The 72,089-nt window shown below is 40.0% G+C and overlaps 2 protein-coding genes across 2 annotated transcripts; both read right to left on the reverse strand.

Moving 5' to 3' along the window:
• Nucleotides 1-29,018: 29,018 nt before the first annotated feature.
• LOC109237148 lies at nucleotides 29,019-31,545 on the reverse strand. Its single transcript, XM_019403407.1, has one exon. The coding sequence runs from the start codon at nucleotides 30,310-30,312 to the stop codon at nucleotides 29,125-29,127; it is 1,188 nt and encodes a 395-aa protein (XP_019258952.1). The 5' UTR covers nucleotides 30,313-31,545; the 3' UTR covers nucleotides 29,019-29,124.
• Nucleotides 31,546-34,865: 3,320 nt separating this feature from the next.
• On the reverse strand, nucleotides 34,866-36,859 carry LOC109237149 (GDP-mannose transporter GONST4). Its single transcript, XM_019403409.1, has 2 exons — nucleotides 36,518-36,859; nucleotides 34,866-36,219 (listed from the first exon to the last, which is right to left on the reverse strand). Exon 2 carries the CDS (start codon nucleotides 36,124-36,126, stop codon nucleotides 35,077-35,079), a length of 1,050 nt encoding a protein of 349 aa, XP_019258954.1. The 5' UTR covers nucleotides 36,127-36,219; nucleotides 36,518-36,859; the 3' UTR covers nucleotides 34,866-35,076.
• Nucleotides 36,860-72,089: the final 35,230 nt, after the last annotated feature.

Consider the following 72,089-nt stretch of genomic DNA (forward strand, 5'->3'; position numbering starts at 1 on the left):
AACTATGACAAGATGTCACTCTAGGCATCTATAGTTGTACTAAAGTTCTTCGCTTGGTGCTTTGTTGAACTTACGACTATTGTTATACCTTGCTTCATAGCCTCGGGTTTTTATGCTTATGGTTTTACTATATCTAGGTAGGTCATACTATATCCTAACTCTTACTTCGGTTTATTATTACCGAGGTCTGCCACCCAGCTCTGGGTTACTCTTTCACTGCTTGTCCTATATGTATAAATCTAAGTCCTTTAATGCTTCCTCATTACTGTTAATCTTAATAATGACGGTCTAATCTCATCTCAAACTTTGCAACTTTTATCCATCCATTGGTGATTCACCTTAATGTTAATCCATAATCTATCACTGATAACTTGAAACCTCTTACGTAATACATTGTCACTAGGGCTCATGTCTCATCGGGGAACATCTGAAGTGATTTGCCCGATCCACCATGGGACGATACTATACCTCAATAACCGTATTTCATAGCATCCTAACATGATTCATCTTATGGGGGTATTCCAATCCCGTGCAATTCATAAAATCCCTTTTCTTTAAATTATTCCTCAATCAAAGGCCTAAATGTCATCCTTTTATCTATCACAATTACACCCTTATTCTACTAACGGGGCAGCATTTCCTCTCTTCTAATTGCTCCTAGTCTTAGACTCCTATGTGTTCATTCAGGCTGTACCGAGCTTTTTATTACATATGGAAATCATCATTCCCTTGTTTTGATGGGTTTAATCCCGAGGACTTACATATTCTCGTCACCTTCTCACTCACCTTTTCATATCCTTACTCCTATCTACCTAAAACCTTGTTGCTCTACGATACTTTACCTTACGACCTACACTTATCTATTTATACTACTCGCAACCTTCCTTTAACTTGCTAGAACCATAAATTACCTTTTGTGCCTTCTTAGTTGTCCTTAAATGAAAGCAATTACTTTTCCTGGTCGTTCTATCACTTGTTGCATGAATACTTGGCTTGTCTTATTGCCCACGAATACTGTAATTTCCTATACCTCGTATGATCTCAAACATCACCTTTGATGAGTTTTTTTTTATTTTCCATTCATTAGCCATGATAGGTGCCACTTTCTTATGGAGTGTATACAATATTGTAGTGAGACTGTTGGTACAAGAACATTTACTCTTTAGCTCACTATGCTTAGGTGGAAACCTTTTTCCTTATTTCCTCAGCCACTCTTTCGTTGTAGTACTTAGGGAGACCTTTTGGCTCTTGTAAAGTTGCGAGCTTGTTATATCGTACACCCGAAGGAAATTTTCGTTGTTCTTACTCGCCTATAAAAATCCTTAGTTACATAACTTTGTGCCCTTGTGCTCGTAGGGTTACTTCTATGCTCAAATTTTGATTGTCTCCTTAGTGGCACGACTCTGCTACTCTGCTCCGGCTGGGCGCTTTCTCTTCTTCTTTCTCCCATAAATTCTAGCCTTTTTGCAAACTTTCGGAAGGTCTCCTCTTTCATCTCTTGCTCTTTTCTCAATCGTCTTTACACACTCAGCTTGCAACACTACCTCCTCTAACTCAGTTGTCCCATATGGATCACTGCAATTCACATAAGGACTCTGCTTTATCCCCTTCGATTCTACCACAGTAATCGTGCACAAGTCCTCATAATGTTTAGGGAGCTTAAGTGCCTTGTACATATTAAAAGTGACCTCCTCATCGTCAACTCTCATTTTTAACTTCCCTGCCCTCACATCAATAATTGATCCACCAGTAGCCAAGAATGGTCGCCCCAAAATAATGGGCACTTCCTCATCTTCCTCGTAATCAAGAACAATAAAATCAGCAGGAAGAATAAACTTTCCTACTCGAACTAACACATACTCAATAATTCCTTCGGGCATGACTAGTGACCTATCTGTTAGCTGTAAAGTGATTGTAGTAGGTCTGAGTGCCCCCATTCCAAGTTGCTTGAACAAAGAGTATGGCATCAAATTTATACTAGCCCCTAAATCACATAGGGCTCTACCAACTTCTTGTTTTCCAAGAGACAAAGGAATTGTGAAACTCCCAGGATCCTTGAACTTAGGAGGAAGTTTACTCTGAACTCTGGCACTGCACTCTTCAGTGAGTGCAACTGTTTCGAACTCTGCATGTCTTCGTTTGTTTGCCACAATATCTCTGAGATACCTTGCATACTTAGGCACTTCCTGCAAAATTTCCACAAAAGGAAAATTCACACTCACTTGGCTCAAAATAGCTAGGAATTTCTTGTACTTAGCATCATCTTTTTGCTTCTGCAGTCTTTGTGGAAACGGAGGTGGTGGCCTAGTCTCAATTACTGGCTCGGGTCCTTTATTATCTTTCTCATTCCCCTCAACTGGCTTGGGAACTAATTCTCCTTCAGGATGAGCTATATTCTTCTTTTCTTTGGAACTTCTTCTAATGCTCTTCCATTTCTCAAGGTAACCGCATTGACTTGAGCTTTAGGATTGGGCTCAGTATTGCTAGGAAGAGCCCCTACTGGTCTGGTATTTTGAGCTCTGGCAAGTTGGCCCACGTGGTGCTCCAAATTTCTCAGTGCTGTGGCTTGAGCCTGCTGATCAGCCATTATTTTCTGATTGAAAGTTTGTTGATCTGCTATTAATTTCTGATTGAGGGCTTGCTGGTCGGCCATCAATTTCTTCATCATCTCCTCAAGGCTAGCTTTTTGTTCATCCTGAGGTGGTCTGGATTGTTGTTGAGGTGCTTGAGGCCTGTATTTATTCTGATTGCCTTGATTTCCACCCTTGGAGAAGTTTGGGTGATTCCTCCAGTTGGGGTTGTAAGTGTCCCCATACTGATTTGTTTGGCCTCAATTTGCATTACCCACAAAATATACAGACTCTGGATTGGCTGGGCATAGATTGCTCATGTGACCCTCTCCACATACTTCACAAAATATTTGAACTTGTTGCACTGGCTAGGCTTGTTGCTTGTTAATGATCATGGTCTTCTGATTGACTTGTTGGTCAGCATAGAGACCTGTGCTGACAATGTTGAGACAACATCTAATTCGAGAACCCCTAGTGATTTTTGTACCATGTTCCTACCAATCTCTCCTTGCCAATCCGGATTGCTTTTGGAGAATTTGTTCAATAATGCATAAATTTCATCAAAGCTTTTCTCCAATACTTGACCTCCAGCTGCAGCATTTACTACAATTTTTGTTTGGGGATGGAGCCCTTCTATGAAAGTGTGAACTAACACTTCATTCATCTGATTGTGATGAGGACAGTCTCTGAGTAGCCCCTTGAACCTTTCCCAAGCTGAGTATAACGATTCTCCTACTTTCTGTTTGAAGGCAACTATCTCACTTCTGATCTTTGCAGTTTTGCCTGATGGAAAGAACCTTGCCAGAAATTTTCTTGCCAAATTATTCCATGATGTAATGGAATTAGTTGGTTCTGCCTTTAGCTATCGCTTAGCTTCACCCAACAGAGAGAATGGAAAAAGTGTGAGCCTCACATAATCTGGAGTGACCCCGTTAGTGATATAAGTGTCACTAATCTCCAAGAAGTTCAGAATATGCTGTTGTGGATCCTCGTGCGGAAGACCCATAAACTGCCCGTTTGCATGAAGTAGCTGGATCATGCTCTGTTTCAGCTCAAAGTGCCCAGTGATCCTGGGCTTCACTATACTGGAGGTGACATTAGCAATGCTGGGCATCACCACCTCCTGAACAGCCATGTGTTGCTCCTCTGCCATGTTCACAGGAAATTGAATGAGTGCTTGAATATTGTTTGTATCCCTTGCTTCCCTCAACCTCCTGTGAAATGTTTTCTCAGGTTCGGGGTCAAAGCCGTTGAGTCTGTCCTGGCTTCTGACCCTACGCATTCAATCAATGTTTCTGAGATTAGAGCAACAATCAAGTAACGTTAAACTAGAAGAAATAAACAATTAAAGCAAAAGCTGGAAAGTAGTTTATATTCAAGTCCCCGGCAACGACGCCAAAAACTTGTTTCTCCCAAACGCACACGCAAGTATACGTGGTCAACAAGTAATATAATGATAAGTTGAGTGTGGAACCCACAGAGACTTGTGTAAACTACTCACTAAATCGCTAAAATTGTTATTCAGTCCAGCTAAAATCAAAGTCCGATAATATGATTATATGATACTTCGATACTAAATAATAACTAAATTATCAAGTAACGAGTTGATTGTTGTGTATTCAGTAGAGACAAGTATTCTAGGGTTGTGATCGATTCACCAATCGTATTGTGTTCTAATTAACTCTACCCTTCATATAATTCACTCATGGTTGCTAATTAATCGATAAATGCTCTCATAGCCTTCTCCCGAAGTACTACTCGCCTATTCTCAATAGATTAATGCTTATATTCCTACGAAATCAATCTATTAAGAACGCATTAAGATCACGATATTTAATTAAGCACGGTGGCTAGGTATATTCCTATCCTAACCACAAATCCGCTCCCCCTAAGGGTTAAGATCATGCTCTCTTCAATTCTTCTCTAATCTAAACATGGTTTTCCCAAGCATAGCATAGATAGTAAATAGAACCTAACTGCTGGCCAGACAATTAAGCAATTAAACACGGAATTGAAGAAACAACCATATGTTGGTGAATTATAATCAACGCCAAGTTAATATCAAACAACAATATTCATGGCTAAATCACAACCCCAGAACAATGGGTGTTTAGCCACTCATGAAGTAATCAAACAATTGCATAAGTGTTGAATCAATTGAAAATACTGGAAAAGATGAAGAAAACGGAGAATTCTCCGCTTCCTCACGATCCCGTGTGTATCTTTACTCCAAAGTGGCATCTCCCCCTTCAAAAATAGGTTTAGTCTTGCTTTTATACATGTTGGGTAGGTCTAGGGCCGAAATAACCTTGTCCCGGGCAAAATAGGACACATTTCGCGTCACCGGCGTGCAGCCCGGCGCCAGGCTCCCCCCACGGCGCCCCATTATTTGTGCACACTATTTTCGGCACCACAGGTGGCGCCAAGCGCTGCCTGTGGCGCCCAACTGGCCCTTTTCTCGGTTTTGTTCGTCTTGGCTCAAATCTTGCGCGTTTTGCCCCGTTCCATTTGGAATTTGGAAAACCGTAAAACACCAAAGTTGTAGCCCTTTGAGTTAGATTTCCAACCATATATTGTGGAGACCAAATGGAGTTCTGAGCAAAACATTATATCCATTTTACTAGACAGTGTGCAATATGCCTACTCGATTCTTCGTTCGCTCTAGCTATCATCCGTTGACCCCCAAACACGATTCCGGCTTAATTCCCTGAGCTTTTACTCAGATTTCAAAGCTTCAAATCACTTGAATTCATTCCATAACATCTATATAGCTCGGAATCACTCCTACAAGGCATAAAACACACAGTTAGTGCAAAACACTAGCGATTAAAGCTCAAACTCAATCAAAGTGCAGTAATTTTGAGTGTAATAATCGACTAAAATACGTAATTATAGCCTATCATCAGTCCTCTTATGATGAACATGGTTCTTTGTCATACTTATAGCACTAGTGTTATGACAGAATATTGGAATACATCCCACTTCAATTCGAAAATCTACCAGCTGTTGTTTGATCCATAGCAGTTGAGCACAACAAGAAGCAGCAACAACATATTCAGCTTCAGCAGTACATAGGGCCACAAAATTTTGCTTTTTGGTTTCTCATGGCACAAGACATGAACCAAGGAAGTGTGCCATACCTGAGGTGCTTACCCTGTCCACTAAGAACCCTGCATAATCAGCATCAGCATATCCTACTAGATCAAAATTACTACCTTTAGGATACCAAAGGCACAGATCAGTGGTGCCTTTCAGATATCTCTGTATCCTCTTGAAAGCAGTCAAGTGAGACTCTTTCGGATTTGCCTGAAAACGATCACAAAGCCCTACACTGAAAATAATGTCAGGTCTGCTGGCAGTGAGATACAAGAGTGAACCAATCATACCCCTACACAACTTTTGATCAACTGATGAACCAGGTTCATCAACATCTAATTTAGTGGCAGTTGCAATGGGTGTATCTATTTCTTTAGATTCCTCCATTTTAAACTTTTTGATTAGCTCTTTTGTATACTTCTGCTGATGGATCATGGTTCCACTTGGACTTTGTTTGATCTGTAAGCCTAAGAAGAAATTAAGCTCACCCATCATGCTCATTTCAAACTCACTCCCCATTAATTTTGCAAAGTCCTTACTTAGCTTGTCAATGGTGGCTCCAAAGATTATGTCATCAACATATATTTGTACAATAAGGAGATCCTTACTTTTTTCCCTTAAGAATAAGGTACTATAAATTTTACCTCTCTTGTAACCATGCTCCAGCAGGAATTTTGACAGTCGTTCATACCATGCTCTTGGGGCCTGCTTGAGTCCATAGAGAGCCTTGTCCAGCTTGTACACATGCTCAGGACATTCCTTACTCTCAAACCCTGGAGGTTGTTTCACAAACACTTCTTCTTTTAGGTAGCCATTTAGGAAGGCACTTTTGACATCCATCTGATGAAGAGTAAATTCCATATGTGCTGCAAAGGCTATGAGAAGTCTGATTGCCTCTAGTCTTGCAACTGGAACAAAAGTCTCATCATAGTCTATGCCCTCCTCCTGGAACCAATCTTGCCTTGTTCCTTGTAGATATTCCATCTTCATCAAGTTTGTTCCTGAAGACCCATTTTGTGCCAATGACTGATTTGTCCTTGGGTCTTGGTACTAGGTGCCAGACTTGACTCCTTTCAAACTGGTTAAGCTCATCCTGCATTGCATTCACCCAATGATAGATAGAAAAGCATCAAAAGCACACAGATTCTTTAATTGTGATCTGGTTTTAACTCCAGATGTTGGATAAGTGAGAATGTTCTCAATGGTATGAGAACTTTGATACTTGTGAGGTTTCACAACCAACTGGCTTCTGCTAGATGTTTCTGCCATTTGCTGAGGAACAGGATCATGAACAGGTTCCTTCAAGGAGTTTATTTCAATTCCTCTTTGATTTCTTCCCCCTGTCAGGTTGCCCTGTATGGAAGAACCTGTTCCATCACCTGTTCCTTCTGTTGGTGCCACTTTGACCTGAGTTGATGCTTCAGTCAAGTCTTTTACCAATCCAGTGGCTTCATCTTCATGTTCCTGTCTCTCAGAAAGAATGTTAGTTTCATCAAATACTACATGCACACTTTCTTCTACACACAAAGTTCTTTTGTTAAACACTTTATATGCTTTGCTATGTGAAGAATACTCCCTCATTACTTCTGGGATCAAACTTTCCTAGGGAGTCTTTTCCATTATTGTGCACATAGCACTTGCAACCAAATGCCCTAAGATGGAATATGTTTGGTTTTCTCCCTTTAAGTAATTCATAGGGTGTCTTCTCTACCAGAGGTCTGGTCATGCATCTATTTATTATGTAACATGCAGTGTTTACAGCCTCTGCCCAGAAGCTGTGAGGAAATTTACTAGAAAGTAACATGGTTCTAGCCATATCCTCAAGAGTTCTATTTTTTCTTTCAACTACTCCATTTTGCTGAGGGGTCCTAGGGGCAGAGAAATTATGATCTATAACATTTTCATCACAGAACTCAGCAAACTTGGAATTTTCAAATTCAGTTCCATGATCAGACCTAATGGAGGCAAGTTGATTTCCTAATTGTTTCTGAGTTTTTCTAACAAATGCAGAAAACATGTCAAATGCTTCATCTTTGGAGGTTAGAAATAGAACCCAGGTAAATCTAGAGTAATCATCAACTAGCACCATTACATATTTCTTTCCACCTCTGCTCATGGTTCTCATTGGACCACATAGATCCATATGGACCAGTTCCAACGACTTGGTTGTACTTACCATTTTCTTGCTTTTGAAGGATGACCTTACCTGCTTCCCCCTTGCACATGCCTCACAAACTTTGTCTTCCTTGAACTTGATATTAGGTAACCCTATCACCAAGTCTTTAGAGATTAATTTGTTAAGCTGATTTAGACTTGCATGACCAAGTCTTTTGTGCCACATGAGGGGATCATTAACTAACACATTTAAACAAGTGAGTTCATTTTCTGAAAGAGTGGACAAATCTACAATGTAAATATTGTTAACTCTTTTTCCCTGCAAAACAATCTTGTAAGTGGTAAGGTTAATCACAAAGCATTTGGTGGAGGTAAAAGCCACAAGGTTACCTATGTCACACAATTGTGACATACTTATTAGGCTATATTTCAGGCCATCTATCAGGTAGACATTCTCTATGGAATGAGAATCTGTTTTGCCTACCTTTCCAACCCCAATGATCTCACCTTTCTTTCCATTACCAAAGGAGACATTACCTCCTTTTAAGTCCTCAAGTGAAAGGACTTGGTCCTTGTCCCCAGTCATATGTTTTGAGCAGCCACTATCCATATACCATATTTGGATCCTCCCTTTCACTTGGACCTGCAAAAGGAAATCAGGGGTTAGTCTTAGGAACCCAAACTAGTTTGGGTCCCTTTCTATAAGCGAAAGGGTGAATCAAATTCCTTCTTGCCCATCCAGGCAGCTTACTTTTTTCTTGAATAAAAGCTTTGTTCTTTTGACTGGCTTTTTTTTTTGCATTACATTCATATTCGTAATGGCCAGTCTTACCACAGTGTGTGCAGATTTTATTTTCAGGGAGTGTGAGGTACTTGCTTTTAGGATCCCATTTTGGAGCTTGAGTCCCATAGCCAAGTCCTCTTTTATTGCTACTGTGATGCTCTTGCAGCCAGGAGAGTGCATCAGAAGCCTTGTTCCACTTGCAAGTTCTGTCTAGTTCATGTTTCACCTTTCCTAGATCTTCCTTTGAGACTTTGATGAATTCATCTTTCTTATACAATTCATCTTTCATTTTTCCCAAATTTTCTTCTAGAGTGAGATATGTGTGATCAGCTTTCTTCTTTCCTGTTCCTAATTTCAGTTTTAAGTTTTCTGACCTAAGTTCTAGGACACTGTTATTAAGTTCAAGAACCTAGTTCTTCAACTCAGCATTTGTGTTATCACTCTCATTTGCCCTAGACTCTAGACTTTTGCATTTTGCTTTTAGGATCACACATTCCCTAGACAGAACTTCCTTCTCATTATTAATTATCTCAGACTCATCAATGAAGTCTAGTAATAGCTCAGCCAACCTTTCTTTAGACAAAAATTTAATCTTGTCTTTGAGATGAAGAATACTTACCTCTTGTTCATCATCTGATTCTCCGATGGCCATTAGTGCTTGCTCTTCTTCAGCTTCATCTTCTGAGTCTTCATCTGTGGTTTCTCCCCAAGCAGCAACCATAGCCTTGGTTGAACCTTTGTTCCTTTTTGGTTGAACATGTTCCTTCTTCCTGTTCCTTCGTTCAGCCCTTTCTTTCTTCTACTCAATTTCCCATTGAGGACAGTTCTTGATCATGTGATCAGTCTTACCACACTTGTAGCAACCCTCATTGTTCTGTTTCTCAGGAGCTCTTGTCTTATTGAAGGTTGTACCTCTTGAAGAACCCTTTCCTCTCATCAAGTACTTTTTGAAATCTCTAGTGATCATAGCCATCTCATCATCTTCCAGATCTGAATCTTCAGCAATTCTGAGAGCTAAGCTTCTCTCCTTCTTGGGTGTATCCATCTTCATGGTTTGCCTTCTCATTTCATAAGTAGTAAGATTTCCAATCAGTTCATCCAGTCTGAGAGTAGCAATATTCTTGGATTCTTGAATGGCAGTGATTTTGCTTTCCCATGTGACTGGCAGAACCCTTGTCAGAATTTTCTCAACCTTGTCTTCTTCAAGAATGATCCTTCCAAGAGATTTAAGTTCATTTGTCAGTGTAGTGAACCTAGTATACATTTCTTGAATTATTTCTCCTTCCTTCATGGTGAAGTTCTCATATTGAGAATACAGCAGTGTTCCTCTGGACCTCTTTACTTGAGGTGTTCTTTCGTGAGCCACTTGCAAGGTGTCCCAGATTTCCTTAGCAGTGGTACAACTCTGAATTCTGCTGTACTCATTAGGACCTAGTCACACACAAGCCATTTCTTGGCTTTAGCATTTTTCTCCCACTTCCTCAGGTCTTCAGCAGTGCAGTCAGCCCTTGTCTTTGGCACATCAACTCCTTCAGCATTCTTCTTTGTGGTTGCTAGGGGACCATCAGTGACTATGTCCTAGATTTCATAGCCTTCCCCTATGATGTGATCTCTCATCTTGTTCTTCCACCAAGAATAGTACTGACCATTGAAAAGTGGAGGCCTAGCAGTGGATTGCCCTTCCCAGTTCCCAGGTGGAGCAATCATGTTAATCTTCTCCTAAGGTATTAGCCTCTTCAAGGATAACCCGCTTTGATACCAATTGATGTTCTAAACGTCAATACCACACAAGAGGGGGCTGATTTGTGTGGTACCCAATTTTCGCTCTAGAAGAACCTGGTTCTTCTAGGTGTACTTACTATTAGTGTTTGCGGAATTAAGAGCACATAAAATAAAGAACACAGAGATTTTTACGTGGAAAACACCTGGCTCAAAAGGTGAAAAAAACCACGACCTACTACTCAGTAGGATTTTCCCAAACTTCCACTAAAATCACTAAGCTAAAATAGCATTTACAAAACTCTTGTAAACCTAAGGATTAAACTCTAATCCCAGTGTGGCACACAACCTCAACTGTTGCGACACCTTCAAGTTAACTCTAACTTGAATACTCAAAGTACCTAATACAATTGCTTCTATGAAAGCTGGAAAGGTACAACTTTAAAACACCTACTACAACTGAACTAGAATAAAAGAAAGACACAATGGAATTGGTTCTTCTATCTTGTCCAAGTAGCTTCAGGAATGCACACTTGAATCTCACATAAATTGCTTGCAAAATTGCCTTGCTCTTTTGCTCTCAATTTAGTTTACCTTCTGCTTGTGCAATGCCTGTAAAAGAGAACAATCACTGTTATTTAATGAGTTAGTAATCAGAGTTTGATTGAGACTCAATTGCTGATCTTCCATCGTAGTTGAGTCCTTGAACAATACAAACTCCAACCCTATCCTTTATCCGGATTGTGTCATCTTCCTATGAGGAGACTTTCTCTCCTCCTCCAATATGCAACCTTTTCGATTAGTTCAGGAGATATTGCTGCTTGATCACTGAGACTTATCTCCTTCACGTGTATCTCACATGTCTATGTTGATAAATACTGTGCCTCACATGATGGACCTGGTCCATGACTGAGTTTATTTGTCATTCTTCGAAACTTCACCTGAACTTGGGCCAATAGTGTTCTTGTATTTTCTTTAACCATGTTCTTGTATGCTTCTCTTACTGTGTTTTCCTATATTATGTTCTCGTATGCTTGTCTACTGTGTTCTTGTGCTTTTCTTCTACCGCTTTCTTGTATGTTTTCCCTGCTGTATTTTCTATATTATGTTCTCGTATGCTTTTCTACTGTATTTCCTTTCCCCTGTGTTCTCGTGTTTCTCCTACTATATTTTTCATTACTAAGTTCCTAAGTTTCTTTATTAAATTCCTTCTACTGAGCTCTGTTTAAAGTTTCTTCTAAAAACTTCTTAGCATGGTTTTTCTACTGTTCTTATCAGTCTTTTCTCATTATGCTTCGAATTAGTTTCTTCCACTCTGTTTTCTTCGAACCATTCTACTATGTTTGCATGTTACTTTGCTATCATGTTTCTCATGAGTTCTGTTGCTGAAAGAAGCATGTTAGAAGTTTCAGTTCTTTTCTGAAACCCCTAAACATGTTTTCGATTCAATTGCTTGCCCTCTCATCTTTGCTTCGTGATTTGCTTGAACTAGGGTTTTCATTTTAGAACCCCTAACTCTTTCAGACCAACTAAGTTTGGACATCCTTGTTTTCATACAATACTAATTTTTACTAAACTCTTCTACACTGAATTTTTTATTGATTTTACAATGACACTACAATTTTCTTTCATGCTTAACATGTTCGTATGCTCCTTATATATGAGGAACTTCCCTTTAAAGTGGTTTTCAAACTTGTGATTAATTCAGAATCCCTTCTAAATAGGTCTAATTGATTCCCTTTCCATTGTTTGCTGATTTCCCTTAAGTTAAAAACCTTTCCCATTTTTTTTGACTTGGTTCATTCATACAAATCTCAGACCTTGTGATGTACTGACTGTTAGTTAATTTCCTTACCTTATTTGTACAAACCGTGTACTTCAAAACCCTGTCCTTAAATAACCTTTTTATGTATGTGCCCTTCATTGCATGCTGTGCACGAAGTGTTTATTCAATTTCTTTCCTTAATTGGTTTTCACCCGTTTGAATCTAAATCCCTTAATTAAAGGGAGTCTTGTGTAATTGATTGACAATCAGTTCTTCAACTATTTTCTTACCTTATTTCTGCTTGATTTTTACACTATAAAAGGCACGCCCCCTTTTTCACAAACACACGATTAACAATCCTTCACTACACACTTCACAATCCTTCTGAATTCTTACTTACACATAATAGTACTCTCTCTTCTTGTCTACACTGTGGCTTTTACGAGACTACTGTATTTTCTCTATTTGTTTCTCTGAAACTGGTGGCGACTCTTCAATCCAAAACCCAATTCCCAAAAGGGAACGAGTTGTCCCCAAATGTCATAAACCCGATTTCGCGAAGAAAAGGGGGCGCGACACCTAGCTCCCTCTCTTTTTAGGCATAAAGAGCATTAAGCTCGTTCAATTCAGAAGAGAGCTTCCTAAATTGGTCCTCACAACAAGCCAACTCAGCTAGTGACTTGGAAAAAGTATGGTTGGAGAGCATCAAGGCCTAAAATGCAAAGGAAGAGAGTCAGAAAAGCGAGAATCGAAACTCAAAATACAGTGGTCAAGTCAAAATAAAACCTGTTTTCAAAGCTTCTCAGCTTCTTCAAAGATCAATGAGGCACCGACACGGGTCCTTCCTCAACCCCGGCAAAACAACCTTCAAACATACCATTATCTCCGGGGGATGCCCCCACGACGGGAGTTTTCATATTTTGGGCATCCCGTATTTGCCCGGGAGAGAATGATGGGCCCGGCAGAGGCTCATCTATATTGATCATCTCGAATGGTTCGATGATGGATCTCTCCCCCCTTCGAGGGGCTTCGTTATTGGTTTCTTCGGACTCATCAACTAAGTGCCCCTCGGCACCCGATGTGATTTGATCGTCGGTCGGCCCAGGGACTTCGTCTGAGCTCGCCTCAACAATTCCCTCAACTCGGGTAAGGATCACCTCGGCGGCCCCCATTCATGTAGCCTCCGGCTCAGTCACCTTCGGCTCAGTAGACTTCAAGGCAACAATGCTCCCTCTCCCCTTGAGTACCAGCTGGCAGTCATCATTCTCCTCGCCCTTGACACAAAGACTTTCGACCGCTTCCCAAGTTAAGGCCACTGAATCGGCCTCGGGCTTTTGAACTTTAGCCCTTTTTGGCTTCAAGGGCTCAGCTGGTGATTTCTTCTTTCTCTTTTTCTCCTTAGCAGGCTTTGGGGTATCTACTTCCATAGGCGGGGGTTCCATCATCAAAATGGCCTCTCCAAGGCCTACATAGGCACAAAGGATGAGAGTACTATCGAGAGATATCTTCTCTAAGGAGCTCAAGTGTGACAGAAATAAAAACTCACCATGATTTTTGGCCTCCCAACGGGTCTTAGGAAAATCACGCCACACGCGCTTAGCATATGGGCAGATCAAATCGAGTCATCGGACCCAGCCCGGGAGATCCTTGACAGCACCAAGGTACCACTCGACAGCTGTATCATCGAAGAGAGTTAATTCAAAGGCAAGAAAAGATATCCGGTTAACGAAACATGTTTACTTATGATTCATATTCCATTCCTCGAGGAATGGTATTCTTTCAGCAGGGATTAGGTCCGAGGTCCTGATTCGGACAAAGCGGCTCATCCACCCTCGGTCCTTGTCTTCGTCGATGCTAGCAAAAAAGGCACTCGGGGATCGACGTTTTAACTTAATCAGGCCATCTCGATAAAGTTGGGGGCTATACAGTCTAATCAAATGATGTAGGGTAAAAGGCATCCCTTCGACCATATTCGAGAAATACCTAATCAAATAAACGATGTGCTAGAGTGATGGATAGATTTTTTGAAGCGTCACCCGATATTGTCTATAAAAATCAAGGATCACTGGGTCTATCGGTGGCGAAGAGGCTCCTACCGGGCCTAAAGTGAAAGGATATGTGTATACACTAAGGAAACCGGCTTGGTCCTTGGTTATGTCTTCTCTGAATGAAGGAACCTCTACTTGCACCGCCTCCCCCCAACGGCAGTCGACCTTTACTTTCTCAATTTCACTTATTAGGCTGATGTATCGAGACATGGGTTCGCATCGTCCCGGAACAGAGGAAGAGTTTTCGACCTGGAAATCAGAAGATGTATCACAAGGCCTGGGAATACACTCCTCGACACTAGGAGGAACTACCATTTTACCTTTGATCGTTCAAGAAGATGATGAAGCTTTTTCCTTCTGAGGAACAGTTTTAGAAGTTTTAGTCATCTCTAAAGCGAAAGATCCGAGAAGATGGAAGATGTTGTTAGAAAAGAGAAGGGAAAGTTCAAGGAAATTGACAAGGGCTAACTGAAATTTTGGAAGCACTAAGAAAGTAATATTTACGAGGTTATAAGGCCTATTTATGAAGATCGTTAAGCATGCTGAGAAAGCCAAATGGCCGACTGTTGGCCGCCTATAATTAATAATTTTGGGAATCGTACAAAGGGCAACCCTTCTATGACTTCACCCACTTACGTCATGATGTTGGCGTCAGGACCCATGCATCGGGAATCAGATATTTAGAAATTATTAAGAACAATCTACGAGTCGGGTTCGAGTAGACAATCGCTCGACTATTAAGCCCGACGGTTACCCGAGTTCGAGCCAGTTCTCACTCGGGGACTAATTTTGTAAAGCCTTCGGGCTATCTTTATTTCGTGTTCGAGCAAATGCTCACTCGACTATTTAGCCCAAGTGCTACCCGAGTTCGAGCAAGTTCTCACTCGGAGACTATTTATAAAGCCTCAGGGCTATCTTTATTTCGAGTTCGAGCGAACGCTCACTCCACTATTTAGCCCAAGGGCTACCCGAGTTCAAGCAAGTTCTCAGTCGGAGACTATTTAAAAAGCCTTAGGGCTACCTTTAATTTGGGTTCGAGCAAATGCTTACTCGACAATTGGGCCCAAGGGCTGCTCGAGTTCGAGCAAGTTCTTACTCGGGGACTATCTATAAAGCCTTAGGGCTATCTTTATTTCGAGTCACAGCGAATTTTCACTCAATTAGGGGCTACCCGGGTTTGATCAAGCTCTCACTCAAGGGCTATCTGTAAAAGTCTAAAGGCTATCTTTATTTTCAGATGATCGAGCGAACGTCACCCGGTTGTTGAATCTAAAGGCTACTCGAGTTCAAGAAAATTCTCACTCAAAGATTACCAATGAAGCCTAAAAAGGCTAGCTTTATTTCAAAAATCGAGACCCATCTCCCACTCAACACGGACTCAGAAGTCTCGGTGACCTAAGTTCGCATCAAATCAACCCAAGCTTAGCCCGAGGGACAACAAAGGACTTTGGGAAGCATCATATTAATCAATTAAAAACCTAAGGGTTTATTATGCTCCGGATCCAGTATTCGGACTAATCGTTAGAGTCATACACTTGGATTTTACACAATCGAAGGCTAAATGAAGAATTTCTTATATTAACAAAAGATGTTTACAAAGCCCATGAGGGGACCTTACACGGAAACAAAGAAGCAAAAAACAACACCCAAAGGCCTAATCTACTTTTGAGGGAAAGTCCTCAAGAGAAACATCCTTGAGAACCTTTTCCTCGGGGACTTCATTTCGATCTTTAGAGCGTTGTCTTCGAGAACCTCCTCCGAAACAGCGATAGATGAAGAAAAGGCTATAGCCTATCAAAGAGCAAAAGCTTTTGTCAAGCAAAGAAAATTGTGGCCTGGTGAAAAGCTTGGCGAGTATGGGTCTCGTCAGCACTACTATTGTGAGACCACTTCTTGAGACATTGCATCGGTGTGGGATGCAAAAGTTAGTAGATAGTGCCACCTCACTCCACGGAAAGCAAAAGGAATAAAGCGCCACACCAGGTTGAAAATAAGAGAGATGAGCAGTAGTTTACAGTCCACATATCTTTGGATACGGGAAGAATCTGATGCCCTCCCCTCATCGATTCGAGCCAACAACAACAACAACAATAATAACAACTCAGCATAATTCCACTTAAAGGGGAAAAGGCTTTGTAAAAGAGCCATGGCATAACTGATAAGCTTGCCGCCTTATGACCTTGTGGTCACAGGTTTTAACCATAAGAATAAGAAATCAGAAGAAGATAAAGAGAAGGAAAAAGACTAAAGATTGTTGAAGAAGGAATGAGTGAAGCTTTGGTTCCAGAAACCCCCTATTTACAGAGAAATGACGATGAAACTAATGATGCATTCAATGTTTTTGGGGAAACGGACCGGCGGTGCATTCACTGCTCTTGGGGAAATGAACCGACGGGACGTTTCGTTCATTTGAGCGCCTACGTCACAAACGTGACATCATCACGGGAGGATTGAGAAAATCGAGGTCAAGATCATCCTTTACCATTTCATTCTATGAAGCGCGGGGACTATCTGTATACGGTCAAAATCATGAAAGGCCGATTCTAAGGCTTCTATGGTATTTCAAGCCCGGCCTCGATGGGATCGAAGCATAGCCCAAGGCTCTTCCTCGAAGCACTCGCCTCAGTAGGGCATATCGAAGACTCATTATGGCGTACCTCCGACGGCACGCGATGAGGACTGACAGAGTCTGCGAGAAATAGTATAAATCCGTACTAAAACTATTATACAGCTGTACCAATAGCATTTCCACGTCACTATTAGACATGTATTGTGTTGGGATTCCCCCTCCTATATAAAGGGGACCCTTGTCATTTTGTAAAGGATATATTGAACTATATATTGAATACAATACAACATTCTCTGCTCTCTTTGCTTAAACTGTTGTTCTTCACATTTATTGCTTATTCTTTCATTATTCATTCATTGCTCAATTATTTTTCTTCATTTATTGTCCATTATTAACCGCAAAAGGCTATCTTTGAGGTCTTAATTATCATTGTTTCTTCATCAATAGTTCATTGCCAACTGCCCTAAATAGGCCTCGAAGCCTCTGTTAGTTAGCTCGAGGCTCAGTTTGTGATAGCTTTGGTTTGCGTTTCTTATTTTCTTCATTTACACGTAGCATCTATTGCCTAACAACTAGTATTAAAATAGATCACGTCTTTTTAGAACACAAAATCAAATATAATTGTCATTATCATTTTCAAGGTAAATAGAAGCAAATCACAGAAATTATAACTTTGCTAGGAGACAAGTTGACTGACCCTGATGCTATCAAAAGAGAGATAGTTGATTTCTATTAAAGCCTAATGGGATCAGCTGCCACTTCCTTGCCTGCCATCAACAGAATGTACATGAAGAATGGTCCTACACTATCTTATCAACAAAGAGTTGATCTATGTGCAGAAGTAACTAATCAAGAGATTGTTGAGAGCCTTAAAGCAATTGGTGATGATAAAGCTCCAGGTATTGATGGATTTAATGCAGTTTTCTTCAAAAAAGCATGGGACATTATCAACATTCAGATCATAGATGCTATAAAAGAGTTCTTCTCAACTGGAAAGATCTATAAGGCCATAAATTGCACCACTGTTACATTAGTTCCTAACGTGGATAAACCTACCACAGTTAAAGAATATAGACCAATAGCCTGCTGTTCAATCTTATACAAGATGATCTCTAAAATCTTGGCTTCTAGATTACAGAAAGTCAAGCCTAACATCATTTGTGAAGCTCAAGCAGGTTTCATTCCTGGTAGAAAGATTACCGACAATGTCATCCTAGCTCATGAGCTAGTCAAATCTTACACTAGAGCCCATATATCTCCTAGATGTATGATAAAGATTGATCTCCAAAAAGCTTATGACTTAGTAGAATGGATCTTCTTACAACAGGTGATGGAGGAGCTTAGATTTCCTGACAGGTTTATCAGATGGATAATGGAATGCATTAAGACTGTCAACTATACTATCCTTGTGAATGGAGAAACCATATAACCTTTAAATGCTGCCAAGGGTCTTCGACAAGGAGATTTTATCTCGCCTTTCCTTTTTGCGATAGTCATGGAGTACTTGAGTATATCACTACATAAGCTTAAGAAGGATTCTAGCTTCCAATATCACCCCAGATGTAGGAAGCTGGACATTACTCATTTGAGTTTTGTTGATGATATCTTGTTATTAGCTAAGGGTAATCTATCCTCAGTGGCCACACTATATAAATGCTTTTCTCAGTTCTCTAGGCATCAGGCTTATAGGCTAATCTAGGAAAATGTTCAGTATATTTTGGTGGGGTGAAGCAGGATGTGAAGGAACAGATATTGACTCACCTGGGATTTCAAAATTGATCCTTACCCTTCAAGTACCTACGCATTCCTTTGTCTATAAAAAAAAATAGCTCTCACATAGTGGCAAGCTTTTATTGAAAAGACCATAGCCAAGATTTCTTCCTGGACTACTAAAAAGCTCTCTTATGTTGGTCGTGTGCAGCTCGTCCAGTCTGACATAACAAGCATACTGGGCGCAATTGTTTATCTTACCTGCTAAGGTATTGAAAATGATAGAGGCACTCTGTAAAAGTTATATCTAGTCTGGAACTAACACAATAACCAAGAAGTCCTTAGTAGCATGGGAAAAGATATGTACTCCCATGTCAGCTGGTGGACTTAATCTCATCAACCTTCCTTTGTAGAACAAAGCAGCAATCGCCAAAACTTGCTAGGACTTAGCACACAAACAGGACAAACTATGGATAAGATGGATCAATACATACTATATCAAACAACAACAGCTATAACAGATGCCAATACCACAGCAAGCCAGTTGGATGGTAAGAAGAATAATTGGATCTAGAGTAACTATACTGCGGACACATAATATAAATGATCACAGCAAGAGCATTATCAGACAAATATACCTACAGCTTCTAGGAGACTTACCAAGAATTAGTTAGAAATGTATAATCTTCCAAAATACTTCTAGGCCAAAGGAAGTCTTCACTATGTGGTTGTTGCTTCATGGACGATTTCCAACTAAAGATAGACTAGTCAGCTGGTGTTTAACTATTACCCCTCAATGTGTTATGTGTCAAGATCAGGATGAATCAAGGGAGCACCTCTTTGTTAAATGCAAATACACTACAGAACTGTGGGAGAAAGTCATGAATTGGGTTCAAATATCACATATGTCTACCACTTGCCGGGATCAACACCTTCGGTGGATCATCAAGCAAGGAAAAGGGAAGTCCAAGAAGGCTAGCATCTTCAAAATGATATATGCTGAGATTTCATATGCAATATGGATCGAAAGAAACACACGTAATTTGAGCAAAGGTATCGAGGCAGTGATGTATCGTGCGGGAGATAGCATATATTTGCAATGTTAGAGTAGCTACTCGAGCTAAGAGTTACATACACCAATTTTATCTGTAAATAGGTACGCTTTGTTTGTTTCTTTTAAGCCTTAAGATAGTGAGCTGAGTTAGCTTGGCTATGGATTTGTACAGCTCTTCTTTGGTGATTAATACAAAAGAAAGTTAATTACCAAAAAACAAATCCATTCCCGATGCTTGAGTTGAAGATCTTGCTCTATTCAATCTTATTTGCAATTTAAAATTCCCTCTCCCGAGTTGAATCCTAGATTCCTAGATAGTATTCAATTGTTGATCAAACAATCGAATAATTAAGCACAAGATCAAATAAATAAATCAATATGATAAAATAATAAGAACAATTCAACCTCCAAACCACAACGTTCATGCAACACCCAAAACTCTAGAACAAATAAACTATGAGATTAAAGGAAAAGAAGAAAAACTAGTTAGAAGCCTCCTCCAAGCGTGGTGTGTGTTTCCTCACGTCGTTTCTCCTTCAAAGTGTGTTAGATATCCTCCAAATAAGGTCAGGACCCATTTTATATAAGTTGGAATCGTGTAGGACCGAAATAACCTTGTCCCAAGTGAAGTAGGAAAATCCTGCAACCGTAGTGTCCAGACCAGCGCCTGGCGCTGGAGGCAGAATGTTTTTGAACCTCCAATTGCTAATTCCTTGATTTTCACGTGTTGCTTCATTGTTGCTCAAGCATTAAACTTGTGTTCCAGCCACATAAATATTATAATGCAAAGCCATGATGCCTTGTTCCTTTATAAAACTTCCAAGTTGCACATAATGGACTAATCAACATCTTTCCCAACCCTTGGCTTCTTTAGTGTAAATTATCCCATCATAGTTGACGAGAACACATTGTTCTTGCTCTAGGTGCATCCACTCGTGCGATACGGCCGGTACTGCACTGGTCCTTCACAACTATTTTTATCCAATGTTGTTACTTCATCGTTTTACTTACATCTTTATTGTACCTATATTATCAATTAACACTCAAATAAGTATAAAGCTCAATACTAAGTTAATTTGGAGATATATAATACAAAATATACTAAAAAAGCGGTAAAAATGCAAAGTAAATAATATCAAAATATATGAAGTTATGCCCAACATCAGCTATAGCGGAACCAACAAGTTAAAGAGGCCACCTGGGAGGCCGAGGAAGACATGAAGAGAAAATAAATCCACTTATTTGTATAACCAAGTGATTGTGTTTAAAGAAATGTTAGAAGTTTATAATATTATGGTTGGTGTTGTTTTCATATTTATGAAATGTCGTTGTATTGTGGATGTATTTTTAGGATTGGTTTTCGTAGCTCTCTGACAGGTGGATAGCTCAAAAATAAAGGAAACTCTGCCGAAATTTTTTAAAATTTAAGGACTTAGCCAAATTCTGAGCTATTGGTGTGTGAATGAGGAGCTAAGTTGTGTTGGGTGTCTATGGATGAATCTAACCCTCCTTCAAGGATGAATGATCCTAAGTGGAGAGGATGTAAGGCCCTGTGAATTTTTTTAATGATTTAGGACTCTTAAGCGCGCTCATGAGTTCCTTAACTACTATTTTGCCTCCTACAAGAGACTATGGAATAGAACCAACTTATATTTCTCATGATAATAAGTGTGAGAGGTGTATTTTATGTGGTTTAGGATCTAAATAAAGCCCTAGGACAAAGCTAAGTTGAAATCTAGGTGACAGGCTAATGGTTCGAATGAGCTTACATATTACCCGATTTCAAACGAACACAACTACCAAAGTATAAAGGCTTATTGGGTGATCTACCCAAAAAATGAAATCTCCTTTAGTCTAGTTTCCAACGCTTCAAACAGTGCATAATTTGGACATTCCTGCAAGAAGTTATGGTATATTTAGTGAACGATGTCTAGCAGGAAAATCCAACGCCCAGGCCAACGCGTGGCGCCTCCCCCGGCACCCAACCAGACTTTAAAATTTTCATTTTGGTGGTCTTTTTATTTAATTTCACTTAACCAATTTTTTGAGATCTTCTCTCCTCCCTCAAGACCCCCAACTCCCAAGCTCGGTCATTGGCTGTCCTCCTCAATCGATTAGACTATGGCGAATCACTTGTGTATTGGTCTTTGGGAAAGTGTACTCCTCCTATATTCAAGGTGAGTAAAGCCCACTAGTTTGATATTTTATTCCATCAATTCCACACTAAAACTAACTCAATCCACCATGAAATCATTAGATTTTCCAGGAATCTTCCCAAGAGCTCAAGTGAGGACTATGCAAGATTTACTCCCAAAAGGTTGCATCTCCTTGGACTTGCATGCATGGCTTAATAATGAACATATGAGTATGAATTTAGAGGTAGAACTTATGGGATAGTGATTGGAAGCCTAAGTTAACCAATTGAAAATTTTGAGAATTTGTAGAGAATGAAAGTTTATTTGTTTGACGCATTTGTTAGTTGGGAGTGAATTGTAAGACATGAATATGTTGTTGGAGGTATTAATCTATCTAATAGTTGTAGTATGAATTGGTAGGAAAAAGAATGGGTATTGGATGAAGAAATATCATTGATGAAGGTGGTGGAGAAATATCTAGATGCTTGACATATGCCTACGTGAGCAAAATGTAAAACATCCTTACTAATATTGGTACAACTGTGTTGTGTTGTTGTAGATTGAAGTTTTTTGGTGTGGCGGACCATCGTAGTATTATTAAGGGGCAAATTTAAGGTATGTTGGCTAAATCGCCTCCATAGAATTGGATTCCATGATCTCAATTCCAAGTATGGTTTGTCCAAGTTCCTATCCTTATTGTGTTAAATTTCCACAAACGGTTGATGTATCAAATGCCTATTTACCCAAGATATGTCTCAATTTCTCTCATTATATCATGCTATCCTTTTGGAAATAATTCAAGTATTATTGACTTATCAACCGCTTATGAACTCAATCCATAATTCCACTAAAATCACTATGCTCTTCTTTTGTAATTATTTCCAATGTATTTTGAGATTTTACGAACTTATGAGTTGAAGCTATGATTTTTCCAATGTATTTAATATTTGATGATGATCTATGACAAGTAAAGTAATGGAAGTATATAATATGAAATGCAACCATGTATGGCCAAGAGTGCCAAGAATGAAGATTATCATGTATGGCCAAGAGTGCCAATGAAATGAAAGATTTTACGAAAGACTATGAGATGAACGTATTTATTTTATATAGAAATGTTCCTCGGAATATCGTTAAATCACCGAGTAAGGGTGGGTTGTAAAGGCTTAAGCCCAAAACTACACATGCTAGTGTAGGAGCTGATTGAGGGACAAATTCCCTTGAGATTATTTCCCTTGATTGGGATAAATTAATAGCTAGCAAATACCATGTCGACCCACACAACATTGTGATGAGACGGCCTATCCGATCGAGCGGAGATCGAATACCATATCGCGCACATGGTGGTTTCGTATTTCTACATCAACCCATATATATTAGGGTGGGACTGCCTAGTAGATCGGGCCGAGATCGCACTCCATGCTACGTGCATGGAAGTGTGTCGGTAACTAATGATCTCCCAACCAAAAATTTTAATGCTTATTTGAAAATTTATTATGTTTTAACTTGGTATTTAAATATTATTTGATGTTCTCACTGCTTCCTTGTTTCACTCTGATTAGGTTGCCATTTCATTCCATCTGAGGGTACTTAGCGTTATATACTAGTACTATTGAATATGTACTAATGTTCCTTTTACCGGGGGCGCTGCATCTTCAATGGATGTAGGTGGTTCCTCAGTATATGGCACAAGCTCTTAATAGGTGTACCCTCCTCTCAGCTGACTCGGTGAGACCTACTCCATATCGAGGCCTTATGTTATTTTGATTCTTGTAAAATGTATATTGGAGGTATAGCCGGGGCCTTATCACCAGCACTTCCATATTGTACTCATGTTCAATTAGAGGCTTCATAGATGTAATGCGGGTTGTGTTTTGGAAAGGAGGAAAACAAACTAAAAATATTGTAGTTGTCGGATGTTTCCACTTTATACTATGAACTTGTTATTTTATCCTCTCGTTGTCTATCTTTTGTCATTTATTCTTGAATTACTCATGGGCAAGGTTGGATAGTAGGAACTAGGTAGGCTTGATCGACTAGGGAAACTCGATTGAGTGTCGGTCCCACTCCCAAAGGTCAGGGCGTAACACATTGGCTCGAGAAGACCTCGCGAGGGTGCCCAGTAGCTAATATAGAAGTTTTGAGGTAGTGTTGCATGATTGCCCGCGTACCCTTAGAGTCCCCTTCCTTCTATTATCATATTATTATTTACATTTCAGATAGTATTCATATTGTCGAGAGATTTCGTTATATCTTATTTTTAGAGTTTATGAATCTGTACTACCAGGTTTTGGGAGAAGTATTACCGTAATATTCTATGTATTTGTGGTTGTTGAAGGATTCATTCCGCATAATTATTCTATAACAATTATATTATATCTTGTTATGCTTAGTTTGATCTATGTTTAGATAATGGCTTACCTAGCATGGGGGTTAGGTTCCATCAAAATCGTTGGTGAAATTTTGGATCGTGACAATGTATGTTTGGATTGGGCCTCGTATGGTTCGAAATTGGTTCGACGCTTCTAGTCGAAAGTAAAAAATTTGAACTTAAGGGAATTAGAGATTCTTGATTTGATGTGCGATTCTTAATATTGATTCTCAAATTATGCATTAGGAAATTGAAGACTCATAAGAAGAATTATCCAGTTCATGATTTAGAGTTGGCAGCAATTGTGCATGTACTTAATATTTGGCGGGATTCTTGTACGGCGTATCATATGAGGTTTATACTGATCATCGTAGTTTTCGTCACTTGTTCAAGCAAAATGACTTAGTTGAGGTAGCGGAGGTGGTTTGAGTTGCTTAAGGATTATGATATCACTATCTTGTATCATCTAGGCAAGATATATATGGTAGCAGATGCCTTGAGTAGAAAAACAGAGAGTATGGGTAGTTTGGCATTCATTTCCGCTGAGGAGGGTCCTTTGGTTATGGATGGGCCTTGGATAATAGACTTGTAAGATTAGATATTTCTAAGCGTAGTAAAGTTCTTGCTTGGGTTATTGCGCAGACGTCCTTGTTTGAGCGCATTAAGGTTCGCAAGTATGATAATTCCCATTTGTTGGTGATTAAGGACATAGTGAAACGAGGTGGTGATAAGAAGATAGCTATTGGAGATGATGGTTTTATGAGACTTCAGGGCCAGCTTTATGTTCCTAATGTTGATGGTTTCAGGAAGCTGATACTTCAGGAGGTTCATAGTATGCGGTATTCTATTTATCTGAGAGCTACGAAGATGTATCGTGAGTTGAAGTAATATTATTAGTGCAGAGGATGAAAAAGGATATTGTTTGTCATGAATCACGATGTTTGAATTGCCAGTAAGTTAAGTATGAACATTAAAAACCAGGTTGTTTGGCTCAAAAAACAACTATACCGGAGTGAAAGTGGAAGCATATTCCTATGGACTTTGTAGTAGGATTACCACATACCTTGAGGAAGTTTGATGCTATTTGGGTCATTCTGGATAGATTGACTAAGTATGTACACTTCATACCAGTATTGACTACTTATACTTCAGAGAAGTTGGCCTAAATTTACATTCGGAAGGTAGTTCATTTGGATGGCGTGCCCATTTCTATCATTTAAGAGCATGGCACTCAGTTCACATCTTACTTTTAGAGAGTTGTTCAGCGGGAGGGCAATACACAAGTGGAGCTTAGGATAATATTTCACCCGCACACGAATGGTTAGTCCGAGCAGAATATTCAGATCCTTGAGGACACATTGTGAGCTTGTGATATTGACTTTGGAGGCCATTGAGATCAGTTCTGACCTTTGGCGGAGTTTTCTTACAATAACTGTTATCAATCCAGTATTTAAATGGCACCATATGAGACTTTGTATGGTACATAGTGTCCTTCACCTCTTGGCTAGTTTGAGCCTGGTGACCCTGGGTAGTTGGGTATAGATTTGGTTCGTGATTCTTTGGAGAAGGCGAAGTTGATTCAAGAACAACTTCTGGCAGCTCCGAATAGGCAGAAGAGTTATGATGACAAGAAAGATCGTGATATGGCATTTATGGAGGATAAAAAAGTGCATCTAAAGGTTTCACAGAGTGAATGGTGTGACGAGGTTTAGGAAGAAGGTCAAGTTGTTCCCGAGGTTTATTGTTCCACTGAGGTGTTGGAGAGAGTTGATGAGGTTTCTTATAGGCTTGCCTTGCCTCCTAGCTTATCGGAAGTACATTTGATATTTCATGTTTTTATGCTTCAAAAGAATAATAAGGATAAATCGCATGTTTTGGACTTCAGCAGAGTGTATCCAGATGAGAATTTCGCCTATAAAGAAGAGTCGTTGCTATTTTGGACATGCATATTCGAAAGTTGAGGTCAAAGGAGATCTCTTTGGTGAAGGTACTTTGGAAAGGACATCGGAGTAAGGATGCTGCTTGGGAGACGAGTCAGGTATGTGGAGCAGAAATCCATATTTTTTCAACAGTCCAGGTATATTCCTACACCCCTTTGAGGATAGAACATTTGTTTAAGAGGTGGATAATATAATGACCCAATCGGTTGTTTTGAGTTCTAGAGCATCTTTCCCTTATTTGATGCTTCCCATTGGTTGGTTTGATATTTTATGACTTAGGGATGGGTGGTTTGATTTTCGAGAGGTCCGGGATTGATTTGGAACACATAGTTCCTAAGTTAAGGCTTAATATTGGAAGAGTTGATCAAAGTCAATATTATGAGAAAACGACCCTAGATTGATATTTTGAGAGCTATAATAGATTCGTATAATGCTTTTGGACTTGTTCTTATGTTTGGTTCGGGTCTTGAGTGGCCCAGGGTTGGTGCACTTCTATTCATAAGTCAGAAGTTTGAACTTAAGAGAATTTAATATTCTTGATTTGATGTGAATCTTAGTTTTGATGTTATTTGTAGCGTTTTCAGCTTTTGGATAAGTTTGAATAGGGTATATGAACTTGTAGAATGATTGGACGGGGTTTTGAGAGGCTCCAGTGAGTTTCGAAATGATTGTAATCGCACATGCGTTGTTGGGGTCGCAGGTGCGAGGGTCGCACCTACAGATGATTTAGTGCACCTGCTAAGGACTTGGAAAGTACAGGTCGCATATGCGGACAGGATGTGTGCACTTGCGGCTTAGTGTCTGCACCTGCAAGGATGCTGGACAGATGGATTTAGGTTGAGGTTTACCTCATTTTCACCATTTTTGAGTTTGGAGATCAGGAAGAGGCAATTTTGGAGGAGAGTTTTAGCCCAATCTTGAGAGTAAGTAATTTTTACTTGATTTTTATCATATATCTTGATTCCCCGTGGACTTCTACACCAAAAATTCAGAACTTTAAAGTGAAATTAGGATATTTATGTACAACTTAAAAGATTATATTTTGAGATTTTGAACACCCATTTGGACTCGAAATTGGGAAAAAATATATATTTAGACTCGTAAGGTTATGGGCCAATGGGATCTATCCCTAGACTCGAATTTTGACCATGTGCGCTTGGATTTACTTTTGTTGACTTTTCAGATTTGATTTAAATTGAAGCTTTTTGATTTGAGATTGTTTCTTAAAGCATTATTTGACCTTATTAAGTATTATTTGGCTAGATTTGAGCATTGAAAGTCCCGAATAGAGGAAAACAGTATTAAAGAGTTTGAACAAGGTAAACCCAATAGGAACCAAAAAACGGGGGGTACTGCATTGGGCAGAAGATGATCCAAAAAGCGAAGGCTCACCCAGCTGAAGGAAGGAGGTGAGCTAGGCAAGAGGTAGAAGCGGTTTCGAGAGGAGATAAGTTTCTTGTCTAACCTTGTTAAGGGCAAATTTTTAACAAATTTGTCTTATGTGCTGTATGCTACGTGATTTAGGGGTGACGTATATGCGAGGTGATGAGCATATATATGTGCACTAAGGCTATACCATGTTTGGAGTAGTTTTAAACTTCTTTATGCCTTGTTTCGTTGTTTGTTCTTCCATTGATTGTATGACTATATGAGCCTGTTTTAATCATGCTAGAAATTATATTTTAGCTTATGGACATGATGGGATATATTGAGATGTTCATATACTTATTTTGGTTGTAGTCATACATTATGTCATAATTACTTATCCGCATCTTTATTTAGTATGTCCTTATGTATTTTATTTTGTTTCTTAAATATATGCATACAACCTTAGAGATGGACATGATGGTACGGATTGATATAATTATGGCACATTTGGACATTTGAGCGGATTGATATTGATGTGTCACGATGATTATTTTCATGCGGTTATTGTAATCTTAATGTATTATGGCATGATGAGTTTTTGTGCGGGGCTTGGATTTGGATCCATACCTCAAGAGTTAGGTGATTAACCATGTACATTGCGCCCTATGAGCACAGGTGATACGCGTATCGAGTTGAGCACATGGGACATGTTGGATCATGCTAGAGCACATGGGATGTGTTGGATATTGATTATGATCGAGCCTTGAGTATGCAAGATCATCCTAGACTCATATAGAAGCATAAATATAGATGCTACCGAGTGCATGTCATCTTTATATGGGGTTTAACAATTATATTGTGTTTTGACTATCTTGTTTAAGAATCATGCTTAACCTATCTCTGATTTTGCACCTAATTGTTATATATGTTATTCTTGGTTATTTCCCCATTATATCATTGTTGTTATGGACTGTCCAAGTTGAGAAAGTGAGTATCATGCTTTAATTAAAATCGTGCCACTAATTCTTCGAGATTAGACTTGACATTTACTGAGTACACTTTATATTTATACTCATACTACACATCTGCATATTTTTGTGCAGATCTTGGTACTGGACCTAGCGGTATACAGAGAAGGCCCTTAGAGGTTGTTTTGAGACTTTGTGGTGAGCTGTCTTTCTTGCTACGCAGCTTATGGAGTTCCCTTCTAATCCATTTTCATTGTTGTTTGATTCAGACAGTATTGTTATATTTTTGAGGGAGTTGTATTTTATCCTAGAAGCTCATGACTTCGTACTGTCGAGTTTTGGGAGATATTATAGTATTTTCCACTTTGATTGATGTTCTTGAGATTATTATTCTTTATTTGGATTATGATAGTAGCTTATCTTGTATTTATCATGAATTGGTTAATTTGTATGTTGGGTTATTTAGCATGTTGGGTTTAGGTATCATCGCGACCTTTGGTGGGATTTTGGGTCGTGACAATTAAACACATTATATTCTTAAACTTATGGGTGCAGACTACCATTCTTTGTGATTTTAATGAATTTTTACACATAAATTTATGTTGCGCGTCGACAGTCATGAATTCAGATGAAGCGTCGCCGCTACTATACATTCGCCCCTGGACCACTAGTGCCTCTACTTTGCTACTCCGTAGGCATAGTTTTTTACTTGGATTATGAAGACCTTAGAGATCAGTGAGAAATGTTAAATCCAAAAGTAAATTGATCTTGCTTGCTCTAAATTTTGCTATTTTTTTTTTTTTTTGGGGGGGGGGGGGGGAGGGGTGTTGTTTCTCAGTTTCGTTATGGTTTAACTATTTAATCACATCACATTGAACCAAACATTCAAAATCTAATTAAAATGTGACAATCCTAGGACAAGGTTAAACCAGAGGAGAATGTGACTCCAGCCAAGTTTGAGCCCTTCATTTTGCAATCAGGTAACGGGAGCCACGCCCACTGGTTGTCCTTTTTGTCATAGCTTAACCAAATTGTGTCCCATGTACCCTCTAGATTGGTCATCAAAATTGCCCTTGTCAACCCTTCCCCTTTTTGCATACACCCCATCATAGCACCATATGGCTTGCATATTTTATAAATTAGATCATTTGGTGCCCTTGATACAAGTTCCCAATACCTCCCATTTGTGCTCAACCCCCATAACTCTATTCCCTTTATCTTTCTAACTGTTTTATTCACATCAACAACTTTGCCTGATCTAATAGTAATCATATTTCCATCCCCGTACACGTGTAATAGATCGATGGCGTTTCCCCAATTAAATCCAACAGCTAATTGATTTTCCTCGTTCCCTCGGGTGATGAATGTTGGTCGGATGACAACTGGAGTGCTGTTGCATTGAGGTCGCACGGCTATGATGACACTTCCGTTACGTCCATTAGATGCACTTAGGAAAATAAAATCACCTTGCAAGTCTTGGGTAACCTCTCTTCCTTTCATAAATTGCCATCTCTCAACTCTTGAATCAAACTCGAATAAAGTTGGATGACTTTCATGTAACTCAGCAAACAAGAATCGAAAATGATTGGAACTAGAAGGGCAAGACAGTAATTTCATACCGGATCTTCGCCACGAGGATGTGCCACGTGGACCTAACGGACTTGGAGGGATCTTTTTCACCATCCTAGTCATAATGTCAACTGACATAACTTCCTGCCTGTTATTCAAAGCAAAGAGGAATATATTACCAGAAGCAGTCAAAAAGTAGACATCTTCACCTGGCGGAACCACTTGTTTCAACAAATCGGCGATCAATATATTAAACCACCGGTTGGAAGAATCGGCGAAGCCATAGAGCACAGCTTCACGGCGCCACCGTTTCTTGTAGAGGAACAGCCACGTGGCGGAGCTCGATTGAAGATTGTAGTCGCGAACGAAATCCCGATCAGAAATAAGAGAGGAAATGGACTTATTGACAGATTTCAGTCGGATAATCTCAGGCAAGGCTAGCTGAAGAATTATATATTGGATGAGCTCCGAGGGGAGTAAGCAAAAACTGATGGCATTTGTGGGCAAATTCCGGTGACTTTCCATCAACATTACCAAACCAACACTTAATTGTTTTCTTTGTATGTAGCTGTTGCAATGGCTTTGTTTATATTGTGACAGTGTCTTCGGCTTAGTGAAATTAATTAATCATGTAATATATTCTTTAGTGTCGTAAAATAATGATGAGTCGACGTTATAGTGGAGAAGACAAAGGAAGCGTAGGGGGCATCCTATGTGGAATTGTCGTCATAGTGGTAGAAACGAATGGTGGAGATTAATGTCATAGAATATTTAATATTTTTTTGATTAGGTAACACATAGACTAATGATGTGTATATTTAATTTCTAAGGAGTTTTCTTTCAGAAGTCAAATTCTATTGAAGAGGGTTAAATAATGCATACATCGGGTTAATGTGGACAATCCTCAATTAGACAAACCCAACTATAAACAATACATAGAATAGAACTATTATAGCGTTTTATTGCGTGGAAGGAAGAGAAGACAATAGAACAAAGCCTCAGAGCTGAATCATACCGTCTGATATAGGTCAGCGAGGGAAGTCTCAAACTTATTTTATTGGTAATAATCATTGCCATTGTCTTTCTCTTTTTTCTATTTTTTTTTTCAGTTTTGTTGCATTCCAGGTTGATTCTTTGACTTTAAAATTCTAGCATATTATTTATCATGTATGTTTGAGTGTTATCAGAAAAGCAAATTCAACAGGCATGTTAGTTGCCTTACAGAGAACTGCAATTTTCATGAGGAAAGATAGACACGAATCACTCCTCCACAGAATGCCTAATGCAGAAGTATAATTTGAAGAGTTAATAACAAAAACTTTTATTACATTTTATCTTGTTTTTATTTATATAAACTTTATTTCAAAGAAATTAAGAAATTGATGTTTATATAGAGACTGAATATTGAAAGTCAAACCTCGTAATTCAAATTCCTTCATTCTTTTTTAAGTAAATGTAGTATATATAGGCTGTTAATACTTGCATAAATTGATCGTGTACAAATACCATAAACATATTCCTAAACTATTTTTTCCTCTGGATAAATTTGGTGCCCAAACCCCTCGTACACTTTAACCGATTCACTAGGTACTAGCTAATAAGTAGTTGCTATCATTCACCAACATATGTATCAACCAATCTTTGTTCCTAACCCAATCTCGGTGACATAAAGGCGGCTTTTAAGAGGTATAAGGGTTATTTGACCTTTGGCCAAAGGCCTAGGTTTGGAATGTATCCCAGGCTTGGCGGTTCGGATAAGCCTAGGCTTAACGAGGGTTTCATGTATTAGAAATGGCCTAAGGCCCTTCGAATCCTAGTTTGATAAGCTTTTCCAATTCTAGAAGCAATTTTTTTTCAAAAAAAAAAGGGACTTTTTTTTTTTTTTTTAAAGTTGAAGTGTTTGACCAAGTTTTTGGAAGAAGAAAAAATACTTTTGAGGAAAAGCAGAAAAAAGTAATTTCTCTCCAAAAAGTACATTTTGAAAAGCATTTTTGAGAAAAATATACTTAGAAGCAATTTTTAAAAGCTTGGCCAAACACTAATTGCTGCTCAGAAGTGTTTTTCAAATTTATTAGCCAAACACAAACGTAAAAATTGCATGGGGCACCCTATTTGGGCGCCCCTTTTTAACCTGTAGCTGCTTTATTTTTGTTTGCACCCGTACCCGTTTTTTTTGTCAAAAGCCTTTTAAAAGACTATTTTGCCCTTCTTTATTAAAAGACTACTTTCTCTCCAAGTTTACGCTAGTCCTCTATGTTAAAACTGAAATTTTCTCAAAGGAAGCTAACAGTACACCTATGTTAAGGAACAATGCAAAGTCGTTAAGCACGTTTTAGGACTTTTCAGAACCAAAAATGGAGGAAAAGTTGATTTCATCACCTATAAATTCACTTTCAAAATTTTCTTTTTTTCTAGCACTACAGAAGGATGATCTTAAAAAGCCTTTGCCATTATCTCTTTATAGTGAACATGCATGGAAGAATTCACTGGAAAGAGAATCTTCATCTTTTTCATGATTGATTATACCTGTGATTGCACGTTCCCACGGTGTCGAAATATACTGCGAGCCGTTTTGTAACTGGTGAACTTCAGCTTTAGGAGCTGAAGTTTTTGTTTTTGTAACTGGTGAACTTTGTTTGTAACTGGCGAACTTCAGCTCTAGAGCTGAAGTTTTTGTTTTGTGACTGGCGAACATCATCTCTAGAGCTGAAGTTTTTGTTTGTAACTGGCGAACCTCAGCTTTAGAGCTGAAATTTTTGTTTGTAACTGGCGAACTTCAGCCTTCTTAGAGTTGAAGTTTTAACTGAATTTTCATATGATTCGAAAGTTGAAAGAATTAGATGGAAATACAGGTGCTCACTAACTTATGTAATCATCTTGGTCGGATTCCTCCAATTTGGTATACTTCTTAAATACCAAATTGATGAACTAAAAGGTTTCTATCTCCACAACCCATGTCAATTACTGGAACATTTTCACAATCAGCGACTTCAGAAAGGAGTGGCCTATCAGATTGAGGGCGAATATAACTTTGAGGGATAGTAGAGTGGCGGATTCCACTGGACAGAACTCAGCATATGAAAAAAGGGATTTTCGGAAGAGGTCTAATGGTCATATTATTACGGATTTTTTGTTAGTTGGCTACGAAATCAATAGTTTTTAAAAATAGGGTACAGGTTAAAAGGTGGCATAAATATAGGGTATGGCTGCAAATCCCCCAACACAAACTGCTTCTCACTAAAAGTACCTTTGAGAAAAAAATACTTCTCAATATAAGCTTATTTTGCAGCTTGGCCAAACATGCTATCATTCTTTAATTTGTTTTTCTTTTCTCGTCGATTTACTAGTTTCTCTATTTCCTCCTGACCAATTTGAAAATAAAATGAGTCATGTTAAGTGTTCATATTTTACCTAATACACGTACATCCTGTCCACTTACTATACCTTCTTTTTAATTAAAAGGCTTAAAAGATTAAACTTAAAAAGTACTACATCCATCCCGGATTAAATTTCCACCTTTTGCATTTTATTTCATCAAATAAAATATAAATTTCCAGCTCCTACCTTAAGGTCCAGTAAATTGGTAAGTTTCTTTATCCTTGGGTTAAACATTTGTCAAAAGAAGTTTAGCAGGAGCAAAATCAAGAATTTCAAAACATCTGAGCTGAGCTAAACGTTTTCAAGAAAAGTTTAGGACAGTCAGCCCGAGAAATTTTACACAACAACCGCTACTAGATGTATTAGGCTATTTACTTGCTTAAACAAATCACTTATCTCCAACAACTCCTCCAACTTTGTCTCTCTCCCCATCACTCTCCCCCTTCTCTTTTACTTCTGTAACTCTCTCTCTCCAAACTCTCTTCTGCTACTATTTCCTCTCTTCCATCTTAATATTTTCCCCCCAACACCCCGAGATACCCTAGCTCCCTCTAACCAAAAACGCCACCTTACAATTCATTTTTCAGAAAAGTTCTGGCACAAATACAGCACGCAATACTAACACATATTGGAGGGGGGCCATTCTCTATTGTTATCTTTCCCCCCTTATCTCCTTCTGAAAATGAATAACTTTAGCAAACATTCGCTCAAAAGGAAAAACAATAAATACCAATTACCTCTTCTATAGAAGCAACACCAGCCATTCACCAACACAAAACCAACCCTTCACCACAGAGATATTCTACTCTCAAATTAACACCAACATTGTCCTTGCTGAGGGGTTCTACTTTTCTTTTCTTTTTTCTGCTCAAGCTATGCTCATTGAGGAACTGCTCTAAAAGACCAACAACGCTTGAGACATGCAAAATTCTTAAAAATGCTCAACATAAGCTAAGGTTAATGCATTCAGTATAAGAGTGCATGATATGTCATTCTTTGCTGATTTTTTTCCAAACAACAAAGTTAACGGTCCAATCTTGAGAAAGAGAGACCCTTCTCTGCAGACTTAGCTCATTTCCTTTCAGATTTGGTCTCCTTGAGGAGAAAATTGTTGAATAATACTTTATGCCTGGTTAAGATTACAAAGGGCGGGTAAAGCAAGTTGACAAAATTAGGGAGAATGTAAAAGGACAGAGAGAGAGAATATGGGCCCATAGTCCACTTTCACATAATAAGTTCCTCAAACAAGTATTCCTAATTATATCTCACACATGATAAAATTTCTCAGTCAGCCTAAAGGAAGCAACAACTGGTAGACCAATGCTTCAGCTGAATATATTAGGATACTAGAGACGTGGAATAGAGCTACGGAAAGTATTAACGCAACAAAAAGATTTGATAATTAACTCAAATGCTCCAGAGGAGGTCGTTAACATGGACTAGATAATAAGCCATCTAATATAGTTCCCTCTCCGGGTGACTGATCAGATTGTTGCTTGGTATAGGAATCAAGTAGTTTGACTCATTATCAGTTTTTTTTCTTAGTTAATGAATTCAACCATCACAGCATGACATTTCTTTAAGATATGTCAGAACAAAGTTGAAGATGCAAAGGTTATCTAATTGTGGAGAAAAACAAAACATACATTTCTCTAGGACCTTTGTTAAACTGGACACCGCCAGTTTAAAACAAGAGATAGATGGAATGAAATCAACACGATAGCATGCCAAAAGAAAGGGTGCAAAAACTCACAAATAGTAGTCCAATGATTACTAGTCGTTAATGATAACAAGGCCAATCTAAAAAGCATCTAGCAAAAGTTTGTAAAGACTAGAATAAGATCAAAGTATCGGTAAATAACGCAGTGGGAGGACTAACAATAGCCTCATCAGCAATAGGCACAAATGCCAAAAAGCTTATAGACCAGAAATCTTACCGGATATTCCTTTCTCTTCATCACTATCTCCATAGTTGTGGTGGTCATTCTTATTGTCCTGCTTAGACACAGCAGAATCCCGTTGTGGTGGAGTGGTACTAACACCAGTTACAGATTGCTGATAAAGAACACCTCCAGCAATAGTAAACAACAAGCACATCAAACCAAACGGACTAGCATGCTTATCCCAAATGAGAACATTAATGGCAACTGTCAAGAACTTATTCACCACCCCGGTTACTGTAAAAGCAGTAGCGGAGATTGCTTTCCTTGCAGCAAATCCAAAGAAACTGATGAGCAGTCCAAACACACAGGATAATGAGACTGCAACGAAGGCAACAGGGTTAAACAATGTCCCTCCATTTGATCCCATAGCAATGAACACGTCAACATACTCCCCAGTAATAATCCAAAATAAAGGAGCCATCATCAATGACAACAAATTGTTGTAGAACACGAAGCCCCAAGTATTCAGCCCCAGATTGGTTACCATATGCTTAATATAGACCATCTCGGTTGTAATGGTTACCAAGTACGCAAACGCCCAAGAATAAGCAGTCAGAGTAAAACCTGAATCTGTAGCAACATACCCAACAGCACCTCCCAAAATGACCACCAAAGATAGAAACGTCAACTTTGAAGGGCATGGTTGCTCTCTAAAAGCTGTATCAGCAACAGCAACAAGCAGAGGCGTACAGGATCTAAAGACAATGAAAGTATCCACATTGGCATGGCGCAAAAGATTGGTGTTGGTGAATATTGCCAGGTAAAAAACAAGGGCAGCAGGCAAGAATTTCTTGGCATTCTCCAACGTGAACGGATCATGATGCAACAGCCCAAATTTTCCTAAAAGCCAAACCCCTAAAGCTGAAGTTAGGTATTGCAATGCAGTAAGAAGACCTGGGTAGTTGAAGTTGGTTATAGCAAACTTGTTAATCACAGCAAGCAAGCTGGAACAGAGGGCATATCCAACCACAAGACTGCTGGTAGCATAATATTGCTTCGACGCATCAAATCTGATTGCAGACATTGTATTCACAAGAGCTGTTAAAGGGGTTTATTCTCGTCTGGACCTCAATACAGTGCTTGCATATAAGCAATAGAATAAACGCCCAAAGTTGAGCTGGAAATGCAAATCATATTTGTTTCTTAATGTGAGTGTATTTATCAAGGATTTTTATGCACTAAAACATGAAAATTCAAGAAAGAAGAAAACAGAAAGGACAAACCATAAAAGGAAAGTACAAATTGGGGACCGAGATCGATGAATCTTGAAATGAAACCTATTAATAAGTGAGATATGAATAAAAGAAAAGATCTGATACCGAAACCCAATTCAAGATGGAACAATGAACCTAATCAATAAGCAAAAAAAAAAGGGCAGAAAATAAATGTGAATAGAGATCTCGGAAAAAAGGAACCTGTTTTGCTCCACGTGAATGATCTGAAAAACACTGAGCAGAACTTTCAATGAAAAGATGGATAAATAAAGCTAAAAATGAGAAGGGGAAGAAGAGAAGAACGGGTCCCTGAATAGGGCAGAGAGGTGTGGGTTTTGGGTTGTAGTACCGTACAGTATCAATCTGAATCGGGATTATTGGAGGAAAATAAAGAACAAAATTGCTTTAAATGATAGACCAATGTTTTTTACATGGTAGTCCTTTTACCCACTTCTTGCACCCACTGCAAATTAGTGTGTTCACAAAGTAATTGGATCATCTATCGAGTACACGCATCCAAATAGGTTAGCACGAGCAGGATAAGTTCGCACTTATTATTATTCATTACAACTTGAATGTACATTGAGCATGTTTAGTAATGTAATCACACTCATATTTCACTCCTGCCATTGGGATTTTTGGAAGTTATTCTAGTATATGTCTGCCATTGGGATGTTTTGTATGTGTTCTGCACCCACATGTCTTGGCTAAGTATTTGGGAGGATAAAATTATTTTATTTTATTTTATTTTTATGGAAAATATTTTTTTTAGAAATTGATGTGTTTGTTCAAGACGGAAAATTGCTTTTGAGCATTAACAGAAGTAGTTTTTTTACTTTTTGGAAAAAGTTATAAACTTTATGTTTGAGAGAAAAAAGTATATATTTTTTAATGTAATGATTGTTGATCACATTATCTACTTATTCAATAAAGAAAGAAACCCTGCCCTACTGAAGTCAGGTATTTTCCTATACATATGGAGTATTTCCCTATTTATAATTTGTAGATGGGTGTTTTTATTTTGAATTTCTATATTCTACTATATTACAAGTGCGAGTACATCAGGTGACAACATGTCTGCTTGCCGATGGGGGCATTTTATCCCTTACAGCTCTTGTGCTATCCAAATTTCTATTGTGTCCATGTACTAGCTGACCATGTACTAGCTGACTTGAGTTGTTTAGAGAAAGACTACATAGGTAATTTCGCAAGCCACTCTGACTCCAACCGCTTAAATCTCTACTTTACCAAAATTTTCTCCGCATCTTCCTCTTCGCTTTCTCAAGATTCCCTTCGCTTCTCCGCTGAATTTTTATTTTTTTGCAGGTTGCGCATCAATTTCTACTATATATTGACAAGAGATTGTGGTTTTTGCTGAGTTTTTGCAGTTCTATATTTGCCCTGTCAAGATAATCACAGAGTTGCAAGGTTAGTTTTTCTCTTCTATTTCTTTTTCTTCAACTGTTGTTGGGTTTGGACTGTTTCCTCCAGGATCCAGCCAAATTGTTTCAATTTAGCAGTTTAGGCTCGATTTATTTTTGCAATTTATATAATATATGTGTGTTTGTCGAAGCTAAATTTTCAGTGTATTTTTTGTTTTTGAAATAGAAATACCAGAATCTTTTTTTGGCATTTTCTTCTTGGAAAATATTCAACTGCTTATATATCCTTGTCCATTTCATTGTAAGTTCTTCAACTAATTCGTGCTTACGTTTTGTGATCAAAGTTTGATTGTTCAACACCTCAGTGAGAAGTTGTTGTTTGAATTTAAATATTGTGAAAAGTTTATTTGTTGGTATTGAAGCACAATGCTTTTTAATACTTTTATTTTAGTTGGGGTTGATGATAACATCAAGTGATCTACAAGCCTTTCTTGGTTTATACTTGCTACTTGTTTCAAAATGTTCATAGTTTGGCTTTGAGATATGATTGATTTGCTCTATTGTTTTGTCTCTTCAATTGTAGAATTTGCTTAGCTTTGGTGTTTCGTCGGACATAAAGTTGGTGCTATATAATATAATGGATAGTGGAGGTTGGGAATATTTTCATTTGCAGAAATATAATTTTTAGTTCTAGACAACCAAATACAATGAATTTTCAAAGGAAAATTATTTTAAATCATCCCAAATAAGGCCAAGTATTTTATGTTTTACAATCAGATTTGTTTTTGTATCACTGAGTATCCCACTGTATTGGTCCATTTGTCATATGAAATGTTATTTGTATTAAAATGTCCATAAAAAATGGATTGAAGAATCCATCTTTTAGCTTTTGATGGCTGAAATTACTTTGCTTTAGCACATTTTATCAAAAATTCATATCAGCATTTTGCACCTCGCCGTATGTACCTCCACAAAAAGTAAGTGATGAATTGATGGTACAACGAAGATTCTTTCTGTTGTTGAGAAGTTAGCTTAGTGAAGACATACACCTATTTTTTGTTTTAGTATGTTTTGTTTATTATCACCATAATGAGTGTTGATATTCATTGCTTTGTACTGCAAATATTTTATTCCTAAGTTTTAATTTGGTATATGTGAAACGTATGCAGACGAAATTCTGAGATATCATATTTTAAAAAACATGCGGATTCAACATGTTTAACATGCTGGAACTAAACTTAGTGCAGCGCCGAATGACATACCTTCATTCTTCATTCTAGAATGCAGAATCTAACCACTAATTCCACTGAAGTATCAGCTTGCTACTAATATAATGGAGAGTTAGCTAAGCAGAGAGCAGCTCTAACAAGAGCTTCATCTTCTACTTTGGGAATATGTTTGTGCACTAAGATTTTGTTACCTTTGAATAAAATATGTGGTATTTCAGCATTTACATATTTCGTATGGTCATAACTCGCTCTTAAGTTTTAGTAAATGTGTCCATAATTAATGATTCCACCGTTTTTGATAACAGCAAAGATCTACGTGATCACTATTCCGTTTTTGAATTTTGTAAGTGTGAAAGTATGGTGTTCAAAGTTGTAGAATCTTTAAACACCTAGACTTATACGATAATTCGTTTTATCTTATGATCTACATCAGGAACGTGTTGTGACCAATATAATATTTTGCGTAACGGCAGAAGCAAAGGTTGTTCCCATCTAGCTTTAAAGTCATTTCAGCCAGTACTTTTCCTGGGTTGACCTTTTTTGGCTTTGCTAAATATAAAATATGCAGGTCGTACATCTAAAAAAATGTGTCTCTGGAACACTAATGACTTTCCTAGTAGCCTTTTTAGACTCAAAACTGTATCAAATTATATATTTTGTAGAGCCAAAAGATTTCAATATGAATCACCGGGATTTTGCTGTGACGATGGATCAGTAAAATTGATTCACTATGGATTGCCTCCCGAATTGCTAAATTTTTATTTAGGAAACTCTAAGGAGTTCAAACGTTTTCGCACTTATGTTAGATTGTATAACAATATATTCGCATTTACTTCAATTGGAGTAAATTAAGACATAGATTTAGCAAAATGAAATTATGGTATTTATACGTTTAGATTTCAAGGAAAAATGTATCATTTCATAAATCACCTCGTGCCTTCGAGTCAACCAGAAAAAATTCTACAGCTGTATTTCTATGATACTGATAATGAACTAGCAAATCGAATGGCATTCTCTGACAAGCGTAATGAATCGGTTATCAGGACTTTGATGGACACATTAAAAGTTAATCCATACTCTATCTTTTTGAAATCTTTAACAGATATCCAGAATTATCAAACTTCTACATTGCGCTTAAGTCCGACTCTAGTTTAGATCAAAGAACATATAACTTACCAACATCATCTAAAGTAGCAGCAATATGGATAGAAGATGAAAGTAATTCCAGTATTTCTCTACCACATATTCGAATTTATACACATAGTAGCAAGACCCAACTGGTAAATTACTACTATGGTTGTTATGATCCATAATAGTATCCATTACTATTTCCTTATGGACAGAACATATGGAATTGTGGTATTAAATAGATTATTCAAACGAATAATACTATTAGAAGTTGAACTTATTGTGAAAATGAACAACTACCAAGTGTAGAAAACATGTGTTTAGTCGACATTGTATACGGTCAAAACCGGGTTCGTCCATTTTTTGACCAATCGAGGCTGAAACATAGCAGGTCAAAGCTCGATCTCGGGTTATATCTAACCAAGGCGCAAAATTAGATCGTCGAGCCTGTGACTTAAAGACCGAGCAAGGTCGAGACCAAGAAAGATCGAAGGAAACTTACCCAGCTAAATAATGAAAAGCTGAAATATCCGCAATCAGTCGACGATCACGGAGAAAATCTCGGCACGTATCAAGAAGAGGCCAATTAATTAGCAAATCACAAGATCTTTTACCTTGTATAGAATTGTACCAAAAGTAGAACACCCCTATTATATGAAGGGGGTTCTGCTCATTTGTAGGACACATTGTAACACGCCAAAAGAAAGCATATACTGATCATTTCTAGTTCCTATCATCTTGTTGTTCAGTTCTAACACTAGTTGAGATATTTCTTGGCTCGAGGGTGATCAAACTCAGAAGCTAAGGCTGTTCAATTTTGTAGTTTGCATTTATTTTATTATCGTTAATTTCAATATTAATCTGTCTTCTTAATTATGTCACATATTCTTAAAACCGCGTACAAATTTAATTATTATCCAATTTTAAGGGTAAACAGTTTGGCGCCCACTGTGTGGCTAAGGAAAATAGTGATTACCTGGTACAAACATTCATAACACACACTATTTTACACTTGTTGTTTGATATATCTTTGATTCCACGACCAAAATGTCAAACTCTCAGTCAGCACCTCTACACGTTAACAATGATTTCGGCCACTACGGTGAAATGATAACATAGCACCAGGGAACGATGTGCCCCCGGTTGGCCTCGATGGAGTTCCGGTTGTAGATCCAATCGACGTCAGCTCACATGTAGCCATCAACACAAATTTGGCCGTTGATCCCGAAGGCAGCTTCCGTGGGGATGTTTGATCAGTCTCTCAAGGCACACATGGCGGCAAAGATGGCGGGACCAGCCTGCGGGTGATCTTCAAACTGTTGCAGGCTCAGCAGGCAGCGATATCCTAGCTCCAAAACAAGAATCACCCACTGAGTAGGGTCGAGCTCGAGCTGTCCCAGGAAGTTGTACATAGGGTCGAATCGGTTTTAAGTAAATCGAACGAGAAAGAATCGGAGACCAATCCTGCAATCATGAAGATGTTCGAAGAATTGGCAAAACAAACTGAGTCGGGGGGAAAAGAATATCGAGGCAAACGACAAAAATATGGAAACTTACAACTCCAGGTTCGATCAAATCCCGGAGGCACCGCCGATATTGAAGGGTCTGGACTCCAACAAATTTGTGCAAAAACCTTGCCCCTCGAGCGCGGCTCCTAAGCCGATCCCCAAGAAGTTCTGCATGCCCGAGATTCCTAAATACAATGGAATGATCAATTCGAACGAGCACATCACCTCTTACACATATGCTATCAAAGGGAATGATCTAGAGGATGATGAGATCGAATATGTCTTGCTAAAGAAATTTGGAGAGACCCTATCAAAGGGAGCTATAATATGGTACCATAATTTACCACCTAACTCTATTGACTCATTTGATATGCTTGCAGATTCTTTCGTAAAGGCACACGCTGGGGCCATCAACATCGAAACCAGGAAGTCGGACCTTTTCAAGGTAAGGTAAAAGGACAACGAAATGCTCAGAGAATTCGTGTCTCAATTCCAAATGGAACGGATGGACTCGCCACCGGTCGTTGATAATTAGGTTGTTCAAGATTTCACCCAAGGACTCAATGTTCGAAGGTCAGTGGCTTCACAATTGTTGAAGCAGAATTTGATAGAATAGTTATGTGCATAATCGGTATCAATCAAAGATCTGGGTCGAAGATGATCAACTTGGGACCCTTTCGGGTTTGTTTATCCTATCAGACCCGTCCATAGGATCAAGAGGGATATTGACCGAGAACCAAGGTTGAACAGAGATCGATATCAACCGTGTAATGAAGAACGTAGCAGCAGTGGATCCGGGCAAAGATCTGCACGAAATGAAAGGAGAAGTGATCGAGGCCAAAGCTCTCGAGGGCTCATGAGCAAGAATGACTTTGACAGACCTCTCTCTCTCTCCTGATCTCGTCTGTCCTCTCGCTCCCGGTCCTACATGCCCTCTAACTGGCGAGCGATCCCGACCACCTGCTGAAATGAAACATCTGACTCCAACTCTCGAGCTATGCTGAACCGAATATCATGGCTGAGCCCCTCAATGAATCCACAGACTCGCTCTCTAACTGTAGCGACCAAGGCAGGTGCATGTCTGGCCAAATCGTTGAATCTGACGGCATAATCTAATACTGACACGGTGTCCTGACGCGGCTGCTCAAACTTCACGCGCCATGCATCCCGAAGTGACTGAGGTACAAACTCTCTCAAAACATCTCAGAAAACTGAACCCATGTAAGTGAAGCTGCATCGGCTGGCTACCCAACTCATATGCCCGCCACCACTGATAAGCCGCTCCCTTAAGCTGGAACGTAGTAATAGCAACCCCACTTGTCTTAACAATACCCATAGTATGGAGAATGCGATGACGCTCCTCAATAAATCTCGTGCGCTCTTTGAAGCCCAACCACTGAATGTAGGAGGGTCATAGTCCTTGATCTTTGCAAATCTAAATTGCCTTTCCTCAAATGCTGCTGCCCTGACTATGAGTTGAACTGGGACCACAGGCTGTGTCGCCCTAACACCTGGAACCTGACGAACGTGAACTCGCTGCTCTGGACACCTGCTCCAAGAGCAACATCATCGATAACGACAGCTCGTGTCCTCACTGTCGGTGAGAGAATGGAAGGATAAAAGTTCAAACTTCGAGATCAATAAGCTCGCATGATAGGAATGAAGGAAGTGAGATTAGCCTAATAGTTCCATAGCCTCTCAAAGATAAGTACAGACGTCTCCGTACCGATCCGCAAGACTCTACTAAACTCGCTTCTGACTCGTAGCACCTATGAACCTAGAGCTCTGATACCAACTTGTCACGACCCAACTTTCCCTCCGTTTGGGTATCATGATGGCACCTAGTCTTATAGACTAGGTAAGCCTAACTCATACTGATATACCACAATAATAAATGGAATTTAACAGTCTTGAAGCAACAATCTTTGTAAAATTTGTAACTCCCAAAATCCGGTAGTACAAGTCATAAGCTCTACAGAGTTTCTCTATAACTTCTAAACACAATCGAATGGAAATAAGTACAACAGTGTGAATATAAAATAGGAAGGTGACTCCGAAGCCTGCGAACGCAGAAGCAGGGATACCTTGAGTCTCCTCGACAAGAGTCTGCACAGCTACTAGCGAACAATACGTGGATCTGCACAAAACAAATGTGTAGAAGTGTAGTATAAGCATACCACAGCGGTGCCCAGTAAGGATCAAGACTAACGTCGGTGGAGTAGTGACGAGGAACAGTCAAGACACCTGGTCTAATATAAAGAGCATGATATTTATATAGAGACTACGCCATACGGCTAATAATACAGTAGTTGCAATAAGGAAAGGAAACAGCAAGTACTCAGCGGAACACCATAAGGAAAACACGAAAAGGTAAGCGAGAATACAACCCAAATCCGAAATCACAAATACAGTAAAGAAAAGTTATAACTCAGCAACTCTGATAGTTTTCACCTTAAGTCTTAACCAGCAAGCGTCAATCAAATAGCCAAACCTTTCAAGTGATAAATATGTTTCGAAATATACTTCCTTCAACTAAATGTTCTTTTCAAAAAGAGTTCTTTCAAAATAAATGCTTTTCGAATATAATCTTTTCAAACAAATATTCATCGAATATAAGTTACCGGGTGACATTTCAAAATAGTTAATTAAAATAAGTACCTTCGAATATAATCTTTTCAAATAGATAACCTTCGAATATAAGCCACTCGGTGACACCTCATCTCATAATCGTACAATACGGGTCTCAATACCTGAACCCTAACACTTGGCATCCTGTGCTCTCATCACACCTCCTAATCATACTGACAACTCACGTGCCCAAAAGAGTCATTCTCACATGGAAGGAAAATAAACAAGGGTGTGCGTCTATTTAAAAATCTCAAGGATCCTCCTATCCGATAAGGGTTCTTAGCCACGTGTATGGTTGTGCAAGTGTCCTATCATAGTTCATACCAGCTAGTAAGCCTAAGGACAGAAACGGAAAGCACATATACTATTTACACAGGGATATGATCCAGGAAGACAACAACTCAGAACACAGAGATAGCAACAGGGGATCTCCCAGGATAACGTCCCGTAGTCCCAAACATAAATGTGCACAGGATCTCCCGGGATATCGTCCCGTAGACCAAATCGTAAATATGCCGGGAAATCTCCCAAAATACCAATCTGCAGTCCCAAAGTAAATATCCAGTACATGGGGATCTCCCGGGATATCGTCCTGTAGTCCCAATTATAAAGGTGCAGAGGGATCTCCCGGAATACCGATTCGTAGTCCCAAAGTAAATATCCAGTATAGGGGGATCTCCCAGGATATCGTCCTGTAGTCCCAATTATAAAGGTGCAAGGGAATCTCCCGGAGTATCGATCTGTAGTCCCAAAGTAAATACACAACAGCAACAATGGCAATAATACAAAGTACGACAAGCAAGTCAACTCAAGAACTGTAAATCACGAAGAAACGGTAGGACCAGCTCACAAGGAATAACCACAGAAAAGAATGTTGGCATAAAGTGAACAGTTCAACAAAGGGAAAACTAACATGTAGCAACGATCCCACAATACACAAGTCAACAACAAGGGAATCAACACGAGTCAAGTAGTCCCAAATAAAGGCAATAAGAGTGAATCATAAAGCAATTAATTCCAATTAAGCATGTAGAGGTGAAACTAGTAAATAGGAAACTCAGTCATGTCAAGAACACATTCATACACAGTTAATATAAAGACCTAAGAACCCTAAAGGCCAATTATCCACAAATAAGCCCAAGCACGCACTCGTCACCTCGCGTACACGGACTACAATCAACATAGAAGACCCAAATCCTAAGGGGAAGTCCCCCACACAAGGTTAGGCAAGATACTTACCTCGACTTGCTCCAATTTAATCCACTAGCAGGCTTTTTTCCTCGATTATCTAATTCTGAATGGCTCGAATCTAGCCAAAATAATTCGATACAGTCAACAAAATTTATAGAATCAATTTCATAAGAAAATACTACATTTTTCAATAAAACCCCAAAATTAATTCAAAATTAACCCATGGGGACCACGTCTCGAAATCCGATGAAAGTCACGGAATATGAAAGCCCATCCAATCACGAGTCTAACCATACCAAAATTACTAAATCTGGTAACAATTCGAACCCCAAATCCTCAAATCTATCCTAGAGGGTTTTCAAACTTTCCAACTTAAATCACAGTTAAATGCTAAAATTAGTAATAGATTCGGGTAATCTAACCAAAATTGAGTTAAGAACACTTACCCGTTGTTTTCTCTGAAAATCCCTCGAAAAATCGCCCCACCCGAGCTTCCTTGGTCCAAAAAAGGAAGAATGGGACGAATTTCGACTTTATTCTGCTGCCCAGGGGTTTGTTCTTCGCGTTCGCGACCCTGCACTCGCGTTCTCGATGAACAAATTCTTCATCAGCGATTTCCAAACTCATCCAGACAGCCTTTAGTATAGTCATAACTTTTTGCACACAACTCCAAATGACAAATGGTTTGATGTTCTGAAAACTAGACACCAAGGGATATAGTTTCATAGGTTTCTCATTTCCTGAGCCATTATATATTGTGAGATATAAGCTTCCGAAGTCAACCCTGTGCAGCAGAGAATTTCAAACTCTCCCCAGACAGCCTGTAGTGTAACTGCCATAACTTTTTGTACACAAATCTAAATTCCAATTAACTTAAGTTTTTGAAAACTAGACACAAAGGGCTACAACTTTTATTTTTGGATCATCTCCAAATTCCTTATAGATTGTGAGATATGAGTCTCTGAAGTCAGATCTGAGCAACCGAGATTTCCTTCTTCACGAACTTCCAGAAGCCAAATTGTTCTTCGTGAACGCGAGAGGCTACTTCCGAACGCGAATAACAACATCAAATGTCAGAAAATCAGCTTCCAAAGTAGCCCAAAATGATCCGAAACACACTCCGAAACACACCCGAGTCCCCGGGGACCCCAACCAAATATACCAACAAGTCCTAAGAAATGATACAGACTTGATCGAAACTTCAAATCACATCAAACAATGCTAAAACCGCGAATCACATCCCAATTCAAGCTTAATGAAACTAAGAACTTCCAACTTCTATATTCGATGCCGAAACCTATCAAATCATGTCCGATTGACCTCAAATTTTGCACACAAGTCATAATACATAACGGAGCTAGGAAAATTTTCAGAACTGGATTCCGACCCTGATATCAAAAAGTCAAGTCCCCGGTCAAACTTCCAAACTTAAATTTCTTATTTTCCCATTTCAAGCCTAATTTAGCTACGGACCTCGAAACAAATATCCGGACACATCCCTAAACCCGAAATTACCATACGCAGCTATTGGAATCATCAAAAAATCATTCCGGGGTCGTTTACACATATTTCACCTTCCGATCAAGTTATTCAACTTAAGCTTTCTTCTTGGAGACTAAGTGTCTAAATTCATTTCAATACCTCACCGGACCCGAACCAATTACCCCGGCAAGTCACACAACAACTGTAAAGCATGAATTTAGCAGTAAATAGGGAAACGGGATTGTATTATTCAAAACGACCGGCAGGGTCGTTACATCTTCCCCCTCTAAAACAAACGTTCGTCCTCGAACGTGCCAAGATTCGCCTCGAAGCACTCAAATCACTGAATGCGCACTTCCAACATACACCCGCGGGTGATCCCACGTCACCCCAATCAACATAAGCTTGACGACACCCTCTCAACTGAAATTTAGCCTTTTTTAAATACCAATAAGCCTTAGAGCCAAATTTCTCACCTTCCATTCATTTCCAAAAGACCCGATTCTAAATCCATATTCAGTATCAGTCTTAACTAGCTACAACCACTATGCCTACAACCACATAGTACGAGAACATAACCTACACACCACACATAGGCCTATAATAACATTCATGATCACAATACCTACCATAAATCAAATCTTGCACCGGTCACTAGCCTCATATCCAATAGGACTTTGTTTCAAACCTCCATAACACTGACAATGAGGCAAGAAACACGAAGGCCTCATAACCAAACACCCGAACCAACAAGTCACAACTAACACCACCAGGCACACACGCCGCAAGCTTTAACTAAAAAGCACAAAACGAAAATGATTGAATATGAAAAGAGAAACACATAGGAGAAATATCAAACAAGCCCGACAGGTACAACTCTCTATCAGTACCAACTTACAAAATAACATAACAAGAAAAGAATTAAAGCATATGAACAATTCAAAAGGATCTCATACTGGTATAACTTCCACCGCGGTACACATCCCGATTCAAACATATCAAATCACATGAAATCACGAGGGTCTTACCCTCAACTCTGAATAACAAGTAGGATATATATCAAACCAGCTGGAAACTTTCACTAGACCAATTTCCGTCACAAATTACAATAAGTACTGGCTCCCATACCGGTGGAGCATAAAAATCACAGCTCCTAGCCAAAATACTCAGAAATCACATCAAGCCTACCGAAATGGACAATAGAAATTTACTACTAGTCTTATAACTCTCAATAATAAATAAAAATAGACGATAGACACGTCTATCACTCATAGAACCTCCCAACAAGGTAACACATAAACAGAGTTCAAATCATGAAACGCACCCATAAGTGGAGCAACAAATAGGGGAACTCACCCCGATAAGCAAAATTGAAATGAACTACGGATGGTGCTCCTCTATAACAAATCAAAATCATACCTAAATTACATCATCTGGTGCAACGGCCTTAAGCCTACTATATAAAACACATCAACGGGCCGGGCCTCCCCTTCTTGGGCACCCTCTACTCACCTGAATACCTTGTTGTGACACATCTGCCCAAAATCTGGGGAAATATCTCACCATGTGACTAGTTTCTCCACACTTAAAGCAACCCCTCTACTGACGTGGCTGTGGGAACTGTGCGGTATGGGTACTCTGAGACCCATGAACACCTGAATCACTGTGTGAAGCCTGAAGCGCAAACTGAGCTGGCTGACCCACGAAACCTCCACCATGTCGCACCCTGCCTCTAGAATAAGGGCCATCAGATCTCTCTGGTCTACGAGGCCTCCTCGCCTCCCTGTACTCTCTCTCTCCTGATCTCGTCTGTCCTCTCGCTCCCGGTCCCACATGCCCTCTAACCAGCGAGCGATCCCTACCACCTACTAAAAAGAAACATCTAACTCCAACTCTCAAGCCATGATGAACCGAATATCATGGCTGAGCGCCTCAATGAATCAACGGACTCGCTTTCTAACTGTAGCGACCAAGGCAGGTGCATGTCTGGACAAATTGCTGAATCTGACGGCACAATCTAATACTGACACAATGCCCTGAAGCGGCTGCTCAAACTCCACGCGCCATGCATCCTGAAGTGACTGAGGTACAAACTCTCTCAAAACATCTCTGAAAACTGAACCCGTGTAAGTTAAGCTGCATCAGCTGGCTACCCAACTCATATGCCCGCCACCACTGATAAGCCGCTCCCTTAAGCTGGAACGTAGTAATAGCAACCCCACTCGTCTCAACAATACCCATAGTACGATGCGATGGCATTCCTCAATAAACCTCATGCGCTCTCTGAAGCCCAACCACTCAATGTAGGAGGGTCATAGTCCTTGAACCTTGCAAATCTAAATTGCCCTTCCTCAAATGCTACTGCCCTGACTATGAGCTGAACTTGTACAACAGGCTGTGTCGCCCTAACACCTAGAACCTGACCAACGTGAACTCGCTGCTGTGGAATATGGTCTAGCTGCAGCACGTACTCCTCCTCGGCCTCTGCCTCTGTCTCTAGAAACACCTGCTCCGGGAGCAACATCATCGATAACGGCAGCTCGTGTCCTCACCGTCGGTGAGAGAATGGAAGGATAAAAGTTCAAACTTCGAGATCAATAAGCTCACACAATAAGAATAAAGGAAGTGAGATTGTCCTAATAGTTTCATAGCCTCTTGAAGATAAGTACAGACGTCTCCGTACCGATGCACAAGAGTCTACTAAACTCGCTTATGACTCGTAGCACCTATGAACCTAGAGCTCTGATACCAACTTGTCACGACCCAACTTTCCCTCCGTTTGGGTATCGTGATGGCACCTAGACTTAGGGACTAGGTAAGCGTATCTCATATTGATATACCACAATAATAAATGGAATTTAACAGTCTTGAAGCATCAATCTCTACGAAACTTATAATTCCCAAAACCCGGTAGTACAAGTCATAAGCTCTATAGAGTTTCGCTATAACTTCTAAACACAATCGTATGGAAATAAGTACAAAAGTGCGAATATAAAATAGGAAGGTGGCCTTGAAGCCTACGAATGCAGAATCAGGGCTACCTTAAGTCTCCTCGACAAGAATCCGCACAACTACTTAGGAACAATACCTGGATCTGCACAAAAAAATATGCAGTAGTGTAGTATAAGCACACCACAGCGTTGCCTAGTAAGTATCAAGACTAACCTCGGTGGATTTGTGATGAGGAACAGCCAAGACACCTACTGGTCTAATAAACAGAACATGATATTTATCTAGAGACTACGCGATATATCTAACAATACAGTAATTGCAGTAGGGAAAGGAAACAACAAGTACTCAGCGAAATACCATAAGGAAAACACGAAAATGTAAGCGAGAATACAACCCAAATTCGAAATCACAAATACAGTAAAGACAAGTCATAACTCAACAACACCGATAGTTTTCACCTTAAGTCTTAACCAGCAAGCGTCAATCAAATAGTCAAACCTTTCTGTCACGCCCCAAAACCGAGGGACATGACCGGCACTTGACCGGGTAGCCCCAGTCAAGTGGACTTGGGTGCCTTTCCTATCCCACGTGTTACCCCGTGTTTTCATTACTCATTAATCAAAGGAGATAGCCATTTATGATTTAAACACCTTTTTACGAAATATACATAACATACATGGTTACTTAGCGTGGTTTACAAGTTACGCTGCCCAAATACAAGATACATAAGTACATAACCCACACTCCCTATCTACGGAGCCTCTAAGGATACAAAAGAGTTTTACAATACTTGGCGGTAACAAGGCTCCGGCTATACCTTACACAAATACCAAAAATAAGACTCCGGGAAGAAAAGCGGCATGAGCCACGCAGGGCCCCGAAAGGAAGGGGGCTCACCTATATAGCTAACAGAAAGATGGAGGAGTGCTACTGTTGGTGGACTGGAGTACCTGCTATAGAACCACCTACAATCATAAAACGAATGTAGCGCCCCCGACAAAAGGGACGTTAGTACATTTGAATTGTACTGGTATGTATGAACAAACTTTACCCCAAGTAAAATCAAACAATACACAAGTAACAAACAGTAATAGAATCAACGATCAAATGCACATGAAAGAAACAACCAAAGCCAAACAAGTTTCACAATCTCTCCTTTTCCCCTTTCAACATTATCTCATCACATCAATGATTCCACAACTTTCACATATTTTTATTTCAATAGTGATTTCGATCACTTTTCCACCCTTATTAGCTCGGCTACCCTTATTACCTCGGACACCCTTATCACCAGAACCTACACCTTATTACTTCCTGTTGCGGCGCGCAAACCGATCCCACCGAACAATCATATTTCACACAACGACAAATCACATTTCACACGACAACACAACAAATCACAAAGAATTTTCATAACCATCAATACCATTTCCATCATATACAACAACCTGCACACAATTTAAGTCACAACGATAATTGCCCACGACAAGTCCCATACAATATTACCACAGTTGTTTCAATTGCATCAATCACAACTTCTTTTCATCATTTATTTCACAGCCCTTACCACATAATCACATTCACACAATAACAATAGTTCACAGTTCAATCACATGGCTTCAGGCCATCCCGAATATCATTTCACAGCAACAATAACAATTTAAGTCACAAGAATTCATGAAATAGGCCATCTTGCCCTAACACCCGTGAAGCAAACGAAATTCACAAATAGTCCACGTAAGAAACGCATACCAATTACTCGTACATCAAACAGGGTGACTTTACAAAGGTTAAAGTTAGCCATACATACCCGGAGTCGAATTTCCTCTTTAACTTCTACTTTCAATTCACCAAACAGCCTAGTACCGTCAATCTAGTTCACAAGTTAACACATATATCTTAGAATTGAAGTTCACAAATACAATCCGAACTCATTTAGGTGATCAACCGCTCCTTTTTGCAAATCTTTACTCCTACCCAACTCCTCTTACTAGATTTTAGATATTAAAGAACATGCATGTATGGTTCAACTTATATTTTCAAGAATCAATTCATGAGAACCCCCTTTTGTTTAAATCTGAAAACCACTGAAAAAGGGTTGGGGATTTTTACCTGCAAGAACGAAAATAAAGATAATTACTCGAAATTTTCAGGCCTGGGTGACTTTGAAAATCAAATTGATGAAGATAAAACTTTCTCTCTCAAGAACCTCTCTTCCCTCTCTCTATTTTTTGTTCAGAAAATGTGTTAAAATGAAGGGTTGGGGTGTTTTATTGAAGAAAGGGTCGGGTTGAAAAATTAGAAAAATAGGAGCCCCGACGCGGAATGCAGTCAGGAACGCGATCCATGCGGTCCGCAAACCGGTCGCAGAGTGGCCCTCAAAAATGGGCAAAATTTAAAACATACTGTGCCGTATGTGATCATTAAGCGGTCCACATACACGTTATGCGGTCTCATAATGCACCGCATTTTTGACCTCAAATTTGACTAACAGACTGACTCACTTTGCGATAGAAATGCGGTCCGCATGCTTGATTTGCGACCGCATTCTGGACCGCATAATAGCACTTTTCTTGAAAACTTTGATTCTTGATTTTTAAATGCTAAATCCGTACAAAGGGTCCGAACCGCGGCGAGCTTTTTAAACATTCCTAACACATATTCAGAACTTGGCACTACGAGCTACTAGGTTTTGAGCACAAGTTTCCACGGGGCCTTACACTTTCAAGTGATAAAAATGTTTCGAAATATACTTCCTTCAACTAAATGTTCTTTTCAAAATAAAAGCTTTTCGAATATAATCTTTTCAAACAAATAATCATCGAATATAAGTCACGCGGTGACATTTCAAAAAACTTTATTAAAAATAAGTACCTTCGAATATAATCTTTTCAAATAGATAACCTTCGAATATAAGTCACCTGGTGACACCTCATCTCATAATCGTACAATTCGGGTCTCAATACCTGAACCCTAACACTTGGCATCCCGTGGCCTCATCACACCTCCTAATCATATTGACAACTTACGTGCCCAAAAGAGTCATTCTCACATAGAAGGCAAATAAACAAGAGTGTGCGTCTATACTCAGAAATCTCAAGGAGCCTCCTATCCGATAAGGGCGCTTAGCCACGTGTATGCTTGTACAAGTGTCCTATCATAGTTCATACCAGCTAGTAAGCATAAGGATAGAAACGGGCAGCACATATACTATTTACACAGGGATAGGATCAAGGAAAACAATAGCTCAGAACAGAGAGATAGCAACGGGGGATCTCCCAGGATAACGTCCCGTAGTCCCAAACATAAATGTACAGAGGATCTCCCGCGATATCGTCCCGTAGTCCAAATCGTAAATATGTAGGGAAATGTTCCCGAAATACCGATCCGTAGTCCCAAACTAAATATCCAGTACAGGGGGATCTCTCGGGATATTGTCCCGTAGTCCCAATTATAAAGGTGAAGGGGGATCTTCCGAAATACCGATCCGTAATCCAAAAGTAAATATCCAGTACGGGGGGACCTCCCCGGATATCGTCCCGTAGTCCCAATTATATAGGTGTAGGGGTATCTCCCGGAATATCGATCCGTAGTCCCAAAGTAAATACACAACAACAACAATGACAATAATACAAAGTACGACAAGTAAGTCAACTCAAGAACTGTTAATCACGAAGAAACGGTAGGACCAGCTCACAAGGAATAACCACAGAAAAGAATGCTGGCATAAATTGAACAGTTCAACAAAGGGAAAACTAACATGTAGCAACGATCCCACAATACACAAGTCAATAACAAGGGAATCAACACGAGTCAAGTAGTCCCAAATAAAGGCAATAAGAGTGAATCTGAAGCAATTAATTTCAATTAAGCATGTAGAGGTGAAACTAGTAAATAGGAAACTCAGTCATGTCAATAAAACATTCATACATAGTGAATATAAAGACCTAAGAACCCTAAAGGCCAATTTTCCTCAAATAAGCCCGAGCGCGCACTCGTCACCTCGCGTACACGGACTACAATCAACATAGAAGACCCAAATCCAAAGGGGAAGTCCCCCACACAAGGTTAGGCAAGATACTTACCTCGACTTGCTCCAATTTAATCCACTAGTATTCATTTTTCCTTGATTATCCAATTCTAAATGGCTCGAATCTAGCCAAAATAATTCGATACAGTCAACGAAATTTATAGAATCAATTTCATGAGAAAATACTACATTTTTCAATAAAAATACAAAATTAACTCAAAATTCACCCATGGGTCCCACGTCTCGGAATTCGACGAAAGTCAAGGAATAGGAAAGCCCATCCAATCACGAGTCTAACCATTCCAAAATTACTAAATCGATAATAATTCGACCCCCAAATCCTCAAATCTATCCAAGATGGTTTTCAAACTTTTTCCAACTTAAATCACAGATTAAATGCTAAAATTTGTAATAGATTCGGATAATCTAACCAAAATTGGGTTAATAACACTTACCCCGTTGTTTTCTCTGAAAATGCCTCGAAAAATCGGCCCATCCGAGCATCCTTGGTCCAAAAATGGAAGAATGGGACGAATTTGGACATTATTCTGCTGCCTAGGGGTTGTTCTTCGCGTTCGCCACCCTTCACTTGCGTTCCCGATGAACAAATTCCTCATCGGCGATTTACGAACTCATTCCAGACAGCCTTTAGTATAATGGTCATAACTTTTTGCACACAACTCCAAATGACAAATGGTTTGATGTTCTGAAAACTAGACACCAAGGGTTATAGCTTGAGAGGCTCCTCATTTCCTGAGTCATTATATATTGCGAGATATAAGCTTCCAAAGTCAACCCTGTGCAACAGAGAATTTCGAACTCTCTCCGGACAGCCTGTAGAGTAACTACCATAACTTTCTGTACACAAATCTAAATGACCATTAATTTACATTTCTGAAAACTAGACACTAAGGACTACAACTTTTAGTTTTGGATCATCTCCAAATTCCTTATAGATTGTGAGATATGAGCATCTGAAGTCAAATCTGAGCAACCGAGATTTCCTTCTTCGCGAACGCAGAGTCTATTCGCAAACGCGATGAACAAACTTCCAAAAGCTAAATTATTCTTCGCGAACGCGAGCGGCTGCTCGCGAACGCGAATAACAACACCAGAAATCGGAAAATCAGCTTCCAGAGTAGCCCAAAATGATCCGAAACACACCCGAAACACACCCTAGTCCCCCGGGACCCCAGCCAAATATACCAACAAGTCCTAAAACATGATACATACTTGGTCGAAACTTCAAATCATATCAAACAACGCTAAAACCATTAATCACACACCAATTCAAGCTTAATGAAACTAAGAACTTCCAACTTCTATATTCGTTGCTGAAACCTATCAAAGCAAGTCCGATTGACCTCAAATTTTGCACACAAATCATATATGACATAACGAGGCTAGGAAAATTTTCAGAATTGAATTCCAACCCCGATATCAAAAAGTCAACTCCCCGGTCAAACTTCCAAAATTAGATTTCTTATTTTCGACATTTCAAGACTAATTTAGCTACGGACCTTGAAATAAATATCTGGACACACCCTTAAACCCGAAATCACCATACAGAGTTATTGGAATCATCAAAAATTCATTCCGGGGTCGCTTACACATATATCACCTTCCGGTCAAATTATTCAACTTAAGCTTTCTTCTTGGAGACTAAGTGTCTAAATTCAATTCAAAACCTCACCGGACCGAACCAATTACCCAGTAAAGTCACATAATAATCATAAAGCATGAATTTAGTAGTAAATGGGGAAACAAGATTGTATTATTCAAAATGACCTGCCGGTTCGTTACAGAACGCATGGACCTACCTCCGGTTATCGATGATTGGGCTGTCCAAGCCCTTACTCAGGCTTTGAATGAGCGAAGTTCGGCAGTGTCGGTGGATTTAACTGGTAAGAAGTGTGCCGATTTCGTGAGTCGATCCACGATTACCCAAATTGAGTCGAACTTACGTGGAGTGCGCGGTAGCCCCACCACAAAATCCATATTGATCATTTCCCATTTCCACATTGGAATTTCTATACTCTGAGCTAACCCACCGGGCCTTTGATGTTCGGCCTTCACTTGTTGACAGTTTGAACATTTTGCCACAAAGTCCGCTACGCCCCTCTTCATGTCATTCCACTAGTAAACTTCCTTAAGGTCATGATACATTTTCGTAGAACCTGGGTGCACGGAATACCTAGAAGTGTGGGCTTCTGCCATGATTCTTTCCCGAAGACCATCCACGTTTGGAACACATAGTCGCCCCTAGTATCGTAATGTACCGTCTTCCATGCCAAGAGAAAAAGCCGTAGTCTGGTGTTTATGAATCCCTTCCTTCAGTTGTACCAACACTGGATCGTTGTATTGCTTTTCCTTGATCTCTGCCACAAGCGATGATTCCGCCCTGTTCCTCATAATCACTCCGCCTTTACTAGAGTCTACAAGACGTACTCCCAAACTAGCCAACTGGTGAACCTCTCAGGCCAAGGGCCTTTGACCTGCCTCCAAGTGAGCCAAACTACCCATAGTTTTCCAACTAAGAGCGTCCGCCACCACATTAGCTTTCCCGAGATGATACAAAATGTCGATGTCTTAATCTTTAAGTAACTCAAGCCACCTTCTTTGCCTCAAGTTCAATTCCTTCTGTTTGAAAATGTATTGACGGCTTTTGTGGTCCGTGAATACATCCACATGGACTCCATACAAATAATGGCGCCAGATTTTTAATGCAAAAACCACCATCGCCAGCTCTAAGTCGTGAGTTGGGTAGTTCTTTTCATGATTCTTATGTTGCCTTGAAGCATAGGATATAACCTTGCCATGTTGCATTAATACACACCCAAGACCGATCCTTAAAGCATCACAATACACCACAAACCCTTCTGTACCATCTGGCAGGGCCTACACCGACGCCGAAGTCAATCTTTACTTCAATTCTTGAAAACTCGTTTTACAAGCATCGGACCACTGGAACTTGGCCTCTTTCTGCGTCAATTTGGTCAATTGACAGGCAAGATTGGAGAATCCCTCCACGAACCTCCTATAATACCCGGCCAAACCCAAGAAACGGTGAATCTCCTTCGGAGTTGTAGGTCTAGGCCAATCCTTTACCGCTGCGATCTTTTGAGGGTCTACCTTAATTCCTTCTCTGGAGACGACATGCCCCAAAAATGTAACAGATTCAAGCCAAAATTCACATTTCGAGAATTTTGCATACAATTGGTGTTGATGAAGAGTCTGCAGAACTGCCCTGAGGTGGTCAGCGTGGTCTTCTCGATTCCGTGAATACACAAGGATGTCGTCAATGAATACTATCACAAAGGAGTAAAGAAATGGCTTGATGACTCGGTTCATAAGATCCATGAAAGCTACCAGGGCATTTGTTAGCCCAAAAGACATTACCATAAATTCAGAATGCCCATACCGGGTTCTAAAAGATGTTTTCGGGATATCCTGCTCACTTATCTTCAATTGATGATACCCGTATCGCAAATCAATTTTGGAGAAGAACTTAGCACCTTGCAATTGATCAAACAAATCATCTATTCTTGGCAATGGGTACTTATTTTTTATTGTGACTTTGTTGAGTTGCCGGTAGTCAAAACACATCCGCAGCGACCCATCTTTCTTTCTGATAAAGATAACCGGTGCACCCCAAGGCGACACACTCGGTCGGATGAGACCCTTATCTAGCAAATCCTTCAGTTGTTCCTTCAGCTCTTTTAATTCTGCTGGCGCCATTCTATAAGGTGGAATGGATATAGGTTGGGTGCCTGGCATCACATCAATCCCAAAATCGATCTCCCTATCTGGGGGAATCCCAGGGAGCTCGTTCGGAAACACATCAGGGAATTCATTCACAACTGGTACAGATTCAAGGGTAGGCACCTCAGCAGTGGTGTCCGCAACTCGGACCAAATGATAAATGCACCCTTCCCGATCATCTTCGTGGCCTTAAGGTGCGAAATAAACCTACCATTTGGCATAACATTATTCCCCTCCCACTCAACAGCTGGCTCGTTAACTCAAGCCTCATGATCTTAGTTTGGAAATCGAGTTTGGCAAAGCATGAATAAAGCCAATCCGTTCCCATTATTATATCAAAATCAATCATTCCAAATTCAATAAGATCGGCCATGGTATCCCGGCCACGCATCATGACAATACAATCCCTATAAACCCGTGCGGCCGTAATAGAGTCGCCAACCGGAGTAGATATGGAGAACGGCTCATGAAGCTGTTCCGGTTCTATCCAGAAGCTTGTAGCAACATAAGGAGTAAATAGGATAAATAAGATCCGGGATCAATAAGAGCATACACGTCATGAGATTGAACAGTCAATACACCTGTAACAAAATCTGGGGAAGCCTCTACACTCTGACGACCACTCATAGCATAGAACGACTGGGCCTCCCGAACTCTGTGCGCTACCCCTTATTGCACCCCGCCCGGCGGGTGCCGGAGAGCCTCGAGCTGGAGGGTGTGCTGAAGATATAGCAGCTGTAGGACTGGATGACTGAGTTATGCCCCTGCCCGCCCCCTGGCGGGACGCACGATTGTCCCTCTGAATATGGCCTCTCATCCCACATCCGTAGCATACTGGCATGTCTAGGTAGTAGACTCCCGAATGTATCCTCCCACATTTAGGGCATGGGCCCCTCTGCTATTGGGATCTTCCTCCCGATCGGCCCTGATGGTGGGACCCCCTGCTGCCCTGGCTGGGCCTAAAGCGACTCCCCTGCTGCTAACCGTGCCCTGATGGCGGGGCACTGGCTGAAGACTGAGCATAAGACTGGGATGGCCCTTATGATCCTCCCCGAAAAGCTGATCTCCCGCCTCCGAACGAATCGTTGCCCACTGATCGGGCCCTACTATTACCTTCTCGTTCCATCCTATACTTTATCTTTCGAGCCTCGGTAGCTTGGGCAAAGGCCACCATCCTTCCATAGTTCATGTCAGAATTTAGAGTAGCTGTGGTAGCTTCATTAATAACCAAAGGGCTAAGGCCCTGCACAAATCGACGCACCCAAGCCTCCAAAGTCGGCACCATGTGAACAAAATACGTTGAAAGGCGCACGAACTCCATATGATACTCCCACACACTCTTACTACCCTATTTAAGGGTGCTAAACTCCGCAGCACGGGCTGCCTTAGTATCAACAGGCAGGAAATGGTCTATGAAGGCATCCGCAAACTCACTCCATCTCGCCGGAGGGATCCCCTCCTCACGGGAATCCTCCCACATCTCAAACCAAGAATATGCCACCCGTTTCAGACGATAGGAAGCCAACTCCACTCCCTCCGTCTCAGTAGCACGCATAACTCGTAGAGTTTTATGCATCTCATCATGAAATCTTGAGGGTCTGCTCCGGGATCAGTACCTGTGAACACTAGGGGGTCTAACTAAAGGAACCTATTTAACCTAGAACCAGAAGAATCCCCTTGGAAGCTAAATGAGGTGGTTGTAGCATTTGACCTCTGTGCATGAGAAGCCACTAACTAAGTCAGCATCTGAATAGCTCCTCTAAGATCCCCATCAGTAATACCGGAACCAGAAACTAGGACTCGGGGTGGAGCAGGCATATCGGCGGGAGGGATGGTGGTACCCTCCATAGGTGTAGGAACTGGGGTAGTCTGCTCTGGAGTAGAAGAACCAGGAAAAGTGATAGCAGGGCTATTGTCCTCACCTGTAATATCAAGTAGGGGATCATCATCCACTCCTGAGGTGGCATTGGCTTTTTGGCCAATTCTCGCTTTCTTCTTAGGTTGCATTTACTGAAAGATAGAACAATGCACGAGTTAGAGGAAAGCAACCTCACATCCCGCTCTAACGCACGATATATAATAACAATGAAGGGTATTATTCCTAGATGTCCAAGTAGCCCCTTACTTATAGATATGGCCGACAACACACCGATAAGAAGGGCTTTACTAGACACGACACCGAGACATCCTAGGACGCTTTAAAACCTTAGGCTCTTATACCAAGTTTCTCACGCCCTAATCCTTGGGGAGCGCGATGGTGCGCAACTGAGCGAACCCGGTTGAGCAAGCCTAACCAGCCTTTCCTACCCGACTTATTCAATATCCGAAGAAGAAATGCATCACCAATTATTAATCACGGGAGAGAGAGTTGTTATATAAATGCACAAATGTTGCTAGTTAAATTCTTACTTAAATGAAACATGCCATAGTTAAGTTTCCAAAAGTACATACAGTTGACAATCTATTGGAGAAAATTTTCAAAATACACCGTGATTCTATGACCACCCCGGCACCCATAAATGACCCACATAAACGTCTACGGAGCCTCTAAGGATACAAAAGACCAAAATGACAATGCCGGCAACAAGGCCTCGACTACACCTCAAAATATGGAAATTTGTAAAAAAGAAGAACTACAAGACCCCTGGGAGAAATGGGGGCTCACCAAGCCTGTTGTGAAGAGAGAAAGAGAGCACCACTATCTGCGATCGGCGCTATCAGCAACGGAACCACCTACATCTATTCCAAGATGTAGCGCATCCGGCAAAAGGGACGTTAGTACTGTCAAATAGTACTAGTATGTAAGGAAAACACAATTCTCAATAGGATGAACAGTGAACAAATAGAAGGCAATTAGAACATCAATAAGTACTTCACATGATTACAAGGAAACACAAAATAAGGTTCACATAGTTCCGGCTAAGTCTTTCCATTTCTTTAGGTTAATATTCTTTAGTGAATAGTGCCATAACCCATAATACAACCGTGATTTTACACGGAGTCCGGTCTCGGCCCGACCGGCTAAGCCATCCCAAGTGATACATATCAAAATCCACAATGATAATCACAAATCCAGTGTAAATGCCACCATGTATACAGCATGGCGTCCGATCTCGGCCCGATCGGCTAAGCCATCTCACTTGGGACATAACCTCTTTCAATTTCCCTTAGTTCACATTTCGTTCCATCTCTCCATTACATGGCACAACACACCTCTTTAATAATAAATGTTTGGCACCTGGATACAGTTTTATAATTCAAGTCTTCCCCTTATTTATTCGTTCATATAGCTTCACCATCCACGTCGATAAGTGCTATCATATACGGCATGCGCACATAAGGAAAGAAAAGAACACTTGGTGAACATAATCACATTTCCAACCAGCATGATTTCAGGGTAAACACATAGAACAATTTACAACAACCCAATAAAATCCCACTAGTGGGGTTTGGGGAGGGTAGTGTGTACGTAGGCCTTACCCCTACCCTGAAGGAGTAGAGAGGCTGTTTTCGAAAGACCCTCGGCTCAAGAAAACAAAAGGACAAAAATAATACAATATTAGTATCACCACAGAAATTGTTGGAAAAATAGGAACAATATGAAATCTAGAAGAAAGATGAAAAGCTAAAGCGGAAGCTAATCAAAAGGTCCTGCATTGAAAAGCGAAATAGTAAGACACAACATTGCCACTAACTATCTTAGACAAAAAACTCTACCAGACTAGTCTTATAAAGGTGCGAAGTAAGGCAAGACTCAATTACCTCCTAACCTACAACCCTAATACTCGACCTCCACATCTTCCTATCAAGTGTCATGTCCTCGGAAATCCGGAGCCTCGTCATATCCTGCCTAATGACCTCACCCCAATATTTCTTAGGTCGCCCTCTACCTCTTCTCGTGCCCTCCATACCCAGCCATTCACACCTCCTTACCGGAGCATCTGGGCTTCTTCTCTTAACATGCCCGAACCATCTTAGCCTCGATTCCCGCATCTTGGCATCATTGGGAGCTACGTGCACCTTCTCCCGGATAACATCATTCCTAATCTTATCCATCCTAGTATGTCCACACATCCACCTCAACATCCTCTTTTCTGCTACTTTCATCTTCTGGATATGTGAGTTCTTAATAGACCAACACTCAGCCGCACACATCATGGCCGGTCTAACCACCGCTTTGTAGAACTTTCCTTTGAGCATCGGTGGGACTCTCTTATCACACAAGACTCCACTTCATCCATCCAATCCCAATACGGTGTGTGGCATCCTCGTCGATCTCCCCTCCCCCCTGGATAATCGACCCAAGGTACTTGAAGCTGCCTCTACTTGGGATAGCCTGTGATTCAAGCCTCACATCCACGCCAACTTCCACCGGCTCAGCGTTGAACTACACTCCAGGTATTCCGTCTTCATCCTACTCATCTTGAAACCCTTAGACTCAAGAGTCTGTCTCCAAACCTCCACCCTATCATTGACACCGGCTCGCGACTCATCAATAAGAACTATATCATCGGCGAATAACATGCACCATGGCACCTCCCCTTGAATATGGTGTGTTAGCATGTCCATCACCAAGGCAAATAAGAACAGACTGAGTGTAGAACCTTGGTGTAACCCCATTACAAAAATCTATCAACCCAACACATTAATACAATCCGTCGAATATGATCAATTCGGAACTCATACCAACTATTTGGACACCAAGAGCTCAACACTAAGAAGAAGAGGGTTAGCCATACATACCTCAATGGAGCTTTTTCTTAAATTCTTACAATAGTTCTGGAACTCTTAGCCACCTTGATCTATTTTATGAGAATTACAAGTTGATCCAAAAATTAGAGATAATCAAGATTCTAGCTTACTTGAGCATACTCTCAAGCACTAAGTGTGCATTATGAATTTGAAGGTCTTTTGTGAAAAATTCTATCATCCTACACCCCATTTGTTACATTCTTAGCTCACAATCTCCCCATACCCTCTTATCGTACATGTATGCAAGACAATCAACCCTTATACCCATGAACCCATTTGTCAATTACTTATTTTAGTAGGAATTTCGAAATCAAAGGTTAGAGCACAAGTTCTTACCTCTTAGGATAAAGGCCTAGTAACTTTACTTGATAATCTTCAAGGATTTGGGAAAGGATTGAGTAGAGTCTGGGTGGGGATCACTTTCTCCCTCTAGAACTCTTGCTCTCTCTCTAAATGTAGTAGAAATTAGCTCAAGAGGGTCTAATGGGGTGATTTTAACGGAATGGGGTCAGGTTTTAAAAGTTAGAAAATAGGAGCCCCAACTTAATCTGCGGTCGCATATGTGACCGCATAACTGATATGCGGGCCGCAAAAGGGACCGCAAAAGTGGACCTCAAGACCTGGATACACTGTCCGGGTATGCGACCAATATGCGGTCCGCATACCTTTTCTGCGGTCGCATAATGCACCGCAGAACTGCCCTACACAAAAATCCGAAGGAGGCTATGCGGCGACTATGTGGCCCGCATATCGATTATGCGATCGCATAATTGGCCGCATAGTTGTCCTCAAATTGGCCAACATACTGACCCACTCTGCGGCAGATATGCGGCCCGCATTGTTATTATGCGGCCGCATAATGGGCCGCAGAAAGGCGCTCTTCTGAAAAACATTTTCCTTAACTTTATAATGCACAGATCACCCAAAAGGTCCGAGCCGCGGCGAGCTTTTATGAATTCCTAACACATATTCTTAACTTGGCACTACAATTTTTCGGGTTTTTGAGTAAAAATTTTACGGGGCCGTACAAGTAGGCATCAAATTTTCATAACAATTTTAGGGAAATTAAGCACATATCTAACCCCAAATTTTTCAAGAGTTAAGAACTCACTCTCTCAACCAACTTTACCAGCAAGCAAGCACACATTCACACACAATATTTACATCAAAAGTTCTAAAATTTCAGCCCTAGACATGAAATAGAGAAGAAGAAGAAAGAAAAATGGCTGTTCATTTACACTTGTAGCACAAAGAATTGAACTTTAAGAAAGATTAGAGTGACGAAGCACATACCTCTGAGATTAAACCTTGATTATTGATATGAAATTGAAAAGAGAAAAGCTTTGAGATGATTTAGAGGTCCAGGGGAGTGAGAAATCTCGGTTTCTTATTATTTGGGCAGAAGTGTTGGTTATTGTCGATATCTTGTGTTTAAAATTTATGTGACTTACCTGGACATCCGCGATCGCGGATCAGCTGACGCGATCGCATAGAGCAACAAATCCTAATTTTCCGCTATGAGACCACATAGAGGTAGCTGAAATCTAATGTTGTGCGAACGTGTGACCTTTGTGAGACCGCATAGTGCAACCGTTTTCTGTTATGCAATTTCATCAGCTACTGTTTTTGGCTGCCCGGTCACCCCGACTTGCTCAAATCAACTCCAAAATTTTTGAAACTTGGAAGATTAGTCAAAAATAATATACTAAGCTAATCTAAAAAAGAAAATTTCAAAAGTGGCTAAGAATTTTTAAAAACCGATGGGTTGCCTCCCACTAAGCGCCGCATGTAACATCGTGGCACGACACCGATCAAGTTTACCACTTTTCTCGCCACTTGGACGATAAGAACTGGGCACCTAATTTGGAATCAAGCTTGTGACCACGAGCGGTAGGGGTGGTAAGTTGATGATCAAGCCAAACTTTAATTTTTTCATTTTGCATTTCTTGGCTTTCATATGAGGAATGTCATTTTGCCTTCTTGTTCCCTCTATTTGTAAGATGTATGCCTTTTTCTTTCCTCCTCGCAATCCCTCATTGACTCGTGTAGTTCAATTCCCATATCACCATACAGTTCCAATGTTAAAAAATGCTTGGAATGTGACATCAACCCTCCAAATTGCAATTCTTTCCGGATTTTGACATCCTCTTTTTCCCCCAGACTAGAGTCGATTTCAACCATATTTTCAGTTACACCAGTTGACTCTAATTCCATATTTTTTTTGGCATCACTAACAAATATGGAGTCGGTTGGCGGATTTTCAATTCTTGATTCCTCAAAGTAAGGCTCACTTTCTTCCTCGTAGTCGGACTCTTCTTGACTTCTTTCCACACTCTCAAGTTTGTGGGCATAGTGAGCCTCAACCAATATTTTTATTTGGTCTTCCAATGTGCGGATATTCTCATCATTTTGAGTCAAGACTTGCTTCAAGTCCTCGAGTGACAAGCTTTGCTTTTCCTCATTTTCAAGAATGACCTCCAACATAAGTATCATCCTCTCAATTTGAGCATTTGAGAGTTCTTCTTGGTTTTAATCAAGTGCCAAGGAAAGATTTCGGCTTCAACCTCCAAGGAAGATTCTTGACTATCATTAACTTCCAAGGCTTTTTAGACCTCTAAAGCTTCAAGAAAGTCTCCCATTTGTGAATGCAAGCTTTCAAGCGCCAAGTTATTTTGAAGACTATTTTCCAAAAGCTCCTCCAAGGCACTTTGCTCTTTGTTTCCTCCTTCAATTAGGCATTCTAACATGAGCTTGAACTCTTCATTTTGACCATGCTCAATTTCTTCCACTTCCATGTCCCTATAAATTTCATCACAAAAAGAAGAATCATCACAGTAGGGGCTTGGGGAAGGGAAGGACAAATAAGCACAATACTCCCAATGACCATTTTGACGACCACACTTATCACAAAAACTCAACTCATGGGTTTGAGATTGTGCGCACAATCCGCCCCTGGCGTAATTTAAATTATTTTGCCACGAGTGTGGTCCTCCACAATAAGGACAAGGGTCATGAAAGTATGAACAACTACCATCCGACCAATTTTTATTATATGATGCCATTTTTCAAAACTGAAAAAAACAAACAAGAAACAAACAAGAAAAATAGACCAAGGTAAGAAAAATAATTACACAAATATTCACAAGTTATGACCAAAACACTTACGCTTATTTCTCAAACAACCTAAATTACGCCAAATTGTTCCCCGGCAACGACGCCAATTTTTTGATGACGTCCAAATCCACTACTAAAAAGTAAATGGACACGGTCGCATGCAATATAATTTACCCAACTATGAGTCGGGGTCGAATCCCACAGAGAATAATATGTAGGCGATTAGGAATGTAAGAGAATTATCACTTGTTATGCAATGCCAAACACTTGGAATTGTTTTGAGAAAATATTTATAGCTAGATTTAAAAATTTAAACTAACCTAGAAAGCAAGTAAAATGATCAACGGCTACAAGTATGGATGCACGGGGAATTACACTCAAGTAATGATCCAATATATTTTACGATTTTACAAATATGAGCGATTTTATGTTAATTAGCCATGTGTAATAATTTTATATTATCTTCTTCCAAAGACTAACAAGACTTCCTAATTGAATTATCCCTAAATCAATTAAGAGATTAAGCACACCCGGATATGGCTACAAGTAGTTCAATCCTATCCCTAGGTAGAATCTATAAAATAAGGGTTAGAGCCTCAAGTTCTTGTTAGTTAATCTTTCCCAACCCCAAATAATCTTTCCCAAAATTAACTCAAAGTTAATGGGAGAGTCGTAGGGTTAGCAACATTAAAGAACAAGAATAATTAAAGAAACAATAACTCATTTCATAAAAGATAAATATCATTCAATATATAAGCACAACAAGATTTTTAATCCACACTTTAAACATGAATATTTCCATAAACAAGATTCAAGTGTTGAAATAAATACTACACACTTAGATATTCAATAAAAAGCAAGGAACTGAAGAAATGAACATAAATGGGTAAGAAATTCTCAACCAACAACTTCAAATCTTCAAGACCAAAGTGTGTGTGCAAGAACCCTAGCTTCCAAACTTGTTCTCTCTAGTCTAAACACTGAAAATTAAGCCAAAGATGTCCAAAGATGAGATAGGTCGTGTATTAAATGGTTTGGGGATCAAAATTGTAAAATTCCATTTCTGCCCACAACTCCTAGAAAATGTGCTATGCGTTCGCATACGTACACCTGCGTTCGCCGCAAATAACTTCTCCAAAGGTATGCGATTGCGTATAGTGTCCCGCATTCGCGTAGCTTACTTGACCAGCCGCTGACCAGGCTTTTTTCTTTGTGTTCGCACTGATTGACACGCATTCGCGTAGCTTTGCCATCATTGACTTTCGCGATCACGTACAACTTTTTGCGTTCGCATAGGGTAATCACTGGAAGTGGTCAATTTTTCCTTTTTAGCACCTTTTGACTTGTTTTCTTCCGTATCTTCTCCAAATCATATGATACTTGAAATATGCCAATAAAGCTCAGAAAATGCCTTAGTTTCTCATCAAAATCATACAAAAGCCTAAGTTTAAGAAGAGATAAGTTGGTAAAATACCAACTTATCAATAGACTGCAAAGACTTAAACAAAGTATGCCCTAAGGACTCTTTTCCACTGCCGAATATCGATCGCATGATCGATGCCACGGTCGGCCACGAGATCCTCAGCTTTCTCGATGCCTACTCAGGGTACAACCCAAATACAAATAAACCCGGGGGATCAAGAAAAGTCTTCATTTATCACTAAGTATGGTACTTATTGCTATAATGTAATGCCGTTTGGGCTAAAAAATGCTTGTGTTACCTATTAGTGCCTACTAAACCGAATGTTCGAAGAACAAATAGGTAAATCAATGGCGGTTTATGTTTATGACATGCTAGTTAAGTCTCTGCACACAAAGGACCATTTGACACATTTTTAGGAAACCTTTGACATCTTGAGAAAATACAACATGAAGCTCAACCCCGAGAAATGCACATTCGGGGTCGGTTCAGGCAAGTTCCTTGGCTTTATGGTATCAAATCGAGGAATCGAGATCAACCCCGATAAAATTAAGGCAATCGAAGACATCAGTCGTGGAAAGCGTTAAGGTCGTGCAAAGGCTAACAGGACGAATAGCTGCATTAGGCAGGTTCATCTCGAGGTCTTCTGATTGAAGCTACAGGTTCTTCTCACTTTGAAAAAAGAAGAATTACTTGGACCTCGGAATGTCAACAGGCATTGGGGGAATTAAAGCGGTATCTTTTGAGCCCACTGTGCTTCTTACTTCGTAGGCGAACAAGAACCTCTACTTATATTTGGCAGTCTCGGAGGTCGCGGTAAGTGGTGTCTTAGTTCGAGAAGAACAAGGTATGCAATTTCCTTTTTACTATGTTAGCCGAACTTTAGGTGAAGCAGAGACCCGGTACCCACACTTAGAAAAATTGGCGCTTGCGAAATATAAGCGCCTCTAGGAAATTAAAACCATATTTTCAATGTCACCCAGTTTGTGTTGTAACCTCTTATCCCTTTCGCAACATTTTGCACAAGCCCGAACACTCGGGTCGACTTGCCAAATGGGCCGTCAAAATCAGTGGGTACGATATCAAGCATCAACCCCGAATGGCCATCAAGTCTCAAATCTTAGCAGACTTCGTGACCGACTTTACACCAACCCTCGTGCTCGAGGTCGAAAAGGAACTGTTGTTAAAATCGGGTACATCCTCGGGGTGTGGACATAGATGGTGCTTCGAATGTGAAGGGGTCTGGGCTAGGCATTGTTTTGAAGCCACCCGCAGGCAATACCATTAGAGAATCTATCAAAATCCCTAAGTTGACTAACAATAAGGCCGAGTATGAGGCCATGATTGCAGGTGTCAAGCTGGCTTAAAGTTTGGGAGTTGAGATCATCGAGGCCAAGTGTGATCCCCAGCTCGTGGTTAACCAGGTCAACAAATCCTTTGTGGTCCGAGAAGATCGAATGGAGAGGTACTTGGATAAATTGCAGGTAACCTTACACTGGTTCAAAGAATGGACCCTACAACATGTACCTCGAGAACAGAATGGTGAGGCAGATGCCCTTGCAAACTTAGGGTCATCAGTCGAAGATGATGAAATTAGCTCGGGGACTGTCGTACAACTTTCAAAATTGGTGGTCGAAGAAGGCCACGCTAAGATATACTCCACAAGCCTAACTTCGGATTGGAGGAACAAATATATCGATTATCTAAAGAATGGGAAACTTCCGAAGATGGAACATTATACAGAAGGATGTTTGATGGGCCGTTTGCAATATGTTTGGGTCCGGGAGACACCGAGTACGTCCTGCGAGAAATTCACGAAGGCACTTGCAGGAACCACTACGGTGCCGAATCACTAGTTCACTAAGTCATTAGAGCAGGATATTATTGGGATAGCATGGAAAAAGATACTAAGGAGTTCATTCGAAAATGTGACAAATGCCAAAGGCATGTGTCGATGATCCACCAACCCAGAGAGAAGCTTCATTCGGTCTTATCCGCGTGACCATTGATGAAATGGGGGATGGACATTGTTGGTCCTCTACTGTCGGCCCCAGGTAAAGCTAACTTTATTTTATTTATGACTGACTATTTAAATGGGTTGAAGCACATGCTTTTGAGAAAGTCGGAGAGAAAGAAGTTATAGACTTCATCTGGGATCACATCGTATGCCGATTTGGGATACTCGTCGAGATAGTGCGCGACAACGGGAAATAATTTATCGGCAGCAAAGTATCAAACTTCCTCGAAGATCACAAAATAAAAAGGATATTATCGACGCCGTATCATCTTAGTGGGAACGGACAGGCCGAATCAACGAACAAGACCATCATTCAAAACCTAAAGAAAAGGTTGAACCACACCAAGGGGAAATTGAGAGAAATTTTCCCTGAAGTCCTTTGGACATATCAGACAACGACAAATCGAGTATGGAGGCAACGCCGTTCTCCTTAGTATATGGCACCGAAGCTCTGATCCCGGTCAAAGTTGAGGAACCAAGCGTCATTTTTCGATACACAACAGAAAAATCTAATCATGAGGCTATGAGCACAAGCCTCGAATTGTTAGACGAAAAATGGGGCGCCGCCCTCGTTCGAATGGCCGCCCAGAAACAGCGAATTGAGAGATATTATAATCGAAGAGCCCATCTTCGACACTTAAAAATAGGGGACTTAGTTCTGAGAAAAGTCACCCTCAAAACCCGAGATCCAAACGAGGGGAAACTCGGCCCAAATTAGGAAGGACCATATTAGGTCCTCGGTGTCATTGGAAAGGGATCTTACAACCTTTTCATGATGAACGACGAGAAATTGCCAAATAATTGGAACATATCACTCCTCAAATGATACTATTGCTAAGGTATAACTCTCTCCCTTTTCATTTATATTTGACACTACCCTGTTACAAGTGTTCGACCGAAGACAGTGGGAAATCCATCAGCACAAAGACTTCAGGTTTTAAAGCACGTGTTGCACTCTTTTTCCCTTAGATAAGTTTTTGTCCCAAATGGGTTTTTCCGGCGAGATTTTTAACGAGGAAACAATTCTATGTGCTACCAGGGGAAAATTCCACAGTATCCGAGGCTTGTTTACAATCAACCTCGAATACTGGGGGGCATCTCCCTCGGATGTTATGTTTTCAAAGAAGATGCTTCGTATCAACAGGGTCTCCATAGGAAATTTTTGTAAAAGGTCAAAAGGTCAAACGAACCGTGCCCATATAGATTGCTCGATCCCTAATGACAAAACAAGTATGCACGAATGATCTATTGAAAGAAGTACCTTTTCCTTATCAGATGTTCCATGCCTTAGTGAAATTTCTACTTTACAATTTTGTACTTACGACATTTCACATAAATCGGCTCAAGAGCCAATCGTAACTAAAGCTAGAGCAATTAACCCCGTACTCGAGGACTGTCGTCCGAAAATCGACATGCTCAAATTATTAACTTTCAATATCTTAAGACCTTAAAAAGGCATTCCTCGATTTTATAGGCCACGCTACCCCACTCGGGGATTGATACTTCGAACAAGTTTGAAGTATAATCGAGAAACAAGCCCAATGGGCAAATATCAAGTTAAAGGTTATGTCCAAACTATCACGGTTTGGAGACATCCGAATTCCTTAATTAAATAGGCCTTGAAACATGTTCATAAAACCAGTTAAAAAGGGGCTACCCTGGGCAAATTTACATAAGTTTTCAATAACATCAACCCTCGAAAACCATAAGAGGTACCAAATTGAATAAACTTATGCTAAGGCATAACAAAGTTTATCGATAACGCTAATCAGTACAAATATTTCTCATGCTAAGACATAGCAAACTTTTATTAGAACTTTTAAGCCGAAAAAGGGAAAAAGCCACTCTTTCGAGGCCATATCGCCCCGATTCAACAGCCTAAAGGCTGTTACACTATTGAGCTTGAGGACCCTCCCTCGCTTAACCAAAAAACCTAAGGGTGTTTTACTCCGAGTTCGAGCAAGTACCCACTCGACTATAGAAACTATAGTAATCCGATTTCAACAAAATTTTCACAAGGAGATGAAGTGAGTCAAAATTCTCACAAGACCTAAAATATGTCAGCATTATCATAAGGCGAAAGCAAAAAAAAGTTTTCACAAAACAAAAATCAGAGACAAATCGGAAAGAGAAAAGATCTTTCATATATACAACAGTATTTACAAAGACCTCTCAGGGTCTTACACAAAAGTGCAAAAAAGAAGAACGTATACGGTGAAATCAGAGGAGCTGATTTCGTGGCTATTACGACGCTCCCTAGATATGCCTTCTAGGGCTCGAGGCGAGACTCGAGATGTAACCTCGAAGGATTTACAAACGATCAACTCTAAGGCAGCGTAGATCGATAGCTATGATAGAAATATGGGGAGTTCCCTAGGCACTTGATTAAAGCTGGCAATGTCTATTAGGCTAGTCCAATTCCGTATCATGGCACTAAATGGTTGTACCAGCCCCATAACTTTGTAATAAATGCATTTGTACTATAATAGGATTCCCCTCATCTATAAAGAGGACCTTTGTCATTTTTTAAAGGGATACAATAGACTACATCCAATATAAGAACATTCTCTGCTCTCTAGCTTTAACACATTCTCTTGGTTTCATTATTTACATTTATTGATTATATTCATTGTGTTCTATTAATGTTCATCATTTATTGCTCATGATTGATCATAAAGAGCTGCCATCGGAGCTCTCATAACTGTTAATCCTTTATCGATTGCCCTTAACCAGGCATCCGACTCGACCCCGAGGCCCCAGATACGCAAGCTTGAGGCCCCCGATTTCCAACCATTCGGTTTGGTTATTACGTCGTTTTCAAGCTTTTATCTTATTTTCTAGTCTTTCACTTAGCATCTATTGCCTAACAACTAGCATAAAAATAGATCACATATTTTTAGAACCATAAAATCAAATCTAATTGTTATTACTATTTTCAAGGTAAACAGTTGGCGCCCACCGTGGGGCTAAAAATAATAGTGATTATTTTCTTGCTGGTTTACTACATATCGCAAGTTATCTTTCACGCTTTTTCTTGTCCAAGAACCTTTGATTTCAGGTCAAAATGTCTAACTCAGTGAATGCATATGAAAACACAGTCTTGAGGACTATAGAGAGAACGGTGTAGCTGTTCTAGGTATTGGCGCACCACCACTAAACCCTGGGGACGCGCCAGATC

This window comes from Nicotiana attenuata, unplaced genomic scaffold (genome assembly GCF_001879085.1).
Source record: "Nicotiana attenuata strain UT unplaced genomic scaffold, NIATTr2, whole genome shotgun sequence".
NCBI classification, from domain to species: Eukaryota; Viridiplantae; Streptophyta; class Magnoliopsida; order Solanales; family Solanaceae; genus Nicotiana; species Nicotiana attenuata.

Excerpts from the sequence above, each read along its gene's own strand:
- LOC109237148 (XM_019403407.1), bottom strand. The coding sequence starts at position 30,312 with ATGTTGATGGAAAGTCACCGGAATTTGCCCACAAATGCCATCAGTTTT.
- LOC109237149 (XM_019403409.1), bottom strand. The coding sequence starts at position 36,126 with ATGTCTGCAATCAGATTTGATGCGTCGAAGCAATATTATGCTACCAGC.